A 72,089-nucleotide genomic window follows, 5' to 3' on the forward strand; every position below is an offset into this window, starting at 1 on the left:
TGTATCTCAATATCCAATTTTAAATTTTAAAAATCTTTAAAATTTATCTAAACAAATCTAATTTGAAAATATCTCTCACCATCATACTTTAAATCGATAAAACCCTCATGTCTATTACATATCCAACTCACATCATAACTTACCTAAATAATATTAATTAAAAACAAATAGAAACCATAAATAAATTAAATTGGAGAAAAAAATAAATAGAAACCCATAACTCACTACAAGAAAAAGCATTTTTGCCGACCACTTTTAGCTACCAAAACTAATTTAGTCGCCAAAAGTCACGGAATTGGCTACAAAAAATAATATTAGTCGGCAAAAGTCAACTTTTTAGCTACTAATTTTTTTTGTAGGGGAATGTTGATTATTGGCTACTAAAAAAATTTAGTAGCTAAAGATATTACAATTGGCGACTAAAACAATTTTTAGTAGCTAAACATATGACAATTGGCGACTAAATAAAAATTTAGTAGCCGTAGAGGTACCTTTTAGCTACTAAATTGTTTGGTAGCCGAATGAAAATAAAAAAATTAATTTTTAATCTTTCCCGACCAAACTTTTGGTCGCCAAATGTCAAGTTTCGGCGACAAAATTTCTTTTAGTCGCTGTATATCTACTTTCGGCTACTAAATTGTTTGGTAGCCGAATGAAAATAAGAAAATTAATTATTTTTATTTTTATTTTTATTAAGAGGTTGTACACCCACCATCCAAAAATATTAATATCTTAATTTTTTTTATTATCTCAAAATATTAATTTTTTAAGAAAATTAATTATTAAAATAATATGAATTTCTTATTTTGTCCTTTTTTTAAATCCATTAATAATACAAAAAGTACAATTATGACAATTGATATGTCTAAAAAAATATACTATCAAAAGGCAATTTTGAAAAATTAATATTTTTAAAATGTAATAATTGTATTATAAAAAGAAATTAAATTCTGAAAATAGATTATTATTTTTAGATGGAAGAAGTAGTCGGCTTTCATTTGATGGTTGAACACATCTTTTAATAATTGGGCCCTCACGCGAAAGGTATGCTAAAATTGGCAACTTGTTATTGGCTATTTGTCGATAGTTTTACATTGCAAAAATTTAAAGGCATAGTTACAGGTCAGTCTGATGAATTTAATTTTTAATAATAAATTTATTATTTTTAAAAAGTACAATTAAACTATTTATACTTTTTACATCATCATATTTCAATAACACTAATAAATTAAGAATAAATCAAAATTCACAAATAAAAGACAAAATATCCCAATTATTTATCATTTAAATAAATTTTTCAATATTATTACCAGTACTAATGAAATAATCATTTTACAGACACAAAACATATATTTAAAAAGTTTTAAAAAAATTTCATTATCAAAATGAGGAGTAAGTGTGTAAAAAAAATTCACTCATGACTTATGAGTAAATAAATCTGATTTGTAAGACTTATTTTTAATTTTATACTTTCTAAATATTTCTAAATTTTGTAATTTTTTTTTCACAAACTGAGTCATAAAACTCCAATAAAGTAAAAAGTATAAACAATAAATAAAATTAAAAAATATTAATTTAACAAGCCTGATCTATTTTTCATTGACTTGAAAAAAATTAGCAGCAAATATTCGCTCTATTTCTCTCTCTTTTTGTCTATCTCTCACTCATCTTTTGTTTCTCTCTCTGTCACGCCCCACCTTTTATTACTCGGAGTCATTACCAAATTCTTAAACTTAATTCAATCTCAGAGATAACATGCGGAAATAAACTCATACATTCAATCCGTAGAAGTGATTAACAATACTCTCATTCGTATGCAAAGTAAATATTACATGAACTAACTTAATAAATTGCCCTTGGGCTTACATCATTAAAAGTACAAGAAGAAGGGTGTAACCCTTTACAACAATGGCATTCCGCCAACATAACTGAGGCCCCGTGGCCAACAAATAAGAAGATCCAAATCTTGTAGCACACCCTGCTAAACACCTGAAAAAGATTCAACAACGTGGGATGAACATATAGTCCAGTAGGGAACTCAACATGCTCCTTAACAATAACAACATTACAGATAGCTATGATCATGAACACCCATTCTCATACTAGAATAATAATGTGACAGTTTATACAAAATATATATATGAATATACATATGAACTTTTCTTGAAAACAATCATTTAATTCACCGCTATAAGCGATTTATCCTTCCTTTTTCCTTTCATTAACCCCCGTTCCCAATCTTTTATAACATAAACAACTATTTAGAAAAATAGATTCACTAAGCCCATTACTCTTCCATTTGCCACACATACAACAGATGTGCCTTTTCAAAACATATTTGGCATTTTAATGCAATTCCCATTATATCATAATTATCCATACACACCTCTATAAAAAAGATAACAACTCAACTACATACATAAAATCAATCAATGAGTCAACTCGTCCCTCCAACACTGTAACAAATACAATCCACAATGTTTCCAGATACACTGAAACAATAACAAAACAACAATGCACTACTAGCTATATGCGTAGTAAGCCAAAGATACACTTCTCACAACAATCTACCAGTTTACCAGGCGCTAGCTGGAAGGGTATGGTACCTTAGATTATCAGCGCGTCAGTTCTCCAGGCGCTAGCTGGAAGGGTATGATACCTCTGATTATAAGCGCTGAACACATAAGTGTGTGGAGTTCATCACCTATCTTCTCACACACACTGGAGTACAACCCCTCTCTTCTCCTCAACCAGTATACAAATATAATGTAGTTCAGCATTTCATTACATATGATGTTCAATCAACAATGGTGTAATACATACACAACAATTCAACACAACCTTATCATCCTCCACCGATGACCAAAATATCCAGATGCATGCATATTATACATCTATTAACAGACCCAACTAACATGAGAGTACAAAACTCAGCAACAACATGAACATGGTAGTTAAAGCTATACCCCACACAAGTGTGTTCAACACTCAAGATACAACATTACAATTCTCTTATACTTGTTTCAAAATACCTTTCCCATTTCACAAAATGAATTCCACTTCCTTTGTTTTCACAAAAATCATTCCTATGGACAAAAGCCATACTTCATTTAAATTCACTACATTCTTTTCAAAGCCATTTCAAACTAATTATGCACATTAAGTCATAAACAATAAATTAGGGTCTTTCCTTCATCTTTCTCAATATTGACCAAAAAGGCCTAATTAACATCAACAAACAACAATAACCACAATTAAGACTCAAAATACCTAAGTATTTGCCCAAAGATCTAAACCCCTCAATTAATCTATTAAATCGAATAAGAAAATTTAGGGTTTCCTCTCCTTTCAACAACCACATGCTAATTAACACCCCAATTAGCCCAAATCATAACTAATGATAATAAACCCAAATTCAATAACCAACCCAAGGTTCAGTCCCATGATTTTCACAAATCCAACATGATACAATTTTTATGCAATACAAAAACTACCACATGTCTATCTATAGACGAAGTATTGAAAAGAAACAAGGAGAATCCCTACCTCGAACAAAGAACACAAAGGGAGAAGATGACCCAAAATCCAAGTGCTCCAAATCCTCTATTTTTCAGATTAGAATGAAGCCCAAGCCGCCCTCTATCTTATTAACAAAGGACCTAGGATGGATTCACACTAGAAGTAGATGAAAACCTAGAAAGAAGATGAGTTTAGAGAGAGAGAAGTCGTACCTAGGGTTTGGAAACTAGAAGAGGATGAAAAGACTGATCAAAACCCGCTGCTGCCTATTTAAACTGGACAGGCTCGCTCGAGCGAAGACTTGGTCGCTCGAGCAACCAGACACAGGAAATCCTCGCTCGAGCGAAGAAAAGCTCGCTCGAGCCAAAAACTCGATGCTTCAGGTCTGCAACCCAGAAGCTCGCTCGATCGAAGAAACTCTCGCTCGAGCGAAGAAACACTGCTCACAGGTCTATACTAGACGCAAACACTCGCTCGAGCGAAGAAACCCTGGCTCGAGCCACCAGACACAAAACTCAACCCTCGCTCGAGCGACCAAACTCTCGCTCGAGCGACCAATCCAAATTCTGGACAGTAACCCCTGGTTTCAAAACCCAACCAAAACAAAACAAACCTGCCCAACACATCCGATAACTCAAAAGAGAAAATAAAGGATGACAACCACAATTATACATTGAGAGAACCCAAGGAACCTAAGCCCGGATACAACAACCAAAAGGAAAAAGACCGGGGTCGCTATAACCTCCCCCCCTTAAAGAATTTCGTCCCCGAAATTAAGGTACGCCAAAACACAAAGCCGACTGATCTCACAACACACCTTTAATCCACTCTTACCAGAGAAAAGACTAACCAAGGGAAACATTCCAAACGACAACACTTAGGTACGAAAACCTCAACAACCCAAACCTTTCCCCAAACAATGACCAACAACTGACTAGCACAACAAGCTAAGTCACTATTCAACAACATAATTCTCAACCATACGACCAAAGCAAATCTTTTGAGCAAATTATAGGAAAACACCTTCTTGTTCAAGAGACATTTCTCAATGTACACATTCCAAAATAAATCTTTCATTTTCCATGCGAAACTCAATAGTTTTGTAAATATATATATATAAATTTTTTTTTTTTTTCAACCACGGTGTTATCCAAAACACATAATCATCCACATTTTATCTGCCAAAAGATTCATTTGGAATTCCTCAAAACCTTTGAATTAAATCAATTTCTCAACAACGCCCTTAGATGGCCCAAACACTAGAAAAAAAAATTTTGTTTTCCTATTCTTTCCAAAATAACATTATCAACAACCATCACACACACAGTGATGCCACAGCCAACACCGAACATAACATTTCTATAATGATAGTTAATAGAAATTACAACAATACTATCAACACATAAGGCATAAGAAATTCATGGTTTTGCAATTCTATTCCGCCTCTTTTACTTATCCAATTAAATAACATACACCCGGCTCAGAACCTGGCCAAACAATTAAATGAAATAGTAACTCATTTAAAACATTTTTCACTTCACAATAGATAAGCATATGAGCTATATCAATCTTTCAATAGATACACATTTTGGCGTTGTATCATCGGAGTCCATCCCCTATCTCCTCCCAAACAATATACATACATATAATGTATATAAAAAAAAAATCCAATCATTCACAATGATAATTCAATACACATAATTGCTGTATTATAATAACCGTCATATTCAATGACTCAACCGGATGATTAATTTCAGTTTTCCCCTAATCAACACACAAAGTCTACAACAAACGAGGCTAATCTCATGGTGACCAATGTCAACCCAAAACCCGATACAAACGAGCTGACTAATCAACTCAATAAACTCCACACTCAGTAATCCATACATGATGTGCCACTCAAACCATACCCAATAATTGATAACCAATCACAATACAAACACTACCCCTACACAACCGATGGGGTCACCACGGACTCACTGAATAGCAAGGCCCAAAACACGAACTAACATACAAGTACCATTCCTTCTAACTTGAGACACAAATCCCACATAACCTTGCCAATACCACGCAATTCTCTAAACCATCTCATCAATCTCAACCACTCACAGATTCCCATTCTCAACCAATAAACTCCAAAAGTGAACAAGGCCCACAGGCCGTCACAAGGCTAACTCAATATACAGTACCAAGCAAGCAACAATACTAGGATCACTGATCCCATCAAAAACTTCTCAATATAAATACTAGAGGGTTCGAAATTCCATACATACTCCCCAATACACGAGGATTAAACAAACAATACTATGCATACAAATGCGATACATAATCATGATGCCTAAGCATCCAACAGTACACTGGTCCACAACAAAATCAATAACCAAGATACATCACCAGCCAACATACAAAAAGTCCCTCTCCAGGGTAACACTGTAGGGCTAACTAATAAGTCGCCCCTCGTGAGGCTCCCGAAGCCTGGCCTGCACGTTTCTGGTACCGTAACCGCCCCCGACTAGACGGGTATGACTGAGTCTGACTAGATTTTGAAACACTTGCAGAGTTCACACGCAAAGGGCAAAAACGTCTACCATGGCCCTGCTGGCCACAAACGGAACAACCACCAGACCCCCTACTCAGAGACTGGTATGAAACTTGCACCTCCCCGGAAACCCCAACAGAAGGATCCAAAACCCCCGGCGAAGAAAAGGAACCAGCTCCCGACTGAGCATGTTTCCGCCTCCACCCCTTACTGAGCCTAGAGCGCTTAGGAACCACATGACTGACCGAGATGGTCTCCTCCTTAACCCCATCATCACTAGCAATCAAGGCCTCCACTCTTCTCTCTCTCTCTCTCTCTCTCTCTCTCTCTCTCTCTTTCTTTCTATGTGTCTATCTGTCTGTTTATCTCTCTCTCCCATTGTGTTCACATTGCTCACTCTCTCCCTCATCTTTGTGTCTCTCTATGTCTCTCACTCATCTATCTCTTCTTTCATCTCTTTTCTCATCTCTTTTCTCTCTCTGTCTCTTTCGCTCATCTCTTTTCTCTCTCTGTCTCTTTCGCTCATCTCTCTTCTCTTTATCTCTCTCGCTCATCTCTCTTCTCTCATCTCTGTGTCTCTCTGTCTATCACTCTCTCTCACCACCCATCTCTTCTATCACCTTCACCACTACTGCAAACACCACGCTACTTCACCTCTACGACTACCATTACTACTACTATCGCCACCATCTCTTCCTATTTTTTACATATCTTTTCGTAAAAAACTAAAAAAATACCTCAAATAAAATTAATTTTTTTTACATTATATTTTAATTAAAAATTATTAAAAAAAATCAACTCCCAAATTTAGCATAAAAATAACTTTTCATCAAATTATACTTTTTGATCACCGGTGTGCTGAAAGCACCGCGCGCCTCTCACGCGAAAATTTGAATTCAGACAGCGCCAAGAAGCCACTCCCCCCATATCACGACCAATCTCCGCCACACGCCTCTCCCCTTTTTATGTCTCAGATTTCAGACAATCTCTCTCTCTTTCTCTCATCAGAAACCCTAGAAATGCTCACTCTATCTTGAGATTCAAACGCTAAAATCAGTCACAGATCTTCACACCAATCACTCCCAAACCCAAAAATGGCTTCAATCAAATCCGCTGCATTGCGATACAGCTCTATCGATTCTCGATCTTCGACTCAGTCTCACCAGTCCAATCCATCGTCCTCCACCGAGCTCAACAAACCCAAGCAATCCTCCCTCAAACGCCTCATCGCCGGATCCACCGCCCGCCGGAGCCAATCTCCGGCCGCGGCAGCAGAGCGCAACTCTTCGCGTGCCATCGTCAAGGCCAAATCGTCAGACGTAGCTCAGGTGAGAGTGAAGAACGATGAGAATTTTAGTGCAATGGTGAAGAAATTGATAGAGAAGAGGGCGGCGAAGCCGAAGAAGGCGGCGAATTTGGTCATTCCGGCGGATTTTATAGCGGAGGATTTGAAGAAGACTGCAAAGAATGGGTCGAATTTCTCCGGTTTGCATCGGAAGCTGTTTGGAAAGGGGTTGGGGTCGGGGTCGGGGTCGGTGGGGAGTGAGAAGAAGGCTTTGACGGAGGTGAAATCGAATACGAGGACTCTGGCTATGGTGCTTAGGAGTGAGAGGGAGCTTTTGAGTCAGAATAAGGAGTAGGAAGGAGAGATCACTGAGCTCAAGATGATGCTAGAGGGGAAAAACAGAGAGGTAATATATACTCATGTTATGGATGATATGTATATGCATGTGTTTGGGTATATGGATATATCATAGTTTTTGATTTAATTGTTGAAATTTGAAGATTGAAAATGCATTATTGGGATTGCAAGAAATATCAAAGCTTTTAATGAATTTGAATGTACCCCTGTTTCTCAGGAAAAAAAATATGTTTCTCAAAAAATGGAACTTCGAGTTTTGAATTTGACGTGCTGATAAAACATTGGTTGTTTTATTTTTATTTGTTTTAATGTATTTGATGGTGTCTAAATTTGTGATATTGTGAGAAGACAGAGATTGTAGATTTGACATTTTTGTGTAACGGGATATAATAGCAATAAAATTTTGATGGTCATTTTTTAATGTTTTATTTATAATGTTTTAATGGTCATTTTTTTCTTTTGGGAGCCATAAAATCAACTAGGATTTACACGTAGTTATGGGTCAGAATCCCTCAGAACTATCACGTCTCATAGCCAATTCTGCTGCACAGATAGCACAAATCTGATAGCCTTGCCATAGGTTGTCAAGGGTTTTTCTTATAAGTGAGAGCCCTTTAGGTAGGGTTCATTTAAATTTATCATCAGTCTGACTCAGTGAGTGAGTGAGTGAGAGAGAGAGAGAGAGAGAGAGAGAGAGAGAGAGAGAGAGAGTGAGTTTCTATGTTGTTGTTATAGAGAAGTTCATCTCTACCACTGTCAAGTCCTTCCACTTTTGAAGCACCATAAGATAACACTCGTAACTGATCAAGGCACTTGTTCCAGAATTCTCTGACCATCCTCTTCTTTGTTAAAAGAGCATGTATACATATATTCTCTGACGATTAGTAAGAAGTAGTTCAGTTTTTTGCATATAGGCTGCGGATATCCAAGTTAGCAGAAGCAGAGGTATAGGAAGTGATCTGGGTTAATTAATGGAGGGTTGGGATTCATGTTAAAAGGAATTAGAAGAACAAAATGTGTGATTTACCTAATGATGATTAAGGGAAACTAAGGAAATATATGCCACTCTAGGTTTGGCCCAGTCTGGGTATTGGGATTAATTTGGCCATCCCAAATCCAATCCTTAAAAACATTCAAACTGCAGTCTCGCCCGTTACGTTGTTATATATGGCTGTAAAGTGAATTTGACTGATATGTTAATATTTTGTAAACTTTCCACTGATATGTAATTTTCCCTTAGTAGTATTAGTTCAAATCCTAATCCTATACAATGTAAGCTAGAGGGCTGAAAAAATGGCCATGTGAGGTGCATATTATCCCTATGAATGGAAGTAGATGGAGAATGACATCTTTATTGATTTAATTTTTCACTAGCTTGACTTCCACTCACTCGTGCTTCACTAGCTTGACTTCACTCAATTGTACTGTGTAGGTTGAGAAACATGGCTAGTGTGAATGCAATGGTCATGTTTTAATGTTTTAATGTTGTGCGAAGGTATTTTTCATGTTTTAATCCTTTTTATTTTTTGATTACACTGAGAAGTTTGAATGGTCATGACCGCTGGACACATTGAAGTATTGCTAAAGTTTTGTTCATTTTTTTACCTTTCAGGTCACTTTGGGTATATAGAATTACCAATTCCAGTATATCATCCTTCCCATGTGAGCGAACTAAAGCGGTTGTTGAGCCTGGTTTGCTTTAAGTGCTTGAAGTTGAGAAGTGGGAAGGTAATGGATATGTTTATAGAAGGCTCCACGTAAAATCTATTTGTCATAAGTAATTAAATCCTTTTGCTTTCTTGATTGAGAGGGTAGCAGATTATTGTGTTGTGTTATGGAAAGTATAAGTTTCTGCCACTGCATCCTCAGAAGTCATGCTCTGCCACTAATATTAACTTCAATACTGTTTACTCCTCTTAGGACTGCCAACATTGCTTTATACTTGTCTTTATAAGTTTCTATTACTTTTTTGGGGTTTATTAGTTTGCATGCTTCTATTACACTTCGTGCCATATCCACTGGAGCTTGTTGCACAGAATCCTGCTTTCTTTGTGTCTTTTCATTGCTCCTTGATATTTGATTTCCTCTCTTATGTGGTGAAACATAATGTCACTAAGATATATGCCTATGCTAGTTACTCATACTATTGTTTTGTGCTTGGACCAGTTTATGCAGATGGAAGTATTTGTCTGGATATTCTACAAAATCAGTGGAGTCCAATATATGATATAGCTGCTATACTGACATCTATCCAGGTATGATGGAGTGTATATATGGTTCAAAAATATCTATTGCTAGGAATGGTCAAATGATATTGCTCGTAGTAAAAAATCGCCCTTTGATTTTGATTTAAAGATTCTAGTTTCGAATGATTAGTGAAATGGTAAACTGAAGCTGTTGTAGTTAATTTGCTTGAAAAAGAGTTATTCAAAAGAACTTTTTCTGTCAATTTTTTGGTGGAGTATGACAGACTCGTGTTTGTTGATTTTGAGAAAAAAGGGCGTCAAGCCTGCAACCAATTTAGAGTATGCTAGCACAAAACATATCTCCTTTGGCGCTTGTGCTATTTATTTTTTTCTTTATGGTTTCCACTTTCCTCTATGTAGGTAATATAAAATATGAGAAATCTAGAATGAAATACAAAAATATTTGAGAGCAGCAAAATAAAGTTGATTGGTTTGTGCATACCTATCTATCCACTTTATTTAACAGAACTTTTACTTTTCTTTTTTAAACAAATTTTCATAAGGTAGCAGAATTGAACCCATGTTGGCCACTCCATGCATACTATCCCTTGGATTTAGTGTGGCAAATAGCGGCCAACCTTTCATTAATTGTTAACAGGCTCATAGATATAACATAACAACTTGGGGCACGTGTTTATGCGTGGTGTGTATTAAATTCATACTGTGCAATCATTTTACTAATAAATAAATGAGCAAAACTGGCAAATGCATGTAATAAACTCAGCAGTTTGTCAATTGTTCAAGCATGACTCTACCATACCAAATAGATATAACTTCTAGGAATGTTTTGATTCCACAAAGCTACTGGTCACTAGTTCAGGTATGATGTTTTTTTATTTTTCCCATTTTTCTCATTGCAGTCATTGCTCTGTGATCCAAACCCAAACCCAAGCCCAAATGCAGGTTTCCCCTTTTTCTCATTTCAGTCAAAGCTCTGTGATCCAAATGCAAACTCACCTGCAAATTCAGAAGCAGCATTGTTGTTTAGTGAGAACAAGCGTGAATACAACCGGAGGGTGCGTGAAATTGTTGAGCAGAGCTGGACAGAAGACTAAATCTCTCTTGCTTTGGGTGCTATAGGACGTAATTAAGCTGCTTCAAATCACTAATCTTCCTCGTTGTAGGTGGCTGGTCTGATTTTCTCTGGTGTTTGTGTATCATTGCTGTATTAATTACAAATGTAATAGAAAGTATTATGTTTACAGGTTGTAATTTAAATTATTGACGTTGGTTATTCATGTATTATGTATGGATTTAAATCATGGTTATTCATGTATTATGTTGAATGCTTTAATGGTTGATAATATATTTTAGTGTTGATGGATTATATTATTTATACAGGGTACATGTAATATAAATGAATACAGGTTGTTTACAAATTTTTTTATTTTTTAAAAAAAAAACAGAAAATTATTTGGCCACCAAATGTTTTGGTAGCCAAATAGGTAATCAAAAGTTTTGGCTACTAATAATTTAGTAGCAAAAACATAACCCAAAACGTTTTTGCCACCAAATAATTAGTAGCTAAAAAATTTGAGAATGAGAGAAATAAATTATTGGCTACTAAATTTTTTAGTCACGGAAAAAAGGGTATCATTTGGCGACTAAAACTTTTGGTGGCAAAAAGTAAAGAAATGAATCTTAATAGGTTTTTGGCTACGAACAGTTTTAGTAGGCAAAAGTCACCATGCCTAAGGTAGAACTTTTAGTGACTAAATAGTTAGTAGCCAAAAGTTTAATAAAATGAAAAATAATATTTTTGGCGACTAAATTCTTTAGTCCCTAAATGTAGTAATGTTGTGACTAAAACTTATTCCCGACAAAAATTTTTAGTCGCTGAAAATTTAATTTATTTTATTTGAACACTTTTGGCGACTAAATATTTAGTTGCCAAAATATACCCTTTCCCGACTACTCAGAGTTTGGTAGCCGAATGTTCACTTTTGGCGACTAATATTTTAGTCGCGAAAAGATAACCTTTGCCGACTAACCAGAGTTTAGTAGCCAAAACGTTCACTTTCAGGGACCAAAAATAGTTTAGTCGCCAATACTATCGCCGACAGGGTATAGGCGACTAGTTTGGCGACAAAATATTTTAGTCGCTAATTGTTTCGGCGACCAAAAATGGGGCTTTTGGCGACCAATATTTTGGTCGCCAAAAGTGGCATTTCCTGTAGTGACTCCATTTTAAATGAATTAAAAAAAAAAACCACACAAAAATAATATTAAAAAAAAATAAGAATTTAGATATGAATGTCAAAAAAATATGACAATATCTAAATTTGAATTATGATTTAGTAATATAATTATCTATTTTTCTTATGTATATCTATCAAAATTTTAAATCACTTAATGAGACAAATTAATCAATTTTTAAGTCTTTTTTAAAGAATAATCTAATTAGTCATCCCAACTCCTAGGCTTTGCGGGCACTGGCGGATAAGCTAACGGATTGGGTTAAATGAGGTCTAAGTTGTTGGAGATAACATTTTCTCATTCCATAAATTTATTTGTTTTTTAATTTATTTATTTTTTTTCCATATGTGATTATCTTTTTCTACTGTTGGTTTGGTTTTGGTTTTGGTTTTGGTTTTGGTTTGGTTTCGATTTTAGTGAGATTTATATGTTTGTTTACAGGTTTGCATGGTGTAGAATAATTATCGGTGATTATGGTTGCAATCAAAGTATATATGTCCAATCAGTGCCAAGGATTTTGATCGGATTTTGTTTTCTTCAATGAAGACAATAAAATTGAAGTAAAAAAAATGGGTATCAAAATTTTTTTATTTTTTATTGTTATTTTATTTTATAGAAAATGTGAAAATTTATTGAGAATTCAAGATTTTACTATAAACATTAGGTAAATTTAAAATTTTTAAATATCATTGTGTTATTTATTTTTATCCTCTTTCTATCCCATTATACAATTACAACTAGTTGTTAGTTTGTTAATTATAATTCAATTAATTGAAAATGAAAACTCAATATAACTTTTCATAGATATTACAATTAATTTGTTACAGCTATAGTTGTATATAATAGCATAATATATAGGGATAACCTTTAAATATAATTTGTATTTTTTTATGTGATTAAATAGTCCATCTTAAATAGTACATAGAAGAGTTAGATGGTTTCTTTCATTTCTAAAAAACCCAATCTATTTTTTTTTTTTTACTTTTTAATTTTTAAATTGAAATATCAATTGTTTATGTCCATAAAATAAAACTGATAAACACATATCCAAAAATTACACATTTTTTTTTAATATGTAAGATATTTACCAATAGAAAATGTTTGACACCTCAAAATTATTTTCATAATCTGACTTATAATGATGTAGTCGTAAGTGTCAATTTTTATACAAATAAGAGAAGATAATTAATTAAATTATACATTTCAACCAACCACATACTCAAATTTTGACTATTTCAAAATGTTATTTCACTATAATTTCAATTAAAAGAATCTTCAACCCTTAATATTTTTTTAATCAAATTATAATTTGATAAAAATTTAAAAAGATGAAATGTTGAAAATTATTGTTTTTTCCATCAAAATTGGTGAAAAGGAAAAAAAAAATTGGGATAAGAATGAAATTCTTTTAAAAATTGATAAAAATTTAATGAAAAAGTTAAAGTAATTCATATAAAATCAAAAATTTTATTCAAATTTAAAATGAAATTAGATTAAAAAAAATGATGAAAGTTTGAAAATATTTTGAAACCTTCTTATTCTTAAAGACTAGAAATCCATGTGTGTATTACATTCATATTGTAATTTTAGTTATGAAATTAAAATCAAAAGAAATGTAACTTAAATTATTAGATTAATAATAGAAACATTATATTAATTATTGTTAAATATCACTTCATTTCATATTTAATAATAAAATTGTTTATTTGTCTTACATATAACTTTTAAATTTGTATATTTTCATAACAAAAAGAGATATGTCACAACTCATTTAATCTCATTTAATCAGATTTAACTTTTTTTTAATACAAATTATCAAAATTGTACTAATTAGACTTATATATATATATATATATATTTTAAACTAATAATTTAAAAATTTATAAACATAAAAGTTAACTTATAAATTTTATGTATACCATAAGATAAAATATTAAATTATTTCAAAATAATTATAATAATTTTTTTTAATTTATAAAATCCCGTGCATAGCATGGGTTACCACTACTATCTATATCTATCAATACTATATATTAAGCAAAAGGGGGTTTTTAACCCCAAGCCTTGTGGGAGCTCCAATTTCCCAATCTAAATTTCCTGGTTTTTTGATTTTTTTTTTAAAAAAAAACCGTAGCATTTATTAACTTTTCTCAACCCCCAAGTCTTACCTTCATGATAACACTTTAATGCATTAAGAACAAACATAAAAAAAATTCTTTGAAATCCAACACATATGAATTCCTTGAAAAGTTCCAACACATATTGTAACGCCCTCAAAATTAACCCATTATATATCATTGACATGCATTATTTAAAGAAGACAATTTATTAATTCATTCATCAGAGTATTACTAAATAAAGCATTACATGTAACATCGAATAAAATGCCCTACAGGCTTACATCTTTCCAAGCCAACACTTGGATTCAAAAATATGAGTTCTAACTCAATACAAGAAAAGCCCTAGGCTTAAATGTTTACATGTACCAATAAATAAAAACTATTAACTAAAGGTAGTCTTCTTCAATCCAGAAGCCAAACCCTCCCAAGCTAAGTCCTTGGAGGTAGTTTATCACCTGAACCTGAAAATGATGTTCCCATAAAGGGTGAGCCACAGCCCAGTAAAGATATACTAAACCACATATAAGCAATGAATAAAGCAATAGCATTCAACAGATGGTTAACCAAGATAATCAATTACTTCATTTTACAGCCTCAAGACACTATTGTCTAACACATGTTTTACTTTCCAATTTTATCAACATGGCTCAGAACCTGGCCAAACTTACAACAAACATATGAGACTCAAGCTCAAATCAAAACACTTCATACTTCCAGATTGATACACATTTTAGTGCTGTATCAAATAAACACTTCAATATAGATAAGCACACATAAAAGTGATGCTAATGGAGTCCATCCCCTATCTCCTCCCAAACAAAATCCGGTTTAGAGGTCCATCCCCTATCTTCCCCTAAACTGTGGAGTACATCCCCTATCTCCTCCAACACAAAACAATGTATGCAAATGCAATGCTCAATCAATACACATATTTTCTGTATCAATGCAATAGTCAAAATTAATGACTTAACCAATGTGATTAGTTTCAGTTATTCCTAATTCACATGCAATGTCTACAACAATCCCGACTATCCTCCACCGATAGCCCAAAACAGTTATTTCTAAACTGAAAATAACTCCACCGATAGCCCAAAACAGTTATTTCTAAACTGAAAATAACTATGTCAACAATTCAATAGACAAATGATTCAAATTATCCAACTATGCCATTTAATCAATGAATTCCCCGATTCCATGAATTTAACCATCTTTTCCCAATTCCATGAATTAATTATACAAATTAATTTAATAATACAACTAGGGTTTTTTCCCAAAATTACCAAAGTATCCCCAACATATCAAAATACCAAAACTTAGATCAAAACTTATAAAATGGAGTAGGAGATCCCTACCTCGAAGAGAACAACCCAAATGGAGAAGACAGAGATGAATACCCAAAAACCAAAGTGCTCGAAATCGCCAACTATTCAGATTAGATGGAAACCCTCGACTCACTCTATCTTTTTAATGAAGGATCTAGGGTAGGAACATACCCTAAGTAGATCAATCCTAAGAGAGAAGGTGTGTATAGGGAGAGAAAACTCGTAACTAGGGTTTTGGAATATGAAAGTGTATGAAAAACAGATCTAAAACACGCTGCTGCCTATTTAAACCTGACAGGCTCGCTCGAGCGAAGACTTGGTCGCTCGAGCGACCAGACACAGAAAAGATACGCTCGAGCCAAGAAAACCTTGCTCGAGCCAACAACCCAAAAGCTCGCTCGAGCGAAAGAAAACTCGATCGAGCGAAGAACTCAAACCCTCAGGTCTGTAACCAGACTCACGCTCAAGCGAAAGAACTATTGCTCGAGCGAAGAACGAACTAACTCGCTCGAGCGAAGAAAAGCTCGCTCGAGCCAAGAATGCACAGCTACAGGTCCAAATCAGACGCAACCTCTCGCTCGAGCTACCAAACCCCGGCTCGAGCGAAGAACCAAAAAAAAAAACAGCTCGCTCGAGCGACAAACTCCTCGCTCGAGCGAAGATCCAAAATTCTGGACAGCAACACTTGGTTTCTACACCCACCCAACCTGAAACAAACCTGCCCAACACATCCTATAAGTCCAAAAGAGCAAAATAAGGGGCAACAACAACAATTATACAATGACCGAGTCTACGAAACCTAAGTCCGGATACAATAATCAAATGGGAAAAGACCGGGGTCGCTATAACCTCCCCCCCTTAAAAGAATTTCGTCCTCGAAATTAAGCATAAGTTTATAAAAAACAAGTTTTTCTCAATTCCCAAAGATAATATATAACAATAATAAACAGCTTGACCCAATACTGGTCACTTCATCTCTTTATCAAGAGGCATCCCACAACATATATATAAAACAACATATATTTCAACCTGTATCAATATTATGCATTATTCCTTCCAATGTTAGCAATCCCCATATCATATTCAATTGCATGATATATATAACACACTCAGCAATGTAATCAACATATGCAATGATATACTAAACTTCTATAATGAAGCAAGTTTCAAGATACACCCATTTACCAAAACATACTCAACGTTTTACAACTTAAGACATATGTAAAGCTCTTAAGTTCAACAATATTACAAAATCTAAATACAAGATTACAAATTAATAAACATGTCCGGGTATTTTTCGCGGACTTCCAATTCACGTTCCCAAGTGGCTTCCTCCACTCCATGATGTTTCCACAAAACTTTTACCAAAGGGATGGTCTTGCCTCGCAAAACTTGATCCCGCCTATCCAATACCCGAACCGGTCTCTCCTTATACGAGACATCCTCATCAACCACTAAATCGGTCCAATCCAACACATGTGATGGATCTGGCTCATACTTCCGAAGCATACTCACATGAAATACGTCATGTACTCCGGACAACTGCGGCGGCAAAGCTAAACGATAAGCAGCCTCGCCAATCCTCTCAAGGATCTCAAACGGACCAATGAACCGAGGGGACAACTTCCCACTCTTCCCAAACCTCATCAAATCCCGTCTAGGTGATATCTTCAGAAAGACATGATCACCCACCTCAAACACCAAAGGTCTCCTCCTACGGTCGGCATACGATTTCTGACGACTCTGTGCTGTAACAAGCCTCTTACGGATAAGCTCAACTTTCTCCGTCGTTTCCCTCACCAACTCTGGACCCAACAGAGGTGCATCACCCACCTCGGCCCAACAAACAGGAGATCTACACGGTCGGCCATACAAGGCCTCAAATGGTGCCATACCGATACTCGACTGGAAGCTGTTGTTGTAGGCAAACTCCACCAACGGCAAGTGCCTCTCCCACGACCCACTAAAGTCTAGAACACAACCCCGTAGCATATCCTCAAGGATCTGAATAGTACGCTTGGACTGCCCATCAGTCTGAGGATGGTAAGCCGTGCTAAAGGTCAACCTAGTGCCTAAAGCACTCTGCAAACTCTGCCACAACCTGGCAGTAAAACGAGGATCTCTATCTGAGACGATCGTCACTGGAACCCCGTGTAACCTCACTATGTCTCGAATGTACAAGGCGGCAAGATGATCTACCGAATCTCTCACGCGCATCGGAATGAAGTGCGCCGACTTAGTCAACCGGTCTACAACCACCCAAATAGCATCACTACCCCGCTGAGTCCTCGGAAGACCCACAACGAAGTCCATAGTGACGTGTTCCCACTTCCACTCGGCAATAGGCAAGGGCTGCAACAAACCCGCTGGCCTCTGATGTTCGGCCTTCACTTACTGACAAGTAAGGCACTTAGATACGAAAGCTGCCACATCTCTCTTCATACCCCGCCACCAGAACTGACGACCCAAATCCCAGTACATCTTAGTGCCTCCCGGATGCACCGCAAGGCGTGAATGATGAAACTCTCGGAGTACCTCCTCTCGGCAAGACTCCGGCACAAACGGACGGTCTCGGTATCTCACACTCAGGTCGGAATACACCGTCAAACCCTTCTCAACCTTCCCACCGAAAATCTTCTCACGGAGAGATTCTACCTCAAGGTCACCTCTCTGAGCCTCTAACACTCGAGTCACAAGTGTAGGCTGTGCAACAATAGAAAACAAGGCCGCAGCCTCAACGGACTCGCCCAGAAGTAAATCAAACTCCCCAAGTGCACTCAACATCTCCCATTCTCGGATGGCTATACTAGCTATGACACCAACAGGTTTTCTGCTAAGGGCATCGGCCACCACATTGGCCTTTCCCGGATGATAATGCAATTCAAAATCATAATCCTCTATGAACTCCATCCACCTCCTCTGCCTCAAGTTCAAGTCTTTCTGTGTAAACAAATATTTCTGACTCTTATGATCCGAGAATACCTCGAATTTCTCACCATAAAGATAATGCCTCCAAATCTTCAAGGCAAATATCACAGCTGCTAACTCTAGATCATGCGTAGGGTAATTCTGCTCGTGAATTTTCAACTGACGTGAACCATAGGCAACTACTTTCCCTTCTTGCATTAATACACAACCCAGACCCTCTCGTGAGGCGTCACAATAGACTGCATAACCCAACCCTCTCTCTGGAATAATCAATACTAGAGCGGTAGTCAGTCTAACTTTCAACTCCTGAAACGACTTTTCACAAGTCTCACTCCATACAAATTTGACTCCCTTCCGAGTCAGTCTAGTCAACGGTGATGCTAACCTGGAGAAATCTTTCACAAACCGACGGTAATACCCAGCTAATCCCAGAAAACTGCGGATCTCAAATACACTCTTAGGCTGTGCCCAATCCTGCACTGCCTCTACCTTGGATGTATCAACAGACACTCCTTCACCGGATACCACATGGCCTAAGAATTTGACTTCTCTCAGCCAGAACTCACACTTTCCAAACTTGGCATACAGCCTATGGGCTCTAAGTAACTCAAGCACCACCCTCAAGTGTGCCTCGTGCTCCTCCTCAGAAGGCGAATAGATAAGGATGTCGTCCACAAAAACGACTACAAACCGATCCAAGAATTACCGGAAGATCCGGTTCATCAAGTCCATAAAGACTGCCGGTGCATTGGTGAGCCCAAATGGCATCACCAGAAACTCATAGTGGCCATACCGCGTACGGAAAGCCGTTTTCGGAATATCCTCCTCCCTGACTCTTAACTGATGATAACCCGATCTCAAGTCTATCTTCGAGAAACAACGGGAACCCTTCAACTGATCGAACAGATCATCTATACGAGGCATAGGGTACTTATTCTTAACCGTAGCCCGATTCAATTTTCGATAATCTATACAAAGTCTCAAAGCACCACCTTTCTTTTTAACAAAGAGGGCCGGTGCTCCCCACGGCGAAACACTAGGGCGTATAAAACCCTTGTCTAGTAACTCCTGGAGTTGGATCTTCAACTCAACTAACTCGGCTGGGGCAAAACGATAAGGTGCCATGGAAATCGGCGCCGTGTCGGGCACTAGGTCAATAGAGAACTCAATCTCCCGATGCGGTGGCAAACCTACAAGATCCTCGGGAAAGACATCCGAGTACTCACAAACCACCCTTGGCAACACAATCTGAGTCTCATTATCCTCACTAATCAAAAGGTTAGCAAGTAGCCCACTAAGCTCACTCCTTCCTCGCGGAACATACCCCGGTGGCAACACATCACCAACCCGGTCCCCCAGAAAATGAAAATACTCTCCGCTCACGGTACAACAAGTGACCCTCTGGCGGTAGCAATCAATAACTGCCCGGTATGACGATAACCAGTCCATACCCAAAATAACATCGAAACCCCTCATAGGCATAACGACAAAGGAAAATGGGATTCTATGATAATCAACCTCTATATCACAACCCCTAACGCCTTGTTTCAAAATTAATTCACCCCCAAGAGGTGACACTACACATATAGGAGATGCTAACTGTGCTAACTCCAATTCCAAAACAGATGCAAATGCAGCAGACACAAAGGAATGAGATGCACCCGTATCAATCAAAACATTAGCAACCGAGTTGCAAAACAAGAAGGTACCTCTCACAACTGATGGTGCTGGCACAAGATCCTGCGCGGTAACAGCATACACGCGCCCAGACGACCTCTGATCAACTTGCTCAACCCTAGGAGCATAAGATTGCTGCACCGACTGAGACAATGAAGCCCCCTGATTGGCCCTCGAGGCCTGACCCGACTGAGCTGGCTGCTGACCCTGAATCGGCCTCAAACCAGATGCACCCGATGTGCCACCTAACTGCGGGCAATACCTCTTCATATGCCCTGGCTGACCACACTGATAACACGAGAGTGGCTGACCTCTACCCTGACTCTGACTCTGAGATCGAGCCGAAGAAGATGCTGCTCTCTGAACTCCTCCCCTCTGAGGACAAACTGGAGACTTGTGGCCCAGCTGGCCACACTTGAAACAGGTAATTTCTCCCTGACTGCCTTTCCCCGAACTAACACTCGGTACAGGAAAAGTCAATCTAGAAAAGCTACCCTGAGACTGCTGGGGATTAAAACCCTTCTGTCTCCTACCATCATTCTGACCATCCTGACTCCTCTTGGAGCCCTTCTGTCCTTCCTCCTCCTCCTGCATCATGATTTCCATGTGGGCTGCAGCATCAACCATACGCCCATAATCCCGAATCATAGTTCCCCCAACTCTCAGCTTGAGGCCACGCCTCAACTTCTTCTCGAATTCGATACAACGGCGTTCCTCAGACGCCACCAACTCAGGTGCAAACCTGGACAAACTAGTGAATGCAGCCTCAAATTCGACCACTGAAGAACTCGCCTGCTTAAGTTGACAAAACTGGTCTCGCAGCTTCTCCCTGACTGCTGGAGATAAGAACTTCTCCTGGAAAGCATTCACAAAAGCCTCCCACGTACCTCCTATACGCCCCTTAGTAAACTTCCACCACTGACCCGCATCCCCCTTCAACTGGAAAGATGCCAAGGTCACTTTCAACCCCTCGTCTTCGATGCCAAGCATCTCAAACGTCTTCGTTGTCTGCTCGATCCATTCATCTGCCTTAAGCGGCTCTTTAGGATCACCCACAAATTCATCCGGATTAGACCGGAAGAACTCCCTCTTCAGAAAGGAAGGTCCTGCATCCGCAATAATAGCCTGAGCTTGATTCTCAGCTCTGAGAATGCCTACTGACTCCCTGAATGCCCCTGCTATCTCTCGGGCTAGAGCGCCCATAGCCTGCTGGCCTACTGGCTCGGCCACATTGGCCTGGCCAATTCCCTCTTGAACTGCCGGAATCTCCTCTGGCACAGGCACCTCCTGCCTACCCGGCCTACCACGCCTACCGCGTCCTCGTCCTCGTCCTGACATCCTAATAAAGAAAACAAAGACATTAGCACATTAATAAATGTGCCGAAGCTAAACACTCGCGTCCTAATGCAATGGACAACAATAGTACATTCCACGTAAGCACATAATCACATAAGCACCTACGAATTTCATTCCCGGATAATGATAGTCCCAATGCGTTACTATAGTTCCGGTTGGAAGCAGCAGTGATCAAGTGCCTTTCCAACAAGACTACAAGAAACTCAAGGGTCCAATCAACATCCTAGAAACTACATTCCATACCCACATAATCACATAAACATGTTATCACATAAGCATATAACATTACACTAAGTCTCTATCAAACGAGACGAACCCAATGTGATACTAATCACTTCCCACGTACCCAAAGTATTCAAACCCGGTACGCTCTGATACCAAGTTGTAACGCCCTCAAAATTAACCCATTATATATCATTGACATGCATTATTTAAAGAAGACAATTTATTAATTCATTCATCAGAGTATTACTAAATAAAGCATTACATGTAACATCGAATAAAATGCCCTACAGGCTTACATCTTTCCAAGCCAACACTTGGATTCAAAAATATGAGTTCTAACTCAATACAAGAAAAGCCCTAGGCTTAAATGTTTACATGTACCAATAAATAAAAACTATTAACTAAAGGTAGTCTTCTTCAATCCAGAAGCCAAACCCTCCCAAGCTAAGTCCTTGGAGGTAGTTTATCACCTGAACCTGAAAATGATGTTCCCATAAAGGGTGAGCCACAGCCCAGTAAAGATATACTAAACCACATATAAGCAATGAATAAAGCAATAGCATTCAACAGATGGTTAACCAAGATAATCAATTACTTCACTTTACAGCCTCAAGACACTATTGTCTAACACATGTTTTACTTTCCAATTTTATCAACATGGCTCAGAACCTGGCCAAACTTACAACAAACATATGAGACTCAAGCTCAAATCAAAACACTTCATACTTCCAGATTGATACACATTTTAGTGCTGTATCAAATAAACACTTCAATATAGATAAACACACATAAAAGTGATGCTAATGGAGTCCATCCCCTATCTCCTCCCAAACAAAATCCGGTTTAGAGGTCCATCCCCTATCTTCCCCTAAACTGTGGAGTACATCCCCTATCTCCTCCAACACAAAACAATGTATGCAAATGCAATGCTCAATCAATACACATATTTTCTGTATCAATGCAATAGTCAAAATTAATGACTTAACCAATGTGATTAGTTTCAGTTATTCCTAATTCACATGCAATGTCTACAACAATCCCGACTATCCTCCACCGATAGCCCAAAACAGTTATTTCTAAACTGAAAATAACTATGTCAACAATTCAATAGACAAATGATTCAAATTATCCAACTATGCCATTTAATCAATGAATTCCCCGATTCCATGAATTTAACCATCTTTTCCCAATTCCATGAATTAATTATACAAATTAATTTAATAATACAACTAGGGTTTTTTTCCCAAAATTACCAAAGTATCCCCAACATATCAAAATACCAAAACTTAGATCAAAACTTATAAAATGGAGTAGGAGATCCCTACCTCGAAGAGAACAACCCAAATGGAGAAGACAGAGATGAATACCCAAAAACCAAAGTGCTCCAAATCGCCAACTATTCAGATTAGATGGAAACCCTCGACTCACTCTATCTTTTTAATGAAGGATCTAGGGTAGGAACACACCCTAAGTAGATCAATCTTAAGAGAGAAGGTGTGTATAGGGAGAGAAAACTCGTAACTAGGGTTTTGGAATATGAAAGTGTATGAAAAACAGATCTAAAACACGCTGCTGCCTATTTAAACCTGACAGGCTCGCTCGAGCGAAGACTTGGTCGCTCGAGCGACCAGACACAGAAAAGATACGCTCGAGCCAAGAAAACCTTGCTCGAGCCAACAACCCAAAAGCTCGCTCGAGCGAAAGAAAACTCGATCGAGCGAAGAACTCAAACCCTCAGGTCTGTAACCAGACTCACGCTCAAGCGAAAGAACTATTGCTCGAGCGAAGAACGAACTAACTCGCTCGAGCGAAGAAAAGCTCGCTCGAGCCAAGAATGCACAGCTACAGGTCCAAATCAGACGCAACCTCTCGCTCGAGCTACCAAACCCCGGCTCGAGCGAAGAACCAAAAAAAAAAACAGCTCGCTCGAGCGACAAACTCCTCGCTCGAGCGAAGATCCAAAATTCTGGACAGCAACACTTGGTTTCTACACCCACCCAACCTGAAACAAACCTCCCCAACACATCCTATAAGTCCAAAAGAGCAAAATAAGGGGCAACAACAACAATTATACAATGACCGAGTCTACGGAACCTAAGTCCGGATACAATAATCAAATGGGAAAAGACCGGGGTCGCTATACATATGATTATTATCCCTCATAATAACACTTTAATGCATTAAGAATAAGCATAAAACAATTTCTTGAAAAGTCCAACACATATGATTATTATCAAAATATTAAACTTTAATATAATATAATAAAATAAAAGACATTTAATTCCTTGAAAAGTCTAACATATATGATTATTATCAAAATATTAAACTTTAATATAATATAAAAAATGAAAAAAAGAAGGCATTTAAAATTAATAATAAAAAAAGATATTTAAAAATCGCAATTCACATATATAGATAATTATAAACACAAAAATGCAACTCTCTCTCTCTTTTCTTTTTCTTTTTTTCATTTATCAAATGGCCGTTTCTATTAAAACATTTTTTTTACTTTCCCCCCTTGTCACCTAAATCAGCCAAAATCAAACATACAATTTTTATTTGATTAAATAGCCAATATATATATATATATATATATATTTATACTGTATATTAAGCAAAAGGGGAATTTTAACCCCTAAGTAAACACAAAAATACAACTCTTTCTCTCTTTTTTCTTTTTCTTTTTTTCATTTATCAAATGGCCATTTCTGTTAAAATATTTTTTTTACTTTCCCTCTTGTCACCTAAATCAGCCAAAATCAAACATACAATTTTTATTTGATTAAATAGCCAATATATATATATATATATATATACTATATATTAAGCAAAAGGGGATTTTTAACCCCCAAGGCTTGTTGGAGTTTCAATATCTCCTGATCAGCATTTATTAATTTTTTTCAATCCGCATGTCTTTCCACATGCCTACATTTGTTGATTTGGTCAAAATCCCCTGATCAGCATTTAAAATCCCCTCATACAAATAATTATAGATACAATCCGTGTATAGTTACTGCAATACCCTTTTCAACTTATCCCACACACTATGGTTAGTGATAAGATTGTTAAATTATTTTTATAAAAAATCTTAAAAAACATAATTTATATATTAAAAAAAATCTAAAAAAAATATAAATATCTATAATTATCCCGTGCATAGCACGGATGATATGCTAGTACTATATATTAAGCAAAAAAGGGTTTTTAACCCCAAGGCCTGTAGGAGATCCAATCTCCTAATCCTAATTTTCTAATTTTTTGATTTAAAAAAAAAAAACCTCAGCATTTATTGTCTTCTCCCAACCCAACCTCAGCATTTATTGACTTCCCCTGACCCACAATCCCTTTTGACTTCTCTCATAATTATTGTAACACTCTTTTCAATTTCTCACATACACTATGGTTACACACAAAAATAATAAAAAAAAAAGATACGAATTTAGCTATAGATCTCAAAAAGATATAACATATAAATTTGAATTATGATTTAATAACATAATTATGTATTTTTTTTTATGTATATCTATAAAAATTTTAAATCACTTAATGGGACAAATTAATCAATTTTCCAAAATTATTGATTTTTAATTTACAAAATAGATTAAAAAAAACTATTGATTGATTTATTTATTTAATAACAAAAATATTTCATAATCTCTCCCTCCTAATCTCTCTCACAAATTTTCAAAAAAAAATATATTAAAACTTGCATTCTTTTTCTCTTCCCCAAAAAATCAGATAATATTTTCTATTAAAGTTGTAGATATCTACCTATATTTTATATATTATATTATAACATAACAAAAAAAACTAAAAAACTAAAAAAAAAAAATCTTTAAAGTTTATCTAAATGAACTTTAAATCAATAAAACTCACATGTCTATCACATATCTAACTGACATCATAACTTACCTAAATAATAATAATTAGAAACAAATAGAAACCACAGATAAATTAAATTTAAAAAAAAGATACCCACAACTCCATTTTAAATAAATTGAAAAAAAAATACCCGAATAGAAACCACACAAAAAATAAAAATAAAAATAAAAAGATATATCTATCTATCTATCTGTCTATACTATATATTCAGCAAAAGGTGATTTTTAACCCCGAGCCTTGTGAGAGCTCCAATCTCCTAATCTAAATTTTTTGATTTTTTGATTTAAAAAAAAAAAATAACATTTATTAACTTCTCCCAATTCCCAAGTCTTACCCTCATAATAACACTTTAATGCATTAAGAACAAGCATAAAAAAAATTCTTTGAAATCCAACACATGAATTCTTTGAAAAGTTCCAACACATAGGATTATTATCCCTCATAATAACACTTTATGCATTAAGAACAAGTATAAAAAAAATTTCTTGAAAAGTCCAACACATATGACTATTATCAAAATATTCAACTTTAATATAATATAATAAAAAAAAGAAGACATTTAATTCCTTGAAAAATCCAACACATATGATTATTATCAAAATATTAAACTTTAATATAATATAAAAAAGGAAAAAAAGAAGACATTTAAAAAAAAAAGACATTTAAAAATCACAATTCACATATATAGATAATTGTAAATATATTAAGAAAAATGGGGTTTTTAAACCCCAAGCCTTGTGGAAGCTCCAATCTCTCAATCTTAATTTTCTAAATTTTTGATTTAAAAAAAAAAAACCTCAGCATTTATTGATTTGGTCAAAATTCCCTGATCAGTATTTATTAACTTTTTTCAATTCTCATGCCTACATTTATTGATTTGGTCAAAATCTCTGATTAGCATTTAAAATCTCATCATACAAATAATTATAAATACAGCCCGTGCATAGTTACTGCAGTAGCCTTTTTAATTTCTCCTGTACACTATGGTTAGTGATAAGATTGTTAAATTATTTTTATAAAAAATCTTAAAAAACATAATTTATATATTAAAAAAAATTAAAACAAATATAAACATCTATAATTATCCCGTGCATAGCATGGGTGATAGGCTAGTACTATATATTAAGTAAAAGGGGGTTTTTAACCCCAAGTTTTGTGAGAGCTCCAATCTCCCAATCTAAATTTCTTGATTTTTTTATTTTAAAAAAAAAAAACTTAACATTTATTAACTTCTCCCAACCCCCAAGTCTTACCCTCATAATAACACTTTAATGTATTAAGAACAAGTATAAAAAAAATTCTTTCAAATCTAACACATATGAATTCCTTAAAAAGTCCCAATACATATAATTATTATCTCTCATAATAACACTTTAATGCATTAAGAACAAACATAAAAAAAATTTCTTGAAAAGTCCAACACATATGATTATTATCAAAATATTAAACTTTAATATAATATAAAAAAGGAAAAAAAGAAGACATTTAAAAATCGCAATTCACATATATAGATAATCTATACTATATATTAAGCAAAAGGGGTTTTTAACCCCAAGCTTTGTGGGAGCTTCAATCTCTCAATCTAAATTTCCTGACTTAAAAAAAAAAAAAAAAACTTAGCACTTATTAACTTTTCCCAACCCCCAAGTCTTACCCTCATAATAACACTTTAATGCATTAAGAACAAGCATAAAAAAAATTCTTTGAAATCCAACACATATGAATTCCTTGAAAAGTCCTAGCACATATGATTATTATCCCTCATAATAACACTTTAATGCATTAAGAACAAGCATAAAAAATATTTCTTGAAAAGTCCAACATCTATGATTATTATTAAAATATTAAACTTTAATATAATATAATAAAAAAAAGAAGACATTTAAAAAAAAAAAAGACATTTAAAAATCACAATTCACATATATAGATAATTGTAAATATATTAAGAAAAATGGGGTTTCTAAACACTAAGCCTTGTAGGAGCTCCAATCTCTAAATCTTAATTTTCTAATTTTTTGATTTAAAAAAAAACCTCAATATTTATTGATTTGATCAAAATCTTCTGATCAGCATTTATTAACTTTTTTCAATCCACATGCCTGCATTTATTAATTTGGTCAAAATCCCTGATTACCATTTAAAATCCACTCATACAAATAATTATAGATACAACCCATGCATAGTTACTGCAGTAACTTTTTTTAATTTCTCCTGTACATTATGGTTAGTGATAAAATTATTAAATTATTTTTATAAAAAATCTTAAGAAACATAATTTATATATTAAAAAAATTAAAAAAAACATAAATATCTATAATTATCCCGTGCATAGCGCGGGTGATAGGCTAGTACTATATATTAAGCAAAAGGGGGTTTTTAACCCCAAGCCTTGTGGGAGCTCCAATCTCTCAATCTAAATTTCCTTTTTTTTTTATTTTAAAAAAAAAACTTAGCATTTATTAACTTCTCACAACCCCCAAGTCTTACCTTCATGATAACACTTTAATGCATTAAGAACAAGCATAAATTTTTTTAGGGCAAATTACATATACCCCCTCGAGGTTTGGCTAAATTATAAATACCCCTCTGAGGTTTGAGAAATTACAAATTCCCCCTGCATGCTATATTTGCATAACAAATTAGGGGGTAATTTGTTATGAAATTTAAACCTCAGGGGACAAATTGTTATGAAAATACAAACCTCAGGGGGCGGGATGTAATTTCTGAAACCTCAGGGGGTATCTGTAATTTAGCCAAACCTCAAGGGAGGTATATGTAATTTGCCCCTTTTTTTTTTTTTAAATCCAACACATATGAATTCCTTGAAAAGTCCCAACACATATGATTATTATCCCTCATAATAACACTTTAATGCATTAAGAACAAGCATAAAAAAATTTTCTTGAAAAGTTCAACACATATGATTATTATCAAAATATTAAACTTTAATATAATATAATAAAAAAAAAAGACATTTAATTCCTTGAAAAGTCTAACACATATGATTATTATCAAAATATTAAACTTTAAAATAATATACAAAAGGGGAAAAAAAAGGCATTTAAAAAAAAATACATTTAAAAATCACAATTCACATATATAGATAAATGTAAATACAAAAATGCAACTCTCTCTCTTTTTTCTTTTTCTTTTTTTCATTTATCAAATGGCCGTTTCTATTAAAATATTTTTTTTACTTTCCCCCTTGTCACCTAAATCAACCAAAATTAAACATACAATATATATATACTATATATTAAGCAAGACCTGTGGGAGTTTCAATATCTCAATTTGAATTTTCTAAATTTTTTATTTAAAAAAAATAAATAAACATTTATTGATTTGGTCAAAATCCCCTGATCAACATTTATTAATTTTTTTCAATTCACATATCTTTCCACATGCCAGTATTTATTGACTTGGTCAAAACTCCCTTATCAACATTTAAAATTCCCTCATACAAATAATTATAGATACAATCTGTGTATAGTTACTGCAGTACCCTTTTCAACTTCTCCCACACACTATGGTTAGTGATAAGATTGTTAAATTATTTTTATAAAAAATCTTAAAAAACATAATTTATATATTAAAAAAAAATCTAAAACAAATATAAATATCTATAATTATCCTGTGCATAGCACGGATGATAGACTAGTATTATATAAGGAAAATGAGATTTCTAACCCACAAGTCTTGTGAGAGCTTTAATATCCTAATCTTAATTTTCTAATTTTTTGATTTAAAAAAAAAAAACCTCAGCATTTATTGACTTTTCCTAACCCACAAACCTTTTTGATTTCTCTCATATGTACTGCTACACCATTTTCAACTTCTTCCATACAACATGGTTAGTGATGTAATTGTTAAATTATTTTTATAAAAAATCTAAAAAAAAATAATTTGTATATTAAAAAAATATCTAAAACAAATATAAATTCTTATTAAATCTATCTATCCATCTATATATTATATAAGTAAAAAGAGAAGAAGGAGAACGTAGAGCAAGTAAATAAGGAAAACACGCAAAAGGTTGTAGAATTAAATAAAATACACATCTTTTAAAGAGGATATGTGAGTAATTTGCTCAAAAGTTAATTGAGCAATAAAAAATTGATAATAAAAATTAAGTTTGAAAAAAATCACTAAAGATTTTCTAAATCGTTAAATCGTATCCAAAAACAAAGTGGTGTTGATACATCACGGATTTACGTCAAATTTAGACCATGATGGGAGTAATTGATTTAATCTATTATACAAATTTAGAGTAAGTTTGAGAAATTATAATAATAGTTAAAAAGTAACTAAAAAAATTAAAAAATTTAAGATTTCTTTTCTCTCTATTATATATATTGACGTGGCTAAGTCCATAGAGGCCATAGCCCACTATAAACAACCCAAGCCCATCACTTGGAGCCCAGCACACAACCCAGCTGGGGGAGTCTAGAACAGCTGGAATACAGCATGGCACAGAGAGCCAATGACATTCAGACACATGGCAGGCAAAGGACAGGCCACGTCAGCAGACAAAGATCTGCAAAGTTATTGCCACTGCACATCACCATTTATGCAGCCCATCACAGCATTTATTACGACAACACCTCCCCGTCGGAATAGGACCCCCTTACCCTGAACAAGGTAAGCTACAACATAGACTTTCGGCGAGGAGGGCAGGTCGGAGGGGACAGCGAAATGATTACCAAAGGATATAAGCAAACGTTGAAGAGAAGATGAAGGTTAAGCTTTCTATCTCGAATCTCTCTCTACGCACTATTTTCCTCTATTAACTTGCTCGTCGAAGGGTTCATTGGGGGACTACCCCGTTCCCCGTTGAACTTGTTTGCAGGTTATTTGGTGGGCTTGATCATTCGGACGTGGGTAAGAGGAGATGGGACCTGTCCGACCCATCCCTTGGAAGAAACTGTATCATCAGTTGGCGCTATCTGTGGGAAGCCCGTCTCTTATCCGGACGCCAGTTGTGTTCATTGTCACCGGAGACCCTGTCCTAACAACTTTTTCTCCTATCCATCCAAGTGTATGGTCACGACTAGATCTATGACTTCTCACCATAACGTTGCCGACCATCAGGCCGACCCTCCTAATCCAAGCAACCCACCACAGTATTTCATTGAGCTTACCAACAGCATTAACTGCATGGCCGAACAAAACCAGGCCTTGATAAATGCTTTACTCCAAAGAAATCTCCCTGTACCACCTCCACTACCCCCAGATGTTCCACCCAACCAAGAACGAGCCTTGAGCCGTACCATCCCGCAACCCTATCCACCAAACTTGGGAGGTCTGCAACCTCCTCCCCCACATATAAATCCACCACCTCCACCTCCACACCCATCGGTCGTGGCACCATATAGCGACCCCGGTCTTTTCCCATTTGATTATTGTATCCGGACTTAGGTTCCGTAGATTCTGTCATTGTATAATGGTTGTTGTTGTTGTTCCTTATTTTCTCTTTTGGAATTATAGGATGTGTTAGGCAGGTTTGTTCAGGTTGGTTGGGTTTAGAAACCAAGTGTTGCTGTCCAGGTTTTTGGTTCTTCGCTCGAGCGAGGAGTTGTTCGCTCGAGCGAGAGGTAGTGTTTGATTTGGACCTGTAGCTGTGCATTCTTGGCTCGAGCGAGCTTTTCTTCGCTCGAGCGAGTTAGTTCATCCTTCGCTCGAGCTATAGTTCCTTCGCTCGAGCGTGTGTCTGGGTTCTGACCTGAGGGTTTGAGTTCTTCGCTCGATCGAGCTTTCTTTCGCTCGAGCGAGCTTTTGGGTTGTTGGCTCGAGCAAGGCTTCCTTGGCTCGAGCGTAGTTTCTCTGTGTCTGGTCGCTCGAGCGACCAAGTCTTCGCTCGAGCGAGCCTGTCCAGTTTATATACACAGCAGCGGGATTTGATCAGTCTTTTTCATTTTCTTTTGATTCCAAACCCTAGGTCCGACTTCTCTCTCTCCCTACTCACCTTCTTTCTTAGATTTGATCCACTTAGGGTGTGTGTCTACCCTAGATCCTTCATTAAAAAGATAGAGTGAGGCAAGGGCTACCATTTAATCTGAGCATTTGGCGATTTGGAGCACTTTGGTATTTGGGCACTCATCTCTTTCTTCACCTTTTGGGTTGTTTTCTTTGAGGTAGGGATTTCCTACTCCATTTTATAGGTTTTGTTCTAAGTTTTGGTATTTTAACATGTTGGGGATACTTTGGTAAATTTTGGGAAAAACCCTAGTTGTATTATTGAATTAATTTGTATAAGTAATTCATGGAATTGGGAAAAGAGGGTTAAATTCATGGAATTCATTGATTAAATGGCGTAATTGGGTAATTGGTATCATTTGTCTATTGAATTGTTGACATAGTTATTTTCAGTTTAGAAATAACTGTTTTGGGCTATCGGTGGAGGATAGTCGTGATTGTTGTAGACATTGCATGTGGATTAGGAATAACTGAAACTAATCACATTGGTTAAGTCATTAATTTTGACTATGGCATTGATACAGAAAATACGTGTATTGATTGAGCATTGCATTTGCATACATTGTTTTGTGTGTGGGAGGAGATAGGGGATGTACTCCACGGTTTAGGGGAAGATAGGGGATGGACCTCTAAACCAGATTTTGTTTGGGAGGAGATAGGGGATGGACTCCATTAGCATCACTTTTATGTGTGCTTATTTATATAGAAGTGTTTTATTGATACAGCACTAAAATGTGTATCAATCTGGAAGTATGAAGTGTTTGATTTGAGCTTGAGTCTCATTTGTTGTTAATATTGGAAGGATGTGAATATGATATATGTGATTTCACTGTTATAAGTTTGGCCAGGTTCTGAGCCATGTTGATAAAACTGGAAAGTAAAACGTATCTTTGGCAATAATGTCATGAGTCTGTAAAATGAAGTAATTGATTATTTTGGTTAACCATCTGTTGAATGCTATTGCTTTATTCATTGCTTATATGTGGTTTAGTATATTTCTACTGGGCTGTGGCTCACCCTTTATGAGAACATCATTTTCAGGTTCAGGTGATAAACTACCTCCAAGGACTTAGCTTGGGAGGGTTTGGCTTCTGGATTGGAGAGGACTACCTTTAGTTAATTGTCTTTAATTATTATTACATGTAAACATTCAAGCCTAGGGCTTTCCTTGTATTGAGTTAGAACTCATATTTTTGTATCCAAGTGTTGGCTTGGAAAGATGTAAGCCTGTAGGGCGTTTTATTCGATATTACATGTAATGCTTTATTTAGTATTACTCTGATGAATGAATTCATAAATTGTCTTCTTTAAATAATGCATGTCAATGTTATATAATGGGTTAATTTTGAGGGCGTGACAACTTGGTATCAGAGCGTACCGGGTTTGAATACTTTGGGTACGTGGGAAGTGATTAGTATCACATTGGGTTCGTCTCGTTTGATAGAGACTTAGTGTAATGTTATATGCTTATGTGATAACATGTTTATGTGATTATGTGGGTATGGAATGTAGTTTCTAGGATGTTGATTGGACCCTTGAGTTTCTAGTAGTCTTGTTGGAAAGGCACTTGATCACTGCTGCTTCCAACCGGAACTATAGTAACCCTTTGGGACTATCATTATCCGGGAATGAAATTCGTAGGTGCTTATGTGATTATGTGCTTACGTGGAATGAATTATTGTTGTCCATTGCATTAGGACGCGAGTGTTTAGCTTCGGCACATTTATTAATGTGCTAATGTCTTTGTTTCCTTTATTAGGATGTCAGGACGAGGACGAGGACGCGGTAGGCGTGGTAGGCCGAGTAGGCAGGAGGTGCTTGTGCCAGAAGAGATTCCGGCAGTTCAGGAGGGAATTGGCCAGGCCAATGTGGCCGAGCCAGTAGGCCAGCAGGCTATGGGCGCTCTAGCCCGAGAGATAGCAGGGGCATTCAGGGAGTCAGTAGGCATTCTTAGAGCTGAGAATCAAGCTCAGGCTGGTATTGCGGATGCAGGACCTTCCTTTCTGAAGAGGGAGTTCTTCCGGTCCAATCCGGATGAATTTGTGGGTGATCCTAAAGAGCCACTTAAGGCAGATGAATGGCTCGAACAGACAACGAAGACGTTTGAGATGCTTGGCATCGAAGACGAGGGATTGAAAGTGACCTTGGCATCTTTCCAGTTGAAGGGGGATGCAGGTCAGTGGTGGAAGTTTACTAAGGGGCGTATAGGAGGTACATGGGAGGCTTTTGTGAATGCTTTCCAGGAGAAGTTCTTATCTCCAGCAGTCAGGGAGAAGCTGCGAGACCAGTTTTGTCAGCTTAAGCAGGCGAGTTCTTCAGTGGCCGAATTTGAGGCTGCATTTACTAGTTTGTCCAGGTTTGCACCTGAGTTGGTGGCGTCTGAGGAACGTCGTTGTATTGAGTTTGAGAAGAAGTTGAGGCGTGGCCTCAAGCTGAGAGTTGGGGGAACTATGATTCGGGAGTATGGGCGTATGGTTGATGCTGCAGCCCACATGGAAATCATGATGTAGGAGGAGGAGGAAGGGCAGAAGGGCTCCAAGAGGAGTCAGGATGGTCAGAATGATGGTAGGAGATAGAAGGGTTTTAATCCCCAGCAGTCTCAGGGTAGCTTTTCTCGATCGACTTTTCCTGTACCGAGTGTTAGTTCGGGGAAAGGCAGCCAGGGAGACATTACCTGTTTCAAGTGTGGCTAGCTGGGCCACAAGTCTCCAGTTTGTCCTCAGAGGGGAGGAGTTCAGAGAGCAGCATCTTCTTCGGCTCGATCTCAGAGCCAGAGTCAGGGTAGAGGTCAGCCACTCTCGTGTTATCAGTGTGGTCAGCCAGGGCATATGAAGAGGTATTGCCCGCAGTTGGGTGGCACATCTGGTGCATCTGGTTTGAGGCCGATTCAGGGTCAGCAGCCAGCTCAGTCGGGTCAGGCCTCAAAGGCCAATCAGGGGGCTTCATCGTCTCAGTCGGTGCAGCAATCTTATGCTCCTAGGGTTGAGCAGGTTGATCAGAGGTCGTCTGGGCGCGTGTATGCTGTTACCGCGCAGGATCTTGTGCCAGCACCATCAGTTGTGAGAGGTACCTTCTTGTTTTGCAACTCGGTTGCTAATGTTTTGATTGATACGGGTGCATCTCATCCTTTGTGTCTGCTGCATTTGCATCTGTTTTGGAGTTGGAGTTAGCACAGCTAGCATCTCCTATTTGTGTAGTGTCACCTCTTGGGGGTGAATTGATTTTGAAACAAGGCGTTAGGGGTTGTGATATAGAGGTTGATTATCATAGAATCCCATTTTCCTTTGTAGTTATGCCTATGAGGGGTTTCGATGTTATTTTGGGTATGGACTGGTTATCGTCATACCGGGCAGTTATTGATTGCTACCGCCAGAGGGTCACTTGTTGTACCGTGAGCGGAGAGTATTTTCATTTTCTGGGGGACCGGGTTGGTGATGTGTTGCCACCGGGGTATGTTCGGCGAGGAAGGAGTGAGCTTAGTGGGCTACTAGCTAACCTTTTGATTAGTGAGGATAATGAGACTCAGATTGTGTTGCCAAGGGTGGTTTGTGAGTACTCGGATGTCTTTCCCGAGGATCTTGTTGGTTTGCCACCGCATCGGGAGATTGAGTTCTCTATTGACCTAGTGCCCGGCACGGCGCCGATTTCCATGGCACCTTATCGTTTTGCCCCAGCCGAGTTAGTTGAGTTGAAGATCCAACTCCAGGAGTTGCTAGATAAGGGCTTTATACGTCCTAGTGTTTCACCGTGGGGAGCACCGGCCCTCTTTGTTAAAAAGAAAGGTGGTGCTTTGAGACTTTGTATAGATTATCGGAAATTGAATCGGGCTACGGTTAAGAATAAGTACCCTATGCCTCGTATCGATGATTTGTTTGACCAGTTGAAGGGTTCCCGTTGTTTCTCTAAGATAGACTTGAGATCGGGTTACCACCAGTTGAGGGTCAGGGAAGAGGATATTCCGAAGACGGCATTCCGTACGCGGTATGGCCATTATGAGTTTTTGGTGATGCCATTCGGGCTCACCAATGCACCGGCAGTTTTTATGGATTTGATGAACCGGATCTTCCGGGAATTCTTGGATCGGTTTGTAGTCGTTTTTGTGGACGACATCCTTATCTATTCGCCTTCTGAGGAGGAGCACGAGGCACATTTGAGGGTGGTGCTTGAGTTACTTAGAGCCCATAGGCTGTATGCCAAGTTTGGGAAGTGTGAGTTCTGGCTGAAAGAAGTCAAATTCTTAGGCCATGTGGTATCCGATGAAGGAGTGTCTGTTGATACATCCAAGGTAGAGGCAGTGCAGGATTGGGCACAGCCTAAGAGTGTATTTGAGATCCGCAGTTTTCTGGGGTTAGCTGGGTATTACCGTCGGTTTGTGAAAGATTTCTCCAGGTTAGCATCACCGTTGACTAAACTGACTCGGAAGGGAGTCAAATTTGTATGGAGTGAGACTTGTGAAAAGTCGTTTCAGGAGTTGAAAGTTAGACTGACTACCGCTCCAATATTGATTATTCCAGAGAGAGGGTTGGGTTATACGGTCTATTGTGACGCCTCACGAGAGGGTCTGGGTTGTGTATTAATGCAAGAAGGGAAAGTAGTTGCCAATGGCTCTCGTCAGTTGAAAATTCACGAGCAGAATTACCCTACACATGATCTAGAGTTACCAGCTGTGATATTTGCCTTGAAGATTTGGAGGCATTATCTTTATGGTGAGAAATTCGAGGTGTTCTCGGATCATAAGAGTTTGAAGTATTTATTTACACAGAAAGACTTAACCTTGAGGCAGAGGAGGTGGATGGAGTTCATAGAGGATTATGACTTTGAGTTGCATTATCATCCGGGAAAGGCCAATGTGGTGGCCGATGCCCTTAGCAGGAAACCTGTTGGTGACATAGCTAGCATAGCCATCCGAGAGTGGGAGATGTTGGGTGCACTTGGAGAGTTTGATTTACTTATGGGCGAATCCATTGAGGCTGCGGCCTTGTTTTCTGTTGTTGCACAGCCTACACTTGTGACTCGAGTGTTAGAGGCTCAGAGAGGTGACCTTGAGGTAGAATCTCTCCGTGAGAAGATTTCCAGTGGAAAGGTTGAGAAAGGTTTGACGGTGTATTCCGACCTGAGTGTGAGATACCGAGACCGTCCGTTTGTGCCGGAGTCTTGCCGAGAGGAGGTACTCCGAGAGTTTCATCATTCACGCCTTGCGGTGCATCCGGGAGGCACTAAGATGTATCGGGATTTGGGTCGTCAGTTCTGGTGGCGGGGTATGAAGAGAGATGTGGCAGCTTTCGTATCTAAGTGTCTTACTTGTCAGCAAGTGAAGGCCGAACATCAGAGGCCAGCGGGTTTGTTGCAACCCTTGCCTATTGCCGAGTGGAAGTGGGAGCATGTCACTATGGACTTCGTTGTAGGTCTTCCGAGGACTCAGCGGGGTAGTGATGCTATTTGGGTGGTTGTAGACCGGTTGACTAAGTCGGCGCACTTTATTTCTATGCGCGTGAGAGATTCGGTAGATCATCTTGCCGACTTGTATATTCGGGACATAGTGAGATTGCACGGGGTCCCAGTGACGATCGTCTCAGATAGAGATCCTCGTTTTACTGCCAGGTTGTGGCAGAGTTTGCAGAGTGCCTTAGGCACTAAGTTGACCTTTAGCACGGCTTATCATCCTCAGACTGACGGACAGTCCGAGCGTACTATTCAGATACTTGAGGATATGCTTCGGGGTTGTGTTCTAGACTTTAGTGGGTCGTGGGAGAGGCACTTTCCGTTGGTGGAGTTTGCCTACAACAACAGTTTCCAGTCTAGTATCGGTATGGCACCATTTGAGGCCTTGTATGGCCGACCGTGTAGATCTCCTGTGTGTTGGGCCGAGGTGGGTGATGCACCTCTGTTGGGTCCAGAGTTGGTGAGGGAAACTACGGAGAAAGTTGAGCTTATCCGTAAGAGGCTTGTTACAGCACAGAGTCGTCAGAAATCGTATGCCGACCGTAGGAGGAGACCTTTGGTGTTTGAGGTGGGTGATCATGTCTTTCTGAAGATATCACCTAGACGGGGTTTGATGAGGTTTGGGAAGAGTGGGAAGTTGTCCCCTCGATTCATTGGTCCGTTTGAGATCCTTGAGAGAATTGGCGAGGTTGCTTATCGTTTAGCTTTGCCGCCGCAGTTGTCTGGAGTACATGACGTGTTTCATGTGAGTATGCTTCGGAAGTATGAGCCGGATCCATCACATGTGTTGGATTGGACCGATTTAGTGGTTGATGTGGATGTCTCATATGAGGAGAGACCGGTTCGGGTATTGGATAGGCGGGATCAAGTTTTGCGAGGCAAGACCATCCCTTTGGTAAAAGTTTTGTGGAAACATCATGGAGTGGAGGAAGCCACTTGGGAGCGTGAATTGGAAGTCCGCGAAAAATACCTGGACATGTTTATTCAGTTGTAATCTTATATTTAGATTTTGTAATATTGTTGAACTTAAGAGCTTTGCATATGTCTTAGGTTGTAAAACGTTGAGTATGTTTTGGAAAAGGGGTGTATCTTGAAACTTGCTTCATTATAGAAGTTTAGTATAGTATTGCATATGTTGATTACATTGCTTAGTGTGTTATGTATATCATGTAATTAAATATGATATGGGATTGTTAGCATTGAAAGGAATAATGCATAATAATGATACAGATTGAAATATATGTTGTGTTATATATTTGGTATGAGATGCCTCTTGATAAAGAGATGAAATGACCAGTTTTGGGTCAAGATGTTTACTAATGAATTGTTTAAAAAAAAAATCTGTTATAAAAAAAAAAACTTATGCTTAATTTCGGGGACGAAATTCTTTGAAGGGGGGGAGGTTATAGCGACCCCGGTCTTTTCCCATTTGATTATTGTATCCGGACTTAGGTTCCGTAGATTCTGTCATTGTATAATGGTTGTTGTTGTTGTTCCTTATTTTCTCTTTTGGAATTATAGGATGTGTTAGGCAGGTTTGTTCAGGTTGGTTGGGTTTAGAAACCAAGTGTTGCTGTCCAGGTTTTTGGTTCTTCGCTCGAGCGAGGAGTTGTTCGCTCGAGCGAGAGGTAGTGTTTGATTTGGACCTGTAGCTGTGCATTCTTGGCTCGAGCGAGCTTTTCTTCGCTCGAGCGAGTTAGTTCATCCTTCGCTCGAGCTATAGTTCCTTCGCTCGAGCGTGTGTCTGGGTTCTGACCTGAGGGTTTGAGTTCTTCGCTCGATCGAGCTTTCTTTCGCTCGAGCGAGCTTTTGGGTTGTTGGCTCGAGCAAGGCTTCCTTGGCTCGAGCGTAGTTTCTCTGTGTCTGGTCGCTCGAGCGACCAAGTCTTCGCTCGAGCGAGCCTGTCCAGTTTATATACACAGCAGCGGGATTTGATCAGTCTTTTTCATTTTCTTTTGATTCCAAACCCTAGGTCCGACTTCTCTCTCTCCCTACTCACCTTCTTTCTTAGATTTGATCCACTTAGGGTGTGTGTCTACCCTAGATCCTTCATTAAAAAGATAGAGTGAGGCAAGGGCTACCATTTAATCTGAGCATTTGGCGATTTGGAGCACTTTGGTATTTGGGCACTCATCTCTTTCTTCACCTTTTGGGTTGTTTTCTTTGAGGTAGGGATTTCCTACTCCATTTTATAGGTTTTGTTCTAAGTTTTGGTATTTTAACATGTTGGGGATACTTTGGTAAATTTTGGGAAAAACCCTAGTTGTATTATTGAATTAATTTGTATAAGTAATTCATGGAATTGGGAAAAGAGGGTTAAATTCATGGAATTCATTGATTAAATGGCGTAATTGGGTAATTGGTATCATTTGTCTATTGAATTGTTGACATAGTTATTTTCAGTTTAGAAATAACTGTTTTGGGCTATCGGTGGAGGATAGTCGTGATTGTTGTAGACATTGCATGTGGATTAGGAATAACTGAAACTAATCACATTGGTTAAGTCATTAATTTTGACTATGGCATTGATACAGAAAATACGTGTATTGATTGAGCATTGCATTTGCATACATTGTTTTGTGTGTGGGAGGAGATAGGGGATGTACTCCACGGTTTAGGGGAAGATAGGGGATGGACCTCTAAACCGGATTTTGTTTGGGAGGAGATAGGGGATGGACTCCATTAGCATCACTTTTATGTGTGCTTATTTATATAGAAGTGTTTTATTGATACAGCACTAAAATGTGTATCAATCTGGAAGTATGAAGTGTTTGATTTGAGCTTGAGTCTCATTTGTTGTTAATATTGGAAGGATGTGAATATGATATATGTGATTTCACTGTTATAAGTTTGGCCAGGTTCTGAGCCATGTTGATAAAACTGGAAAGTAAAACGTATCTTTGGCAATAATGTCATGAGTCTGTAAAATGAAGTAATTGATTATTTTGGTTAACCATCTGTTGAATGCTATTGCTTTATTCATTGCTTATATGTGGTTTAGTATATTTCTACTGGGCTGTGGCTCACCCTTTATGGGAACATCATTTTCAGGTTCAGGTGATAAACTACCTCCAAGGACTTAGCTTGGGAGGGTTTGGCTTCTGGATTGGAGAGGACTACCTTTAGTTAATTGTCTTTAATTATTATTACATGTAAACATTCAAGCCTAGGGCTTTCCTTGTATTGAGTTAGAACTCATATTTTTGTATCCAAGTGTTGGCTTGGAAAGATGTAAGCCTGTAGGGCGTTTTATTCGATATTACATGTAATGCTTTATTTAGTATTACTCTGATGAATGAATTCATAAATTGTCTTCTTTAAATAATGCATGTCAATGTTATATAATGGGTTAATTTTGAGGGCGTGACACACCAGCCCCTGAGGGGCAAGCCAGCAGTGTCCAACCCCCGTTTCCCTCCGGGGGTGACAACATTCCCCTTTGGGATGCTGAACTCCGAGCCATGAAGCTTCAACTTCAAGGGGTTATGCAGAACATCCAGCATAAACCCTCCACCATGGACAACTCACCATTTGTTGCCTCCATCCGGGACAAACCTCTGCCCGCCAAGTTCAAAATGCCCATCATCGACTCCTTTGACGGAACAACGGACCCGGTCGACCATCTGGAGACCTACCGTACCCTCATGATTCTCCATGCCTTTCCAGACGAGATCATATGTCAAGCTTTCCCCGTGACACTCAAGGGGTCAGCTCGACTGTGGTTTGGCCAGTTACCAGCAGACTCTGTCTCCACCTTCCAGCACCTTAACGACTCCTTCCTTAGCCATTTTATAGGAGCCTAGCGCCAATGTTGGCCGGCAACCCAACTCCTCAACATCCGTCAGACCGAGGGGGAGTCACTGCGCAATTTCGTTACTCGCTTTAACACCGAAGCCCTGCAAGTAGCGGAAAACGATGACAAGGTCATCCTCACGGCTTTCATGGCTGGGCTACGGTCATCCGATTTCCTTTTCTCCCTCTCTAAAAATCCCTCGACCTCCATGGCAGCCCTACTCTCAAAAGGCCAAAAATACATGAATGCCGAAGACTCCCTAGCCACTCGGCAGGATCCCATAACCAAAAATCCGACCCCCAGAGAAAAGAGAAAAGACTCAGAACCCCGAAACACCCAGTATAGCAGCCAAACACCCCACTACACTGACCGACCCCCTCGCGCTGACCGGTCGGCACCAACCTGACCGCTCGGTCGGTTCGAGCGGTACACGCCCCTTAATTCTCCTATGGAACAAGTCCTTTACCAAATCCAACGAGACTACCCGCTCAAATGGCCCCTCCCTTCACGGACCCCTTCCCATCGGAAAGACCAGTCCAAATATTGCCGTTTCCACCAGGACCATGGCCATAACACTGATGATTGCGTCAACCTCAAGGATCAGGTTGAGACCCTAATACGTCAAGGGCGCCTCAGCCGATTCACGGACGCCTGTCCCTAGCAAAGGCACAGAACCGAGCCCCTCAGAAACAATCGTCGGCCCACCCCTCCCTGGTAGCCAGCCCAACCCAACCTAGGCCATGATCGCCCTCCATAAATTTTCCATTCGGGAAATTTTTCACAAACACACAATGGTCCGAAGTGGTTTTAGAAAAACCATTATGCATCATGAAAGAGTCAAATTTTTTGTACCATTGTCGCGGAGCTTGCTTGAGACCATACAAACTTTTCTTCAATTTGCAAACAAATTTCTCTTTCCCTTTTTCCACAAAACCTTCCGGTTGCTCCATGTAAATTTCTTCTTCAAGATCACCATGAAGAAATGCGGTCTTCACATCAAGTTGCTCAACTTCAAGGTTCATACTTGCAGCCATGCCAAGTACAACCCGAATAGAAGACATCTTTACAACCGGTGAGAAAATCTCGTCAAAGTCAATACCTTTCTTTTGTCCAAAACCTTTCACAACAAGACGTGCCTTGTACCTCAGATTCTTGCCATCATTCTTCAATTTGAAAACCCACTTATTTTTCAGAATTTTCCTCCCTTTAGGCAACTTCACTAAATCATAAGTCTGGTTTTCAAGCAGGGAATTCATCTCCTCGTCCATGGCCTTTTTCCAATCACCTTTCTTTGCATGCGCAATTGCTTCTTGGTAGCTCTCAGGCTCCCCTTGATCAGAAATCAACACAAATTCATTGGGAGGATACTTTCTTGAAGGTTGTTGGTCCCTTATAGATTTTCTTAACTCAAGTTGTGGTGGCGGTTCTTAAGTTGGATACTCTTCCTCAATTTCTGGCTCAACTTCATTAAGATTAGCATCATCTTCTACATCTTCAATAGGTGGGCTGCACATCTCCCCCATTTTCATCATCAACTGAAGATGAAGGAGATGGATCCATATCAATGAGGTCACTAGTTTTTGGCTCCGGTTGATCACCTTTGCCAAAGTCTTCAATTGTTTGGTCTTCAAGAAACACAGCATCACAGCTTCGAATGACTTTCTTGTCGACTGGATCCCATAATCTATACCCGAATTCATCACGCCCATAGCCAAGAAAAATACATTGTCTTGACTTACTATCAAGCTTGGACCTCTCATCTTTTGGAATGTGAACAAAAGCTCGGCAACCAAACACTCTCGAGTGCTCATAAGACACATCTTTACCGGTCCAAACTCTTTCTGGAACATCACCATTCGTAGGATAAGAAGGTGACAAATTGATCATGTCAACCGCTGTCTTCATTGCCTCACCCCAAAAGGATCTTGACAATTTAGCCTGTGAAAGCAAACACCTTGTTCTTTCCACAATGGTGCGGTTCATCCTCTCGGCAACCCCATTTTGTTGAGGAGTCTTCTTAACTGTCTTTTGGTGCCGAATACCTTGGCTGCGACAATACTCATCAAATGGCCCAATGTATTCACCACCATTGTCTGATCGGATGCACTTCAATTTCTGCCCTGTTTCTCTTTCAACTATGGCCTGAAAATACTTAAATACTTCTAGAACTTGATATTTAGTTTTTAGTAGAAAAGCCCAAACTTTCCTTGAATAATCATCAATGAAAGTAACAAAATAAAGTGCACCACTATGTGTTCTAACTTTCAAAGGACCACAAACATCCGAATGAATCAACTCCAAAACATTTTCTTTTCTAGAAGCAACATTTTTATGAAAAGAAACTCTATGTTGTTTACCCGCCAAACAATGAACACAAGTTTTAAGATGTGTACCTTTCAAACCGGGTAGAAGCTCTTTCTTGAACAAAACTTGCAGCCCCTTTTCACTCATATGCCCAAGTCGCCTGTGCCATAATTCAGTAGAAGTATCATCTTCAAGTGCATTGACAACACCTTTACAAATTTTTCCTTGCATCGAATAAAGTGTATGAGTCTTCTTGCACTTAGCCACCATCAAAGAACCCTTTGTGAGCTTCCATATTCCATCACCAAATTTGTTGTTGAAGCCTTCATCATCTAGCTTCCCAGTAGAGATCAAATTGAGGCGAATGTCGGGAACATGCCTCACATCTTTAAGCAACAACTTGCAGCCCAAATTTGTTTCCAAGCAAACATCACCTATGCCAATAATCTTAGACAAACCTTCATTACCCATTCGAACAGAACCATAATCTCCTTTGGTGTAGGTAGTGAAGAAATCAACTCGAGAAGTCACATGAAAAGAAGTACCAGAATCAATTACCCAATTGCTCTCTTGGCCCACAAAATTGATACAATCATCTTCACAAACAACCATGAGATCATCGATAGTAATTGCTGTTGTGTCTTTTTGCTTCTTATCCACACTTTTGTCACGCCTTTTCTCCTTATTTTTGAGCTTTCGGCATTCTCGCTTCATGTGCCCTTTCTCATGGCAATAATAACACTCAACGTCTTTCTTTGAAAAAGAACCATCTCTTGACTTGTCACGGCTTTGATCACGACCATGAGGAGCCTTACTTCTCCCCCTTGTTTTGCTTCGGCCTCTCACAACAAATGCTTCTGAATGAGAAGAACCCGCTGATTTTCTTCTAGTTTCTTCATTCAATAAGCTACTAGTGATTTGGCCCATTGTGACAACTCCATCGGGCGCTGAATTACTAACGGTCACAACCAAAGTCTCCCAACTTTCGGGCAAAGAACTCAGTAGCATCAAAGCCTGTAACTCATCATCAAAAACAATTTTCATAGAAGCAAGTTGGTTAACAATACTCTTTATTTCATTCAGATGTTCCGGAATAGGGCTGCCCTCTTTATATTTTAAATTAACCAACTTACGAAACAGAAAAGCTTTATTTGTGGCTGATTTCCTATTATAAAGGCCTTCTAATTTTTTCCATAAATTATGTGCTGAAGTTTCAGTAGCTACATGATGAAACACACTGTTATCAATGCATTGACGGATAACACCAACGGTTTTTCGATTAAGCCTATTCCATTCATCATCTTTCATACCCTCGGGTTTGCCACTATCACCCTCAATGGGTCCATACCAATCTTTACAAAATAATAGGTCTTCCATTTTAGTTTTCCAAGTTACCCAATTGCTTCCATTGAAGCTAGACATGCGACCCACATTCCCCTCCATTGATTTACACAAATAAGTAAACCCCAATAAACCGTAAGCTTTGATACCAGTTGTTAGGGACAATCAATCAATGAGAATAAAAACTAATGCGGAAAAATTAAATCAAAAGCAACACAAGAATTGTTACGTGGTTCCCTCAATGTGAGGTACGTCCACGGGATCGAAATCCGATTCCACTATCAACCAAAGAGTTTCGAAACGATTACAAACGAGACACGAATGGTCTCACAAACCAACCTTAGGTGAATTCCAAATAATCACAAATAAACAAAGAGGAAAGACCTCACCAAATAGATGAACAAAAATCTTCCGAAACAGAATTGTAGAAGATCTAAATAACAACCTAAATCAGCTTCACCAAAGCACCCAAACAAAGATGCACCAAATCAATTTGTTTCTGCTCCACAAATCAAGAAAAAGCATATACTGCTGCCGTACTTGCCTCTTGGGAAAAAACAATGCCAATAATATATTGAATCTAGGGTTTTTTTTTATCAAACCTTAGTTGTTTCTAAATTAGATTGGGTCTCCTCAAATATAATATATAAAAATATATTATACCTAAACTAAATTAAACTCTTTTAATAAATCAATTGGGTTCCACACTCCAATAAGGAGGTATACCCAACATCTCCCTCCCAACAAGACAAATTTGACAGAAACTTGTTTCACCATTTTTTTTCATCAAAATTCACCAAAAAAAATCTTCAATATATATTTTTTTTAATTTACCCAAAATCAGCAAAGTTTTTTTTTTAACAGAATCAGTTAACGACAATCAGTAAATCTCAACAAAATCTCAAACCGTAGTTGATAAGGGTTGTATTTGCTATCCGAATGGTCGACTGACGTGTACGAATTTAAATAATTCAAACAAACTTAAATTTAATAGTTGAATTATTTTGAAATTATTAATCTCATACTGAATAGCATGATGTTGATGAAGAAGATGCGCATGAAACACGATTTAGAAAATTCGGTTCGGTTTTCCTGCAGTCAATAATAGTGCTATTTTTTATTTATTTATTCATAATAATAGTGCTGTTGGTACTAGTCAATAATAGTGTTGTTGGTACTGTTGACTGGTTATCCCAATAAAGACCAGCCACGTAGCAAAATTCCACCACACTCAAAACATTGCATTTTAACAGAACAATATTTGAGATCTTAAAAATTTTACGAAAATTTTTATTAAATATTTTATATGAGTATGAGACTCGTATGAAACTTACATAGTGTAAGTTTCATTTCCATATAAGATATTTGATAAAAATTTTGATAAAATTTTTAGAATTTCTAACATTTTTCTTTTAACGGAGGTTACACAGTTAACGTCTGACTATCCCTTTCTTTCTTTTTTTCTTTAGAGCATCTACACTGGTTTGTCATTGGAGTTGTCATTGTTATAATATAGCAGCTGTGTTGAAAAATGATACTCCAATGGTTGAATATGGCAGCTGTCAAATTTGACAAATGCCAAAACTTGTGTCAAATTTCACATAAGCTTTGGCAGCTGCCATTTGTGTCAACTCAGCTGAAACCAACTGTTTCCCTCCGTCCCTCCCTCCCAACAAAACAAATTTGACAAAAACTTGTTTCGCCATTTTTTTTTTATCAGAATTCACCAAAAATAATTTCAATAATTTTTTTAATTTAACCAAAATCAGCAAAGTTATTTTATTTTATTTTTTTTTACAGAATCAGTCAACAAAAATCAATAAATCTCAACAAAATTTGAAACAAATTCAACAAATCTCAAATTCAACAAAAAAAAAACTCAACAATTTTAATAAATTTCAACAAGCAATTTCATAACTTCAAATCTCAGAATCTCAGAATATGAACAAAACTGAAAATAATAAATACTTGGATTTTCCATTTGTTGTTCATATTCCAATAGATTTCAGCAATCATTTTCTTTGTCTTCATCTTCTTTGTGACCATCTTCATTTTCTTCATCTTTTGTGAGGGCTAGATACCACCACCATCTCTGCTCTGTCTTCTCTTTCGCCCAGAGTTTAGAACTGAGAGAGAGAGAGAGAGAGAGAGAGAGAAATAAAGAAGGACGGTGGGTCATAGCATCGAAGGAAGTGGTGAAGAGATCGTTTGTGGTGGCAGCAGATCTAGTTTTGGTAGTCAAAGTAGATCTGATGGTCCTTGGTTCAGAATCGGAGATCGTCTCTTCGATATTGTCTAACATCGCCGATCCATTCTTGGAGTGAGTAAGAGAGAGAAAGAGAGAGAAATAGAGAGAGAGGAGTGAGAGAAAGAGAGAGGTGGAGGGTAAATTGCCGCGATTAGCGGTGACGGAGAGCAGAGAGAGAAGTTCCCTCCGTGGAGAGGAGTTTGCACCGTCGTCAATCGAAGAGAGATAGGGTTTGTAAAAGAAGAGATATAGAGAGAGAAGAGAGATAGAGTGATTGTTTGGAAATGAGGAGAAGATGAAAGAGAGAGGAAGATGACTGTAGAAGTTGATCTTAGCCGTTGGATTATATAAAAATCCAACGGTAATGGTAGTGTCTTGGAATGTGTAACATGAGCCCAACGGCTCTATTTCAATTTGGAAGTAAAAGAACAACTATTTTTCCAAATAGACAAAACACCAACGGCTATAAAGTAAACGGCTAAAAAAAGATCATGTTTTTGTAGTAGTATAAATACAGACACCTTGTTTCACCAATTTGAGTTCACAGTAAAAAAACAAAGAGAGGAAAATCATTCACCACTCAAGAAGATGTGGCAATTTGTAGAGCTTGGTGTCATATTACTGAAGACCCAATCATTGGAAAATTCACAATCTCATGCTCATTTTTTGGGAAGATTTTTTTAAAATTATTGCTTGCTGCAGAATGATCACTCAAGAACACTAGTGTCTATGCCATCTCAACGGGGTGTAATCATGAAATGTTGCAACAAATTTCGTGGATGTTTAGCGTAAGTCGAAAATCTACATTCAAGTGGGATGTCTCAAGTTGATATAATAAGATTTCATCTTCATTTATTATGTTAGTTTTTTTTATTTTATTTTGTCCCATATAAAAATTAACTAATTAATTAATTTAATATTTTATTGATATAGATGCTTCAAGCAAAACTTTTATACCATCAAGATGAAAGCAAATATTTTGCTTTTGAACATTGTTAGGCAATCTTGCAAAACAATATCAGGTGGCAAGATGTAACTCCTACGAACACAGTGAAGTCAAGGATACATATACCGTTTTCTCCTAATTCAGCCCCCGAATCTCCTATGGATAATTGCATTTCTCTTGAAGACAACAACAATCACTACAAGAAAAAGCACCTTCGGCGACTAAATTTTTAGTCACCAAAAGTCGACTTTTAAGTTTTCCCGACTAAATTTTTTAGTCGCCGGTTTTGTTGCGAAAACACGGTCGGGGAAGGTATTGACGACTAAATAATTTTTAGTCGGCAAAAAACAGGTCTTTAGCGACCAAAATTTTGGTCGCCAATAGTCAATTACACTTTTTAAAATTATACATTTACTGACTAATCTTTTAGTCGCCAATAGTCAAGGAATCGCCGACCAAACCTTTTAGTCGCCAAAAGCAACACTTTTGGCGACCAATAATTTTAATCGCCAAAAGTCGTTCCGTGGAAAAAAAAAATACTTACTTTTCTTCTGCTGAGATTCGAACCACCAACCTCCCACATTTGAAACCTTAAGCAACACACTATCTCCACTATGCCTCTACAAATCCACATGATTATATATGCAACATATATTATTTATATAGTATATTGACCCGTTTTCATATAAATCTATATATATATAAATAATTATTTTTATTCAAATATAATTTATGTAAAAAATAAATTATTTACTAAAACAAAAGGAGACTACTTTTGGTGACTAAATCTGTTTTTTAGTCGCCAATTCTATACTTTTGGCTACTAATTATTTTTAAGTCGCTAAAAAAATTAATTCCCGCCTAAAAATAACCACTTTTGGCGACTAAACTTATTTTTAGTCACCAAAAACCTCCACTTTTGGTGACTAAATTGAGTTTTAGTCGCCAATTGTAGACTTTTAGCTACTAAATTTTTTTTAGTAGCCAAAAAGCTTCACTTTTGGCTACAAAATTTATTTTTGTCGGTAAAACACGTATAATCGGTGACCAAACTATTTTTTAGTCGCCAAAACCTATACTTTTGGCTACTAAATGTTTTTAGTCACCAAAAACCTTCACTTTTGGCTACTAAAATTTTTTTAGTCGCTAAAACCCATATAATCGGCGACCAAACTGATTTTTAGTCGCCAATACGTATACATTTGGCTACTAAATTGTTTTAGTAGCCAAAAGTCTTCACTTTTTGCTACTAATTCCATTTTAGTCGCCGAAAATGCTACTTTCAGCGACGAAAGGGGATTTTTTAGTCGCCAATTCTGCTTTTTCTTGTAGTGAATCCAAGTGTTGATAATAATCCAATCGCTAAGGGTAGTGTCTCTGTAAGGGGTAAAAGGCCTATGGGTAGGAAATTTACAAAAGAATTGTTTTGGAAAAGTGAAGCTATTCAAGCTGAAGTCAACAAATATAACAATTTATTGGAGACATTTAACCAACACTTGGTTAAGAAGGAAATGAAAAAAGCTGAAAAAGAAGAAAAAAAGATTCAAGCATTGCAGGAGATGAAAGAACTAGAGATTAAAAAGGAAGAACATTTGCAGAAGATGAGAGAACTTGAGATCAAAAAGAAAGAACGTTTGATAATGACTACGGACATTTCTCATTTGGGCCCTTAGACGAAAGCATATTACATAATGCGAAAAAATGAGATTTTCGCCAAGTGGTCGGCACATGTTAGCAACCCAAATTACTATTTTTCCCTACTTCTTGATAAATAAGTATGGGGCAATGTATTTTTTAATTTTGCAATGCCATTTATTTTTCAATGTAATTTTGAGTATTTTATATTTAAATTTACGGATGAATTATATTTAAATTTTTTTTGGAAATTTTTCAATTTTTTTTCATTTTTTATATTTTTATAATCGGTTATAATGTAAATCTATAATTTTTGTTACAAACAGTTTAAAAAAAGTCACCAAAGACAAAAAATAAAAAAATAAAAAAAAATACTAGAAAACATATATCCAAACAATACCTATAAGTTTGGAAGGAAAGTCAGCTGAGATGTACTAAAATAGCATGTAACCATTGAAGTGCTATTGCTATAATTTCAAAAAAATGACATTATTTATTATCAAATTATAGCAATGGCAATACTATTTTGGCAAACGCCATTAGAGATGCTCTTAGTGCTTCTTTCCGTTTCTCGCTTTCCCACTTTTCATGTTTAACTTCTTCTTTTTTTTTGTGTGTGGAAATTACACTAACACTACCCTAAAAGTATTTTGACAAAATAAAAAAGATATATTATAATATTAATAATTAATATTATAATTTTTTTCACTAATATATAGCAAAATTTTAAAATTTACACTTTATAATATTTTATCTTTCTTTTTTTTCACTCTTTCTTTCTGAGATGATGTCTAACTATTTTTTTTTAATAAAGTACATTGATAATTCTTACATTATACTCTTTATATTATTTTGGTCCTCGTAATTTTAATTAGCTTAATTTTGACTATTAATTTTAGAATTTATGTCCATTTGGTATAATTGATAACATAGATTAGAATTTAAAATAATAATAATAATAATAATAATAATAATAATAATAATTGAGTTGGTTGAGGTTAATTCACAAAATTTAACAAATTTATAATTTTACTTATAAAAGCGTAATACATAATGCTTATGTGCTTATTTTTCATTAAAAAAATACTCACAATTATAATCAATTAGATCAAATTTAGACGAAATCTTAAATTCAACATCAAAATTAAGCCAATTAAAATTATAGAGACTAAAATAACACAAAAATCAAAATAAAAAATAATTAGTGTAATTTATTATTTACCCTTCTTTTTTCTACTTCTTGCCTCTTCTTTTTTTTTTTCTTTTTTTTTTTTAATCTCTCTAACAGTTAGTTTATTATTTACCATTACCCTTCTCATCCTTGATCTCTTCTCTCTATTTCTCTCTCTTAAATGTTATTTTATTGCTTTGTGCACAGTATATATATACATTCACAGTATATATACATTCATACATATGTATCACAGACATCCAAGCATAACATTCAAAGCTGTATATGAAATATGATCAAATGTTTTTTTTTTTTTTTTTTTTTGTGAACTAATCAAATGGTTCAACATGGAGTATTCTCGCCCCAATATTTCATGAGTGGGCAAAAGAAGACGGAAAAATATTAAAGAATGTTAAAAAGGAAAATTTTCCAAAGTACCAAAAAAAAAAAAAGAAAAAAACAGAAAGAATGGATCTAAAACATTAAAGAGGAAACTGAAGAGTTGAAAACGGTAACCACCTCGCACTACAAAAGAATACACTTTTGGCAATTAAAAGAAATTTAGTCGCCAAATATATCCACTTTAGCTACGAAAATTTTTTTTGTTTGGTTGACAAAGATACACATTTTAGCTATTAAAAAAACTTTGGCTGGCAAAGTGCAATCCTTAATTACTAAAAATAATTTAGTCATATTTGTTTTATTTTTGACGACTAAAAATAATCTTCTTTCATTCACATTCCTTCACACAAACCTAGCCCCAAATCGACCCACTCACCGCTATTGACGATTGACTGTGATTTTCATGGTTTGACGATATTGATTCATGATTAATGTTTGGGAATGATGGAATTGCTCCTATTTCAATTTGAGCAATTGCGAAATTGCCATTGTTGCTGCCGTGTATTATATGTCAGCTCTATGGCGGTGTAGTCGGTTGCTGTTGAGTTGGGCAAACGCTGAGGTGTCTTCAAAGAGTGTAGTTGCGAAGCGACTGAAATCTGTCATCTTCTGGAAGTGGTGAAAGTGTTTTGGCGAACTGTAACACCATTCATCTTTCTATTTTAATGCTCTTTCAAGGTGGTCGGACAATCTGGTATGTAGATAGCTGCTGCCATGCTCATTTGTCTTGCAAGTTGTGCCCCCGTATGTTTCCATGTTCTTTTTTTTTAATTTAATTTATGTGTAAATTATGCACACCACCTGTTTGCTAATATGCCTCTGAAAATAGAAAATTTGTTGGTGTCTCAACCATGAATAAAGAGGCATTCTAACTACCAGCCACCAACACTAAGCTACAAAATCTGGAATAGAAATTTATACTCTTGCTTTAGTAACAAATGATGAACCTTACCAAACTTAGTGGGTGTATGGGAAGTGAGTTTTTATGTAGGTTTTTTTAGTTGTAAGATATTATTGGAGAAATTTTTTTTTGTGTTTGGGAAGATAGTTGGGTTTTTGTAGTTGGATGTGATGTTTGTGAGAGAAAAAGTGAAATGATTATGGGGTTATATGTGATATTTTGTTTGGATGTGTTTTTTTTTTGGTTTTGCAAAAAGTTTGTCTTTTTGTGAAAAAAACAAAAAAAAAACCCAAGTCTCAAACTTCCCAAACACCACCTTAAACAAAAGAAATCTAAGGCTGCTTTCAGAAGGTGTAGTATAGCCATCAGTTCTAAGTGGTGGTGATTATTGGAAAGTTGTTGAGATATAGAAGGAGCTAGAATTGATTAGTAAATCTCTCTTTCTGTCTCATTAGAGAAATAAAGGCATATCTCTATTGACACCTTTTTTTCTTTACTGAGTTTGAGTTCGACTTGTTTGATTATCGATCTCGTTTACTGAGTTCAAGTTCAGTTTGATAAGATTTTTATTTTTTTATATTATTTAATACATACATAATGTGTTTATGCCATTATTTGTATATATTTATATATTATTTAATATATAAATAATGTATTTATATATTATTTAAATAAAGATAAACGAGCCGAGCTTAAACGAGCTGAGCCGAGCCAGCTCACGAGTAGCTTAGTTTATTTGCAGCCCTATTTAAATGTTTCGCATGGGGCCATTGTCGTCATGTGGTAAGTCTTTATTGAGAGGAAGGCTGCAAATGAACAGAACCGTTCATGAATAAGCTTAAGTCGGTAAGTGCTTGTTTGAACTCGATTTGTTAAATTTTTATTGTGTTCGAGCTCGAACTCAAGTTCGTTAACATCTTAATAAAGAAATCTAAGCATACAAAAGCTTGGCTCATTAGTTCAACTCATTCACTAGCTCGTTTAACATTTATTTAAATAATAGAATAAATGTATTATTTATATATTAAATAATGTAAAAATATGTATAAAAAATAAGATAAATATGTTATTTATATATTTAAATAATATAAATGTAAATAATAGCTAAACTTATTTATATGTAAATAATAACTGACTATAGATAATACATTTATATAATAGTAGTGGTACAAGATATTATTCACTGTGTTTGGTTTTAATTTTCTAGACTCAATTTTCTGAAAATTGAGTTTTTTTATTTTTCATGTTTTTATTTTTATTTTTAGTGAATTATTTTAAAATTTTAAGCAATTTTTTTACTCTTTTAGATGCACCTTACTTAGATGTATTTAAAAAGTAAAATATTTGTAAAAAATAATATTTTAAAAAATTAATAAATACACAAGAATACCAAAAATGTACAGAATTTTCATATCATTTTTGTATTTTTTGGTGTTTAGTGAATTTTTTAAAGATTTTTTTCACAAATATTTTAATTGAAGTGTATTTATGTTTGTTGTATCTAAAAATTAAACAAAAATTGCTTAAAATATTAAAAAAATCACTGGAAAAAAATATATATATGAAAAATAAAAAAAATTTAATTTTCTGAAAAGTGAGTTTAGAAAACTCAAACCAAACAAACTGATTATTTTGGTAAGATATTGACTTTCTTTTTTAGTATGTTTATATATATATTGTATTTATAATTCTATAATCAAAATTTCAATTACAACTTTAGTCTCATACGCAAGATTGAATTTATAATATCTTTGGCTCGTTAAGATTCCTGAACAAACTCGAGCTCGATTCATTAAGTTTTTATTGAGCTTGACCTCAAGTTTGAGCTCGTTAAAATCTTAACAAACAAACCCAAACATATTAAAGCTCAGCTCAGCTCATTTGCAGCCCGAATTGGGACATATCATCTACAACACCACTACTGACCAGGTGTAACGCACTAACCCTTCACATGTCATCGATATTGTCTGCTTTGGGCCATGCCAGCACGGATTGTTCTTCCTAGTGGGTCACCCATCCCAAAACTACTCTAGCCTAAGCAACCTTAACTGGAGAGTTTTGTTAGGGATTTCACCATCTGGGAAAAGGCTTTGGTGCTATATAAGAGTCTAGGTTTTTACTTTTATAGCCTAGGAACTCTCCCTCCATTCCCGATGTGGAACACCGGGACCTTACAATCCACCCCCCTTAGGACTGCACGTCCCCATGCAGTAGCCTGCCAGCTTACATGTCACGACCCCAAACCGCCCCTAGTAGTTTGGTGCCGTGATGGCCAGAAATCCGTAATTACCGAAGGCCAACCTTTCAAAACTTAACACAATCAGAGTACGAATATAGGGGGCTCACAAATGCGGAAGCGATAAATCAATTACAAGCGGTCCATAAGAGCTGTGCGTAGATCAAAGCAATGCCAAACATTTCCAATTAACTTCACAATTTAAATACAACAAGGTACAAAAATACATGTTACATCTTGATCAAAAGGCTTCTCGAGCCGACATATACAAAATACAGCTAATACAAGTCAAGAAGCATGATTTTCAAGAATTCGCCGACATGCAAAACAGGGCATCGCCGACGTAAATACAAAGTAAGGCCGACAAATACACGAATCCAAAACAAGTATCCCAACGAACTAGGCGTCGCCGCCGTCCTGCTCATCACCTACATATATATAGAGGGGTGAGTACAAAACTCAGTGAATGGTACTAAAAATAAAGGTTTTACATGAATAAAGCCGAGGTCCTTCAAAACGAAACACACCAAAACTTTAGCAAGGCAAGTGATGAACCGTATTCATCGTTAAATATCGTAACATCAGCGAGACAAGGGATGAACCGTATTCATCATCAAATATCGTAACATCGGCGAGACAAGGGATGAACCGTATTCATCATCAAATATCGTAACATCGGCGAGACAAGGGATGAACCGTATTCATCATCAAATATCGTAACATCGGCGAGACAAGGGATGAACCGTATTCATCATCAAATATCGTAACATCGGCGAGACAAGGGATGAACCGTATTCATCATCAAATATCGTAACATCGGCGAGACAAGGGATGAACCGTATTCATCAAATAACAAAAGCTGTACGATCCGTAATCGTTTGGTCAAAAGTATTGCGAAAGTTTAGAGTCCTCCAATACAAGGGACTTGTGCACTTGGTACCGCGAAAGTTTAGAGTCCTCCAGTACAAGGGACTTGTGTTACTTAGGCCCGTAGCCCGATTTAACAAGGACCGTATCCTTTACACATAGTACTGCGAAAGTTTAGAGTCCTCCAGCACAAGGGACTTGTGTTACTTAGGCCCGTAGCCCGATTTAACAAGGACCGTATCCTTTCCAAAGATGGCATCAAAACAAGGAGTGTACTTGACTCATCAAACAAGAGCTATTTATTCATGCTATCAAATACTTTCGTCAAAACAAGCAAGCAAGATTTATCAAAACGAGTATAACATAGCTTTATCAATAATACCACTCACCTAGTTCTTCAGGTGTAGACTCGAAGCAAATATCAAGGACCTACAATCACATGGCAGTCACATTCTCAAAGCAAGCTCCAAATACATGCAAATGATCTCGGCATTCTTGCCAGATCCAAGTCAAAGGCAAAACAAAACAAGCTGGGAGCTTAACCACTGCTCCCGTTTCTCGAAAACACACTGGGTACCATCCAGGGCTAAGCCGAGGTCCCGTTATACAAAATCAGGAAAAACCTGGGTTTTCCTTTGAAGAACATGAAGAACACAATCATTTGAAAGATGGATGCAAGTTCACAACTTGTTACAAAAATCTGAGTTTTCATGCCAAGAGTTCAGAATAGGGACCTGGGTACCCGTTCAAGAAAGTCATGCAAGAACAAACACAAAAACATGGTTTTCGTTCCAAACTCTTCGATCAAAAAGGGACTTTGTTCAAGAACACATGAAAAACCATTTTCTCTTTCTAAAACCAACTTCAAAACGATGCATGACATGCAAAACAGATCCGATCATGCAATGCAGCTAGATATTCAGCAAGAACAATCAAAGGAGATCAAGATTCTAACCTCAAAACTCGGATCTAACGGTTCAAGCCACAAAGATCAAGCTTGGAAGACTACTCTCACTCAAGAACTCTTCTTCCTCCTCTCTAGAGCTTCTCTCTCTAAAACAAAGATTTGAGACAAGAAATGATTTGTTTCAAGGTCTGTCGGCTGCTTTAACAAACAGCTCGGACACGTGGCATTACCGGGTTGGTTCAGCTCCAAAAAGGTGATTGATGGACAAGACAAGCCTCTGACAAAGCTTATGCAGCAAGCTCGGGTGAGACACATCGGCAACAAGATGACATCGGCTCAAAACAAGGATCCAACAACGGGATGGAAAAACATCGGCTAGGGAGGACGACGCTTGACTAAGCTGTGCCACACCTTGGCCGGGGTGCGCCACATCTCGGCCTAGGCCATACCTGCCTGCGGACAAGGTTCAAGTGCAAAACATCTCGGCAATGAATGCCCGAGGTGAAGATGGGGTTGAACAAGATCTCAAGATGGTTCTAAGTACAAAGGGTCAAAGGCGGACTAAGCTCAGGATGATCTCGGCTACACACACACACTAAGCAAGGAACAAAATCATGCAAGCAACTTAAGCAAATCAAGCCAAGATAAAACCTTTAAATTAACATAAGCGGCAAGACCATGCAAGAATGTACGCAAATATGGCAAGAGCAAGGTGAGGGTTGTCACATCCTACCCCCCTTAAAGAAGTTTGGTCCCCAAACTTAGATTACCTTGTTCCCAGAACAACTCCGGGTAACGGACTCTCATGTCCTCTTCCTTTTCCCACGTGGCTTCTGTGCCATAATGTTCCTTCCATTCGACCTTTACCATCGGTATCGATCTGTTCCTCAATTGCTTCACTTGTCGGTCGATAATTCTCATTGGCCTTTCTTCGTAGCCCAGATTCTCATTAACTGCGATTTCAGAATGATCAATTACATGCAGTGGATCTCGGATGTACTTTCTCAACATCGAAACATGAAACACATTGTGGACTTGGCTCAAATCTGGCGGCAAAGCAAGTCTGTAGGCAACGGAATTTATTCTCTCAAGAATTTCAAATGGCCCAATATAGCGGGGTGCTAACTTACCTTTCTTTCCAAATCTGGAAACTCCTTTCATTGGTGAGACTTTCAGGAATACATGATTCCCAACTTCGAACTCTACCTCATTCCTTCTCTGATCGGCGTAGCTCTTTTGTCGGCTCTGGGCAGTTTTAATCCTCTGTTGGATAAGTTTAATCTTTTCTGTTGTCACTTGAATCAATTCGGGACCAAGCAAAGTTCTGTCCCCGACTTCGGTCCAACATATCGGCGACCTACATTTTCTTCCATACAAGGCTTCATACGGCGCCATGCCAATGCTAGCTTGGTAACTGTTATTGTAAGCGAATTCCACTAAAGGCAAATGTGTTCCCCAACTTTCTTGGAAATCCAATACACAAAGTCTCAGCATATCTTCGAGTGTCTGAATTGTCCTCTCTGTCTGCCCATCTGTCTGGGGATGAAAGGCTGTACTAAACCTCAGCTCGGCTCCGAAAGCTCTCTGAAGACTCTGCCAAAATCTAGAAACAAATTTAGGATCTCGGTCTGAAACAATTGATATCGGCACTCCATGAAGTCTGATAATCTCGTTCACATATAGCAAGGCAAGTTGATTGGCGTTGAAGGTAGCCTTAACGGGTAGAAAGTGTGCTGACTTAGTTAACCTATCCACAACAACCCAAATTGAATCCATACTCTTTGGTGTTCTCGGCAACCCAATCACAAAATCCATGGAGATGTGCTCCCATTTCCACTCAGGAATCGGCAAAGGTTGAAGAAGTCCTGCTGGTCTTTGATGTTCTGCCTTCACTTGCTGACAATGTAAACACTGGGACACAAACTCGGCTATTTCTCTCTTCATATTTGGCCACCAGAAGGTCTGTTTCATATCTTGATACATCTTGGTGTTCCCTGGGTGGACAGCAAACTTGGAACCATGAGCTTCCTGCAAAATCTTTTTCTTCAGCTCTGGAATGTCGGCCACACATAACCTTCCTTCAAACTTGAGTACTTGGTTTTCGATGGTATACCCTGGTCTCGGTCTTGTGTCAATCTCCTCGGCTATTTTCTTGAGGAAGTTATCCTCCATCTGTCTTGTCTTTACTTCATTAACGGTAGTCGGTTCTGCTGACATCACGGTTAAACACGCCAAATTTCCATCTGACTTCCTGCTCAAAGCGTCGGCTACACTGTTGGCTTTACCGGGGTGATATTGAATTTGCATATCGTAGTCTTTTAACAACTCAAGCCACCTTCTCTGCCTCAAATTCAGTTCCTTCTGAGTGAATAGATATTTTAAGCTCTTATGATCTGTGAAAACCTGACAAGTAGCTCCATACAAATAGTGACGCCAAATCTTTAAAGCAAATACCACGGCCGCCAATTCTAAGTCATGGGTAGGATAGTTTTTCTCATGAGGTTTCAACTGACGAGATGCATAAGCTATAACTTTACCCTTCTGCATTAATACACAACCCAAACCCTTATGCGATGCATCACTATAGACATGAAACTCTTCGTTACCTGTTGGGAGTACGAGCACTGGCGCTGTAACCAACCTCGTCTTCAGTTCCTGGAAGGCTGACTCCCGATCTTTAGTCCATTCATACAGCGTTCCCTTCTGAGTCAGTTGCGTCAATGGAATTGCAATCCTGGAGAAATCTTTCACAAACTTTCTGTAATAACCTGCCAAACCCAGAAAACTACGAATCTCGGACACATTAGTCGGTCTCGGCCAATTCACTACGGCTTCGATTTTGCTAGGATCAACTGAGATACCCTCTTCACTAATCACATGACCTAAGAATGAGATAGTAGGAAGCCAAAACTCACACTTGTTAAACTTAGCATACAATCTCCGTTCTCTCAAAATCTGCAAGGCAAGTCTCAAGTGATTTTCGTGTTCAGTCTTACTCTTGGAATAGATCAAGATATCGTCGATGAAGACAACTACAAACTCATCTAAATACGGCTTGAAGACTCTGTTCATCAAATCCATAAATGCAGCAGGGGCATTAGTCACTCCAAAAGGCATTACTAAAAACTCGTAGTGGCCATATCTTGTTCGAAAGGCAGTCTTCTCGACATCTTCGGCTCTAACCTTAAGCTGATGGTAACCAGACCTAAGGTCGATCTTAGAAAAGACTCGCGCTCCTTGTAATTGGTCAAGCAGATCATCAATTCTAGGTAACGGGTACTTGTTCTTAATGGTGACCTTATTAAGTTCTCTATAGTCGATACACAAACGGAGTGTGCCATCCTTCTTTTTAACAAATAGAACAGGTGCTCCCCATGGTGAAGTGCTCGGCCTAATAAATCCCTTATCTAACAACTCTTGCAATTGCAGTTTCAATTCTCTAAGTTCAGCGGGGGCCATTCTATAAGGTGGTTTGGAGATCGGCTGCGTTCCCGATATAATATCGACCGTAAACTCTATTTCTCTATCGGTCAAGTGGCCAGGCAATTCATCCGGAAAGACGTCGGGGAAATCACTAACAATCGGGATGTCGGCTAAGTTAACATTTCCATTCTGATCACTCAGTATACTACACAAGTAACCTCGACACCCTTTCTGAATCAACTTACAGGCCTTAATGGACGAAATCAAGTATGGTGGGGGCACTACCCCTTTACCCTGGAAAGTAACCTCGGTTAGGTTTGGGGGTCTCAAGGTGACACCTTTCGAAACACAATCAATAGATGCATTGTTTGCAACTAACCAGTCCATTCCCAGTATAATATCAAAATGAGCTAGGTCTAGAGGCATCAGATCTACTAGCAATTCAACATTCTCAATCACAATAACACATGCTCTGTAAATGGATGCAACAAACATAGATCTCCCAGATGGAGTAGATACAGACAACACATAATCAAGGGGCTCTAGTTGTCTATTAATTTTCTCAGCAAACTTAGTAGATATAAACGAATGAGTAGAACCCGAATCGACTAACACATAAGCATCTTGGGAGCAAATTAGTAAAATACCTGACACCACTGCCTCAGCATTCTGAGTGTCTCCTGGTACTAATGCAAACACTCTGCCCTGTCTCATCTGTACTCTCCCAGCATTTCCTTTCTGAACGGAACCCGAGGTATTTTCTCCTTTCTTGTTGTTATCAGTCTTTGTTTTGGGGCAATCCCTCACATAATGGCCCATCTCGCCACATTCATAACAGGCTCCAGACGTTCGTCGGCAGATCCCGAAATGCTGTTTCCCACAATCCGAACACGTCGGTTTAACACTCCCTTCCTGCCTTAGGTTACCAGTACTGTCCATGTTCGTTCTCTTCTTGGTGTTCAGCTGTCCTCGGCGATTGTCATAGTTCTGTCTCTTTCGCTGGTTTTCTCCCGAGCTCTGGTATCGGTTCAAATTAGCTTCGGCGTGAATGGCTTTGTCCAATACTTCGGCGTAAGTCGGCATATCGAGTAAACTCACCCTGTCTTGAATCGGTCCACGAAGCCCACACTCGAACTTCCTGGCCTTCATATACTCGTCGTTGGTCATGTGAGGTACAAACCTTACCAGTTCAGTAAAAGCGCGGTCATATTCCGCCACTGTTCTGTTGCCTTGCGTCAGAGTATGAAATTCGGTAGCCTTACGGTTTCGAACACTTAGGGGAAAATGTTTCTTGTAGAACAACTCTAAAAATCGGGTCCAGGTCAGATCTGGATTGCTCCCTCTAACCATCATCCACCATCTGCGAGCATCATCATCCAATGTGAATGCTGCCAACGTCACTTTCTGAGCGTCGGTGCTAGGGAAGATCTCGAACAACTTCTCCATTTCTAAAACCCATGCCTCAGCCTTCATCGGCTCTATACCCCCAGAAAATCTCGGTGGTCTCATTTTCTTGAATTCTCTGATCAAAGCTATCGTGCCATCCCCATATAAGGCGGGTTGCGGGGGAATCTGCGGCACAGGAGGAGGTGGAGGTGGAGCTACATTTCGGCCGTTGGTCTGCTCGGCCTGAGTCGACGTAGCACTAGCGAACTGCTGTCTGGTTTGCCTCAACTCACGGGCCAAACCTTCAACTAATCTTTCCAATCTGTCCATTCTATCTTCGGGCTGATCTCGGCCAAGTGGTGGTCTACCTCTCCTCATGATGCTATGAGTGTGCAAAGTATGATTTTAAAACAATTAAGCAAATAACCACATAGGCAAGCAACAAATAAACACATCAAGACAATGCACATTTCGTTCAAATAACAAATACCATGATGCAACTCTAACATCTTTCTAAGGGAAATCCTATGCTCTTCAGGACTCAAAGTGTGTGAATAACGTATACCGAGGAACTTGTGCTCTGATACCAATCTGTCACGACCCCAAACCGCCCCTAGTAGTTTGGTGCCGTGATGGCCAGTAATCCGTAATTACCGAAGGCCAACCTTTCAAAACTTAACACAATCAGAGTACGAATATAGGGGGCTCACAAATGCGGAAGCGATAAATCAATTACAAGCGGTCCATAAGAGCTGTGCGTAGATCAAAGCAATGCCAAACATTTCCAATTAACTTCACAATTTAAATACAACAAGGTACAAAAATACATGTTACATCTTGATCAAAAGGCTTCTCGAGCCGACATATACAAAATACAGCTAATACAAGTCAAGAAGCATGATTTTCAAGAATTCGCCGACATGCAAAACAGGGCATCGCCGACGTAAATACAAAGTAAGGCCGACAAATACACGAATCCAAAACAAGTATCCCAACGAACTAGGCGTCGCCGCCGTCCTGCTCATCACCTACATATATATAGAGGGGTGAGTACAAAACTCAGTGAATGGTACTAAAAATAAAGGTTTTACATGAATAAAGCCGAGGTCCTTCAAAACGAAACACACCAAAACTTTAGCAAGGCAAGTGATGAACCGTATTCATCGTTAAATATCGTAACATCAGCGAGACAAGGGATGAACCGTATTCATCATCAAATATCGTAACATCGGCGAGACAAGGGATGAACCGTATTCATCATCAAATATCGTAACATCGGCGAGACAAGGGATGAACCGTATTCATCATCAAATATCGTAACATCGGCGAGACAAGGGATGAACCGTATTCATCATCAAATATCGTAACATCGGCGAGACAAGGGATGAACCGTATTCATCATCAAATATCGTAACATCGGCGAGACAAGGGATGAACCGTATTCATCAAATAACAAAAGTTGTACGATCCGTAATCGTTTGGTCAAAAGTATTGCGAAAGTTTAGAGTCCTCCAATACAAGGGACTTGTGCACTTGGTACCGCGAAAGTTTAGAGTCCTCCAGTACAAGGGACTTGTGTTACTTAGGCCCGTAGCCCGATTTAACAAGGACCGTATCCTTTACACATAGTACTGCGAAAGTTTAGAGTCCTCCAGCACAAGGGACTTGTGTTACTTAGGCCCGTAGCCCGATTTAACAAGGACCGTATCCTTTCCAAAGATGGCATCAAAACAAGGAGTGTACTTGACTCATCAAACAAGAGCTATTTATTCATGCTATCAAATACTTTCGTCAAAACAAGCAAGCAAGATTTATCAAAACGAGTATAACATAGCTTTATCAATAATACCACTCACCTAGTTCTTCAGGTGTAGACTCGAAGCAAATATCAAGGACCTACAATCACATGGCAGTCACATTCTCAAAGCAAGCTCCAAATACATGCAAATGATCTCGGCATTCTTGCCAGATCCAAGTCAAAGGCAAAACAAAACAAGCTGGGAGCTTAACCACTGCTCCCGTTTCTCGAAAACACACTGGGTACCATCCAGGGCTAAGCCGAGGTCCCGTTATACAAAATCAGGAAAAACCTGGGTTTTCCTTTGAAGAACATGAAGAACACAATCATTTGAAAGATGGATGCAAGTTCACAACTTGTTACAAAAATCTGAGTTTTCATGCCAAGAGTTCAGAATAGGGACCTGGGTACCCGTTCAAGAAAGTCATGCAAGAACAAACACAAAAACATGGTTTTCGTTCCAAACTCTTCGATCAAAAAGGGACTTTGTTCAAGAACACATGAAAAACCATTTTCTCTTTCTAAAACCAACTTCAAAACGATGCATGACATGCAAAACAGATCCGATCATGCAATGCAGCTAGATATTCAGCAAGAACAATCAAAGGAGATCAAGATTCTAACCTCAAAACTCGGATCTAACGGTTCAAGCCACAAAGATCAAGCTTGGAAGACTACTCTCACTCAAGAACTCTTCTTCCTCCTCTCTAGAGCTTCTCTCTCTAAAACAAAGATTTGAGACAAGAAATGATTTGTTTCAAGGTCTGTCGGCTGCTTTAACAAACAGCTCGGACACGTGGCATTACCGGGTTGGTTCAGCTCCAAAAAGGTGATTGATGGACAAGACAAGCCTCTGACAAAGCTTATGCAGCAAGCTCGGGTGAGACACATCGGCAACAAGATGACATCGGCTCAAAACAAGGATCCAACAACGGGATGGAAAAACATCGGCTAGGGAGGACGACGCTTGACTAAGCTGTGCCACACCTTGGCCGGGGTGCGCCACATCTCGGCCTAGGCCATACCTGCCTGCGGACAAGGTTCAAGTGCAAAACATCTCGGCAATGAATGCCCGAGGTGAAGATGGGGTTGAACAAGATCTCAAGATGGTTCTAAGTACAAAGGGTCAAAGGCGGACTAAGCTCAGGATGATCTCGGCTACACACACACACTAAGCAAGGAACAAAATCATGCAAGCAACTTAAGCAAATCAAGCCAAGATAAAACCTTTAAATTAACATAAGCGGCAAGACCATGCAAGAATGTACGCAAATATGGCAAGAGCAAGGTGAGGGTTGTCACATTACAAGCCTGCCCATATGCACCGAGAGATGCCAGGGGCCTAAACTCGGTACTCCGAAGAGTTGGCTCTGATACCATTTGTAACGCCTCAACCCTTCACAAGTCATCAATATTGTCCGCTTTGAGCCATGCCCGCACGGATTTGTTCTTCCCAATGGGTCACCCATCCCAAAACTACTCCAATCTAAGCACGCTTAACTGGGGAGTTCTGTTAGGGATTTCACCACCCGAGAAAAGGCCTCGGTGCTATATAAGGGTCCAGGTTTTTACTTTTATAGCCCAAGAACTCTCCCTCCATTCCCGATGTGAGACACTAGGATCTTACACCAAGGATGGGCATCAGCTTGCTAGCCCGCTGATCTCACCCGACCCAGTCTTACATTTTTAGGATTTGGGAATATAATTTTGGCCCATAAGATCAGGCTAAGCCAACATTTTCAGCCTGATATATTAATGGGCTAAGTTTGGAATTTATATTTTCAACTCAGCCTGACTCGACCCGCTATTAAGTTAATTAATTAATTAAACATATTAATATATATATATATATATATTCTTTATTGGGATCTAGACTTTATCTTTGTTGATTTATTGAAATTCACATTTGTGGTGACGTGCGATTGAATTTATTTAAAAATATCTTTCAATTTATATACAAAATTTTTCAATTTATAATGATGTCAGTATATTTATTTAATAAATATAATATATGATTGAATTTAATTATGGAATGTTTGAATTTTTTATTTTTGTCATATCACCCGATTGGTAGGCTTGGGATTTATAATTATTTTTTGGGTCGGACTTGAACAAATGTAGAGACCCGATGTTAGAACCAAACCGAATTTGAACAAACACAAATCCCTTATAATATTGGCCCAGCCCGACCTAGCCCAACGAATGCGCACCCCTATTGTCACATCCTATATTAATTCGGCATCCATTCATCCTGTAATATTTTCATAATAACAAACAACTATTACCACCATAGGATCATTACATCAAAAACAAAAAAAAAAACAAAAAAATTCAAACCACAATCATTTTTTCTCTAAAAATATAAATTTATTTATATTGCAATAAAAATCATAATCAAAATTATAAAATATTCTACCACACTAACAAAGTTAAAGCAAAAAAAAATTAAAAAGAAAATTATTCCAACTATAAATTCTAAATATTCATCTTCCAGAGAGACATTATCAAAACAAATTCAATTCCTAAATTCTCAACCTCGCTTGTATGAATATTCTCAGCTAGCATCCATAACTTACAAAATCTGCATCCAAAAGATAAACATATAAAGGTAATTGAAACTATATTAAGTTAATACAAATTTGTTAATGAAATTAGTATTTACGAAAGAAATATACCACAAATGGAGCATGCCAAGCAACATGAGCTCCAATAGCTTGTCCAATTGTTTTGACAAGTCCATATGATCGGATCAAGCTCTCATTAGGTTTGACTGGCACTTGAAAGTACTTCCCAATAGTCAAGTCCTAGTTCTTCCCCTTTTACTTCTTTAGATGAGTCTATGCTTTTAAGTACTCCGATTGCAACTGTTTCTGTTGGCCTAATGATATTTTTTAGAACAACTATATCTCTCACCTGTAAATCAAAATTTAATTACTTAAGTAATTATATATTTACAATTAATAAATAATATTTAAAAAATAAACTAGTACAGAGTGCTAGAGTAAAGATAATCACAACTGAAAGTGATATGCATTTCTTTAGTAGATAAGCAAGCCACGTGATTTAATCACTTAATTGGTTCACCACACTACAACAAATTATATAAAAGTAACAACCGTAAGTCTTTAGACAATATCAAACAATAGCTTAAAAAATCAAGAACAACCAAAGGCACCAATCAACAACAATAAAAACCATGCCCATTATGAATATTAGGATCCCCTAAACTCAACAATGTAAATCAAATGTAATTGTGAAAAATAACAATCAACTAATTACTTTCAAGCAAGATTATGAGGGAATCAGAAAGAGCTCATACGTTAATAAATGATTGAGAGATGTCTTGTTGAAATTTCACAAGAAAATTATAAAATAAAAAAAAGGCACAAGTTTCATCATGTCATTGTTTTTACTATGTAGCACATTTTGTCTAGATTTAAACAATGGAATTTAGGTTCACAATATTCAGTCATTGGTTAAGTGTAAGACAAGTTTTGCATGCTATTCTAAAATAAAGCTAGAAGTAATGTAATATATATGATTAGCTCTTAGTGGGTACTTGAGTAAGAGAGGCATCTTGTATCGATGACAAGGACCATACTTGATGTCGAGCTGCCACGTCAAGAGAACTAGAAGCTGTTGTGACCTAACCAAATTTGAACTAATTAATTTTACAAACACGCACACAAACAAAAGTACGTTTAATTATATACATACATATATACATAGATATGTATATATATATATGTGTGTGTGTGTGTGTGTGTGTGTGTGTAGGAAAACATTAATAAAAGTACATTTAATTCTTGTTACGAGATGCCAAGAAACAAATGGGTCAGTATACAGGTATACTGGTATGAGTACAAGATGTGACACCCACGTGTCCACCAGACACAAACAAAAGTACATTTAATTCTTGTTATGGGACAAGACAAGTAGTTCCACCCGCACTGAGATGAAGGGTAGTTTCCCGAGATACGGTGACATTTAGTTTCTTATCCGTATACAACTAAATATAAATTGAGTATATAAAAAAATAATGAAAATAAAAAATAAATATGGTAGGTTAGCCCTGCATAAAAAAGTTAGTAAGACCACGATTCTGCAAAAAATAAAGTTAGTATAATTTAATCATAAGTAAATTACTGAAGAAGGACAAAATACATCGCTTCATACTTAAATCATTCGAATTGACCAAAACTCAAAGAACAAAAGTTGTACGGAATCAAATTTCCTAAAAGGCAATGCGAACGAATGTAGTATAAACTGAACAGCTTAAGAGAAAAACTTGATAGAAGAACCTAGACGGAATTCGACTGAAAATCTGAAGCTAAAAATGAAAAGAAACTACCCTAAGATGATTTTTTTCGAAAAAGTTCGAAACACGAAAAGTGTTCAGAATAATGTTTTACTTCAATTTATGTGAAATCAACAAAATGAGCTCGTTTCGTGGGTTAAAACAACATCTAAAATCTGCATTGCTAAAATGAATAAAAACTATTATAACCAAGATCATCCGATTACAAGTTCTAATCGATCTTTTTAGTACAAAATTAAAATACAAAAGTTGTCTAGAATTACATATACATACTTCTGCCCAAATTTCATAATTTATTGAGGTCGTTTACTATTTTTCAAGATGTACAAATCAAAGCAATTCAATCTATACCAATAAATTCATATGAAATTCTTTGTATCTTAACTCCACCACTTCAGCCCTTCACTTCTGGCTTACACATATATCTCATGTGTCTCCCGTATACCTAATACCGCTCCAAAGCTAAACTTGCACAGAAATATCGTCCGAGTTTGACCCACACTCCCCGGACAGTTAGCATATACATACGCACATAAATCAAGGCACTCGTTTACTCCTGAGAACGAGACAACAACATATATATATATATACACAACCCCTCATCTACTCATGAGAACAAATATAACAATGCCGAGCCTAAGGTACTCAAATAAATCTCATAATCTTTACTCTCTTTTTTTATACACTTTTTCTCACCAGCACTCAAATAAAACAACAATTCATGGAGGCATGATGGAGTATTCGGAATTTATCTATGGATTCTTAATCTATTTTAATTTCATATATCCTTGAGTGTGATTACAATCATAAAATAAATATATATAATACCCGAAACCTTACATACATAACTAACCAAAATAGTTCAAATCAATCCATCATCTAGATGCAAGTTCAATATCAAACAAACATTAAATATATAAAAACAACAGAATAAATATAAATCAAGAAAAGTGATTTTTGCATTCACAATTATTTTTTTTAAAATAAAAAAATACTTAAAGAATTAATAAAATCACCAAAATAAAATTCTTAACCTTTTTTGTTTTCTGTCCTCTTTCTCGAAATTTCCCCCGGCTCTCTCTCTCGGCTTCCTCTTCTGTCCTTTTTTTTTTTTTTGGTTCACACAAGCGCAACCCTCCTTTTTTTTTTGTTCACACAGGCATTGCCACACAGCCTCTCTTTTTTGTTTTTGTTTTTGTTTTTCTTTCTTTTCTTTGGCTCTTATAACCTAATAACTATTATACTATATTTTATTATGGGAAAATTAGTCTAAGGTCCCTCTCCCATATTTAGTAATGGAAGAGATCCACAATATTATTTTATGATGTCTAAGGTCCCTACAGAGAAATTTGATATATCTCACACCTTCAAACCCTTACCCCCTCTCTCTCTCTCTCCTCGCTGCTCGACTTAAATGTTGCTTCCATGCTCGATCTAAATGAAGAGCTAACCTCTCCTTTTGAATCCTCTAGGGATGAAGATAATGACGATGTTGTTTCTCATGATATCGAGAAAAATCGATCTCATGGTAGCGACGACTCCCAGAATTGGACCCACGGGGCCAATGGGGAAATGCCAGATGTTGACTCCCAGGGGAAACTGTGCAAGAAAAGGGCAACAAGCACAAACGAAGTGACACATGATTGTAACAGCACTCTAATAAACGGATCACCATTCAGAATCGGCAATGAGTCAGGGTGCTTGGATGAGAATTTCAAATACTGTGTGAAGATCATTCAGTGGCTTGAATGCGAAGGTCACATTAAACTCGAATTCAGGCTCAAATTGTTGACGTGGTTTAGCTTGAGATCGACAGAACAGGAACAAAGGGTTGTCAACACCTTCATTCAAACTATGATTGAATCAGCAGTAGCAGAACCAAAGACAAATTGATCAAATTAGAGTTTTATAGTTGCAGAGAAATTCTGGACCAGAGAAATTTGAATTTTCAGAGAAATTCATAGCATTAAGTTTAAAGAAAATCTAGCACAAACTCATAGAAGAACTATTAATTTGTTTGTGCAGGAAATTGTGATTGAATCAGCAGCAGTAGCAGAACCAAAGACAAATTGATCAAATCAGAGTTTTATAGTTCCAAATAAATTCTGGACCAGAGAAATTTAAATTTTCTCTGGGTTGAACCCAGAATTTCTCTGGACAAAATTTCTCTGAATCAAATTGAGGGACCTTAGACATTATAAAAATATTAGATGTCCTTTATGCTATAAAATCTTAATACCAGGGACCTTAAAAAAAAACCCCTTTTATTATATAACATATATAAATATGTTATATAAGATCAATATATATAACACCTTTTTATATATATATAAACATATAAATATATATAAATATACAGATTAATTAAATATCACATTAAATTCTCATATACCCACACAATTAATAAAGCCAAAAAAAAAAAATTTAAAGTAATAATAATAATAATGACTTAAGAAAAATTAGGGTCACTACAAGTAGTGTACCAAAAATTTATTTATAAATAATTTTGTTCACATTTTAAATAAATAAATAAATATTATTTTTGATCTTTATATCTTTAATTAGATCAATTTTAATTTTTAATTTTGTGTCAATTTGGTCCAATTAATAATACCGTTAATTAGTGCTTTTGACAAAAAATGATCGCTGAATTTGTTTAGATTAACTCACCGAATTGAGCAAATTTATTATTTTGCCTCTAAAAAAATGACATATGTCACTGCTAGTGGCATTTCACTTAATGCCATAAAAAGTAACTTACATCTATCTAGTTTAGTGACATTTTTAAAAAAATGCCACTGCTACTAAACTTTAGTGGCATCTTTTGATAAGTGTCATTAAAACAATTTCTTGTGTCATTCTTTTATAAAATGCCATAAAATTATTGTTATTAAATCACATTTTTGTTGTAGTAAAGTGGCACTTTTTTTTATTTTATTGAAATGCCACTAAAGCCTTGTATGTTTGTGGCTCTGTGACATTTTTCTAAAATATGCCACCAAATATTATTTTTGTGACATTTTTTAAAAACACGCCACTAGTATAGTGTCACTAAAATGTGTTTTGTTGTAATGTGGGATAGATGTTACACACTAATCACAATATCTCTTTCATGAGGCAATTTCTCATTCGATTCTTAATGATTTTTGGTCATTCTTTTTGTAGTGGAAAGATCTCATTGCAAAGTATCTAGACCCACTTGGACCCAACACAATAGATGGTTGGTACCCACTTTAATATTTAATTAAAGTCACCAAAAATCTATTTTTTCCAACAATTCCCCACATGAATAAAAATTGACCGAATGACTCAACAAACAAACACCGTTCAACAATAATGACTCGAAGAGAGAGTACAACAGGCTAACCCTAACATTAGAGAAGATAGTTTTTGGCTTTGAACCCCTAACAGTGAAAACCTATCGAGTTTACTGGCTGATCAGTGACTATGACATCTTGAACTACTCTGCCATTTATGTAAACTACGATAATAGATCTTACACAGGAATTGTTCCTACCATCATTATGTTCTCATTGGTGTGACCTGTATGGCCCTGAGCACTAGCTTGGTTCAGCGAGTGGTTTCAAAGAATTTTGGCCTTCCCAATTCTTCTAAAAGCAGCCCCACTTCACACTCACATAGGTGACTCTTCAAAGTATCCTGCTATACCTTGTTTGAGTCCTCAACACATAAGAGTCATTAAAAGCTTTGCTTAACCTTTACCCCCCGCAAGTATCACTGCTTAAAGGAATGGCTGGAGGGTTTTACCCCCATAGTGACGTACCATTGTTACATGTAATTAGGTTGTCCCATTGAACCTAGATCTTGGGATCTCCAATCAACTAGGTTGGATTTCCATTCCGGTAACTTCCAAAGGCCTCAGCCCCATTCCTTTTGACGATGTCTCGACTAACACACAATTTAACCCTTTGGTTAGCGGATCCGCAATGTTGTCCTTAGACTTTACATAGTCTATAGAGACAACTCTATTCGAGAGTAATTGTCGTATGGAATTATGTCTACGATGGATATGTCTAGACTTTCCATTGTACATATTACTCTGTGTCCTACTAATTGCAGATTGACTATCATAATGAATACGAATAGCTGGCAAGACCAACATAGGATATCTTCAATGAAATGGCGAAGCCATTCAGCTTCTTCTGTTGCTTTATCTAAAGCAATGAACTCTGATTCCATCGTTGATCTAGATATACATGTTTGCTTGGAAGATTTCCAAGACATGGCTGCCTCACCAAGAGTGAACACATATCCACTAGTGGACTTTGAGTCTTTCATATCTGATATCCAATTCGTGTCACTATAGCCTTCTAGCACCGTTGGATATCGAGTATAATACAACCTATAACCCCGAGTGTAGCGTAAATACCTTAACACTAACACAATTCCCTTCCAGTGAGTAGCATCAGGATTACTCGTGTATCTACTAAGCCTATTAACTGAGTAGGCTATATTCAGCCTAGTACAACTCATCAGATACATCAAACTTCCAATTACCCGAGAATGTTCTAACTGAGAGGCACATCTAATCCACTAAACTTCTCAAGTATCTTATCGACATAATGAGACTGAGAAAGTACAATTCCGCCAGATGTTTTGGTAATCTTAATTCCCAGAATAACATTTACAACACCCATATCCTTCGTGTCAAACTTAGAGTTTAACAACTTCTTGTTTTGATCATTTCATCATTACTACCTATAATGAGCATATCATCAACATATAGACACAAAATGACATAATCTCTGTCAGTGTTTTTGACATAAACACTTGTCACATTCGTTGATTCTAAACCCACTTGAAAACATTACGTTGTCAAACTTCTCATGCCATTATTTAGACGCTTGCTTCAAACCATACAATGATTTGACAAGTTTACAGACTTTCTTACTTTGCCCTGGAGCTAAAAACCCTTCAAGTTGCTCCATGTAGATTTCTTCATTCAAATCCCCATGTAAGAAAGTTGTCTTTACATCCATCTAGTGTATCTCCATATTGCACAAAGCTACTATTGCAATCACCATGAAAATGGATGTTATTCTAGTTACAGGTAAGTACGTATCAAAGTAATCCAGGCCTTCTCATTGCATGTACCCTTTGATAACAAGCCGAGCCCCATACTTATCAATTAACCCATTGGCCTTCATCTTTCTTTTAAAAATCCCTTGTAGCCTAAAGGCTTATTACTTGGAGATAAATCCACCAACTCCCAGGTGTGGTTCTGTAAGATGGAGTCAATCTCACTTTTGATTGCTTCTTTCCACAAAGGACTCTCAGGGGTAGTCACAGCTTTGTGGAAAGTTTGAGATTCATTCTCAACCATAT

General features: G+C 37.3%; 1 protein-coding gene and 1 long non-coding RNA gene across 2 annotated transcripts; both read left to right on the forward strand.

The window, feature by feature from the left end:
* Positions 1–7,152: 7,152 nt before the first annotated feature.
* On the forward strand, positions 7,153–7,698 carry LOC145821592 (uncharacterized). The gene has a single exon (XM_082918133.1). It carries the CDS (start codon positions 7,153–7,155, stop codon positions 7,696–7,698), a length of 546 nt encoding a protein of 181 aa, XP_082774259.1.
* An 847-nt stretch (positions 7,699–8,545) lies between these two features.
* LOC145791955 (uncharacterized) lies at positions 8,546–11,273 on the forward strand. Its single transcript, XR_014331215.1, has 2 exons — positions 8,546–9,955; positions 10,807–11,273. It is a non-coding gene; the product is annotated as an uncharacterized LOC145791955 (long non-coding RNA).
* Positions 11,274–72,089: the final 60,816 nt, after the last annotated feature.

Source organism: Camellia sinensis, chromosome 1 (assembly GCF_055761805.1).
Source record: "Camellia sinensis isolate YWXY chromosome 1, ASM5576180v1, whole genome shotgun sequence".
NCBI lineage: Eukaryota > Viridiplantae > Streptophyta > Magnoliopsida > Ericales > Theaceae > Camellia > Camellia sinensis.

What these genes read in the sequence shown, in the direction of transcription:
- LOC145821592 (XM_082918133.1), top strand. Translation starts at nt 7,153, where the DNA reads ATGGCTTCAATCAAATCCGCTGCATTGCGATACAGCTCTATCGATTCT.